The sequence below is a fragment of the Lathyrus oleraceus genome, chromosome 5 (genome assembly GCF_024323335.1).
Source record: "Lathyrus oleraceus cultivar Zhongwan6 chromosome 5, CAAS_Psat_ZW6_1.0, whole genome shotgun sequence".
Lineage (NCBI taxonomy): Eukaryota > Viridiplantae > Streptophyta > Magnoliopsida > Fabales > Fabaceae > Lathyrus > Lathyrus oleraceus.
In genome coordinates this window covers 241,371,644-241,443,732 of record NC_066583.1, presented here as the reverse complement: position 1 = coordinate 241,443,732, position 72,089 = coordinate 241,371,644, and the positions used below count along the sequence as shown (strand labels likewise).

General features: G+C 37.8%; 1 protein-coding gene across 1 annotated transcript; it reads right to left on the bottom strand.

Annotated features, from left to right (window-relative positions):
• Nucleotides 1–38,396: 38,396 nt before the first annotated feature.
• On the bottom strand, nt 38,397–40,882 carry LOC127083424 (endoglucanase 1). Its single transcript, XM_051023734.1, has 7 exons — nt 40,611–40,882; nt 40,310–40,519; nt 40,038–40,238; nt 39,846–39,938; nt 39,587–39,748; nt 39,393–39,504; nt 38,397–39,173 (listed from the first exon to the last, which is right to left on the bottom strand). The coding sequence occupies exons 1-7, from the start codon at nt 40,839–40,841 to the stop codon at nt 38,689–38,691; spliced, it is 1,494 nt and encodes a 497-aa protein (XP_050879691.1). The 5' UTR covers nt 40,842–40,882; the 3' UTR covers nt 38,397–38,688.
• Between the last annotated feature and the right edge of the window lie 31,207 nt (nt 40,883–72,089).

The window sequence follows — 72,089 nt, the reverse complement described above, 5'->3', positions numbered from 1 at the left end:
TTTTTGCATTGACCATTTTTGATGAATTCCAATTATGCACCATGAAAGTACATGTCAAATGGAGTTTGCACATAAAAAGATCACTCAATTTGGACACTCCATGTGGAAGTTATGCCACTTTGATTATGGGTCATTTTTGAAATTGAATGGACCATAAATTGTCAACCATACATGGGAATTTCAAGTTCTTGGACTTTTTGGAAAGGTGAGAACAAGATCTACAACTTTCATGTTGAACAAATTTTCATTTGAAGCTTCCTTGGACATGTAAATTTGAGGTCAAAAACTTTCCATTTTTGGAAACTTCCATTACAAGTCACTTTCTATTTTTGGGAATTCTTGTCCTGACTTGATTTTCTTCATTCTTAAGCTTTGACATGTCAAATAACACTTGTTTCAACATGAATGAAGTGTATCCAACTCATTTCCACCTCCAAAACCATCAAATCATGCACAGTTGACCACAATTGACTTTTTCAACTAATAGATGAATTTAGCCATGCACTGATCAATCTGAGCCCCAATTCTCTGATGAAATGGCTCAATGATGAAACCCTAGCCTCAGTTAGCTCAATAAAACCATGGGATGATCCCCATATACATCATAGACCTCATCTCCTGATCATGCCCTGATTGGCCCAATGCAACTGATTAGGGTTGACCAGTGGTCAAAACCCTAATCTCAAGAAATATGCTTCAACACTTGATGATATCAAGACCATGATGATGATGATGTATCACTTCAATCAAGATGAAGACCAATATCCTTGAGAATCACAAAACCCTAATCTGGACCTCCACATCCTCAGATGATCAATGATTAGTCCAATGAAACCCTAGCTTGCACATGACCTCCTATCTTCTGACCAAGACTTGGGAGAATGGCTTGCACAATGTAACCACATGCTATGCAATATGCAATGCCTAATGACCTAAGATGATATGTAATATGTTATGCTAGTCCCAAGAGAGGAGGGAAAATTTTGAGGTGTTACAGACGCCATCCTCTAACTCAAACAACTACTTCTGTACCTGATTGTCTATACCCCCGAGGAGCACAAATGCCACAATAACAAAAAGGGGGTGAGAATACATCTTACAAATGTTAAGGATGAAATTCAACATCAGGATATTAATAACGAGTTATAAAACACATCATTCACACCCCAAAACACAATCAAATGGATAACAATGCAAATGCTCATGCCACAAACTCCTTCTCAAAATGCATGTGGTACCCAAATCTCTGGGATCAGAGGTATGTACTGATTTTTGCATGTCTTCAGTTCCTCTCTGAATTGTGTCTCTCTGGACGTGAGACCATCATAGTTCCTCTCTGAACTAGGCCAGCACTTGACCGAAGTCCTACCTAACTATAAAATAAGTGAATGCATGATCATAAGCAATTGATTTTTCGATTTTATTTCAAAATTCTCAATTTTTTATAAAAAGAGATTTCCAATTTTTTAAGTTTCTATCAAAAACTTGATTTTTTATAAAAAAAAACTAAAATAAAGGTTTTTTTTATTTGGGGAAAACTTTCATAAAATTAACAGGTCCATGAAAAGAAAAATAGGGAAACAGAACAGAGTTTTCAACATCACGTATTTGGAAAATCAAACTATCTAAACATGGTCGTTCGACTTCCCAGTGCAAAATCCAAACTCTAAAATAATAATCAACCAGATAAGGTTATAAACATACAAACAATAGCACTTATAGAGACCATAGAGGATTTATCCCAAATCCCCTTTTAAGGTCTCAGAGCAATCATATACAAACCAATCACACTAATAAGATTTCGTCCAAACCTTATTTGGTCAATTCACACAGATAGTAAGAAAAGGGAAAAATTAGGAAAAAATCATATAAACCCCAATGTGTTGATAGGAGGGTAAGGAACCCTCACTATACTGCACACCTAAATCACCCATAAACAGATAATCCCCTCTTACCTTAGATTTCCAGTAAAATAACTCCTATGGATTCCTCTTCTCCAACCTAGCTCTCCTTCTGAAAAGTATTGTTTTTCTGCCTCTTCTTTTCACGTACTATAAAGTTTTCTCAAAACCTAGGTTCTCCCAACTTTTAAAATTCAAATGGTTCTACTATTTTTCAAAATTATAATTTTTGCCCAACTCATTCCGAACTTCACTCCTCCCACCTCATACTTTACTTCACTTAAACAAATGGCCCAATTTTCTTATTTATTCATTTAAATTATTTTTTAAATTAAATAAATATTTAAATTAAATAAATATATATTTCAAAAATTATTTAATTAGGATTAAATATGTCTAATTATCTACGTAAGTTATTAAATATGCCTAACTGAAAATAATTATTAAATATGTCTAATTATCTGCAATAATCTCAATAATAATATTTTATTTATCAGCTCTCGAATTTCATTACTCCGGTAATTAGTAAATTACCAAAATTCCCCACATTCTAAAAAATATAAAATTCAAATATAATGACTAAATCACACTAACAATTATATAAAATACTTTATTTAAAAGTTAGGGTGTTACAGTACATCTAAAAAATAGAAACTATTTCTTAACTCATTTGTATAACATCTAAAAAATCAAGAGCATTACTTAGTTCATTTACATTTATGATTAAGGAATCGAGAGCATTTCTTAATTCATTTGCATCACATCTAAGAAATCAAGAGAATTTCTTAGTTCATTTACATTCATGATTAATAAATCAAGAGTATTTCTTAATTCATTTGCATAGCATATAAGAAATCAAGGGTATTTCTTAGTTCATGATTAAGAAATCAAGAGAATTTCTTAATTCATCTGCACTCATCTTTAAGGAGTCAATATTACTTCTTAACTTGCATATCATTAATAAATCAAGAGTATTTCTTAAACTATCATTTACATTCATATGATTAAGAAATCGAGAGTATTTTTGAAATGACTCGCATCCATTTTTAAGAAGTCAGGGGTACTTCTTAACATTCTCATGATTAAGAGATCGAGAGTATTTCTTAATTCATATACATTTCATTTGATCATATGATGATTAAGATATCAAGGGTATTTCTTAATTCATTCATCTCTAAGGAGTCAAGAGTACTTCTTAGCATGCATTTCATTTACATTCATGATTAAGGAATCAAAAGTATTTCTTAAATCATTTGGATTCTCATGATTAAGAAATCAAGAGTATTTCTTAACTTATACACATTTCATTTGCCTTCACGATTAAGAAATCAAGAGTATTTCTTAACTCATATACATTTCTTAACTCATACACATTTCATTTACATTCAAGATTAAGAATCAAGAGTATTTCTTAATTCAGATACATTTCTTAACTCATACACATTTCATTTACATTCATGATTAAGAAATCAAGAGTATTTATTAATTCATATACATTTAATTCAATCATATGATTATTAAGATATCAATGGTATTTCTTAATGCATTCATCTCTAAGGAGTCAAGAGTACTTCTTAGCATGTATTTCATTTACATTCATGATTAAGGAATCAAGAGTATTTCTTAAATCATTTACATTCTAATGATTAAGAAATCAAGCGTATTTCTTAAATCATACACATTTCATTTACATTAATGATTAAGAAATCAATAGTAGTTCTTAATTCATATACATTTTTTAACTCATTCACATTTCATTTACGTTCATGATTAAGAAATCAAGAGTATTTTTTAATTCATATACATTTCTTAACTCATACACATTTCATTTACATTCATGATTAAGAAACCAATAGTATTTCTTAATTCATATACATTTCATTTAATCATATGATGATTAAGAGATCAAAATTATTTCTTGATTCATTCATCTCTAAGGAGTCAAGACTACTTCTTAGCATGCATATCATTTACATTCTCATGATTAAGAAATCAAGAGTATTTCTTAACTCAGATACATTTCATTCAATCATATGATGATTAATAAATCAAGAGAATTTTTTAATTCATTCATCTTTAAGGAGTCAAGAGTACTTCTTGGCAAACATACATTTATATTCTCATGATTAATAAATCAAGAGTATTTTTTAATTCATATACATGTCATTCAATCATATGATGATTAATATATCAATAGTATTTCTTAATTCATTCATCTCTAAAGAGTCAAGAGTATTTCTTAGCATCCATATATTTTGTCATTCGTATAGTTGAGAAATTGAGGGTATTTCTTAATTCATTCACATTCATTCTTAAGGAGTCAAGAGTACTTCTTAAACTTCATTGCATCCATATCACCCGACGATTAAGAAATCAAGAGTATTTCCTAGATCTTGTTGCATTCATTTGCATTACCATTTGCTGATTAAGAAATCCAAAGTATTTCTTAACCTATGTGCATTCATTCGTAATCATAAACATATCATTCTATCCATGTTAGGTTCAATGATAAGCTTGACCCTGAAAAGTGAAAGCTAGTTGAGAAATTTGAAGATATGAATATTAACTTCTCTGAATCTAAAGATAAAGACTCAGAAGGTAAAGCAAAGGATGCTGAAGCAAAAGACTCAGAAGCGACTAAACCAGAAGCCATTGTTGATCCAACTCATCAGAAGAAGAGTAGATCAAGAGCTTCTCATTCTGAAGAATTAACAGGAGATAAAGACACACCAGTCGGAACTTGATCTTCATTCAAACCTTCTGAAGAAACTCTTTTTGGTTTGGTGTCTCTGATAGAGCCCACATCTATTGATGAAGCTCTTCTAGATAATGGATGGATTCTGGCTATGAAGAAGAACTGAATCAATTCACTAGGAATGGCGTCTGGGATCTTGTTCCGAAACCAAAGGGTTTCCATGTCATTGGAACTGGATGGGTCTTCAGAAACAAGGCTCGATTGGTAGCACAAGGTTATAGTCAACATGAAGGTATAGAACATACTTAAACCTTTGCTCCAGTTGCTAGGTTAGAGTCTATTCGTCTTTTAATTTTGATTGTAGTCAATCATAACATCATTCTTTATCAGATGGATGTTAAGAGTGCATTCTTAAATGGATACATTTTTGAAGAAGTGTATGTGCACCAACCCCATGGTTTTGAAAGTTCTCAAAACCTTGATTTTGTTTTCAAACTGAAAAAGTCGTTATATAGTCTGAAACAAGCTCCCAGAGCTTGGTATGATAGACTAAGTAACTTCCTTTTGGAAAATGAATTTACCAAAGGGAAAATGGACACAACTCTCTTTTGCAAAACTTTTAAGAATCATATCCTGGTTGTGCAAATTTATGTTGATGATAATATTTTTGGTTCTGCTAATGCTTCATTGTGCAATGATTTTGTCAAGTCAATGCAGGAAGAATTTGAAATAAGTCTGATGGGAGAACTCAAGTTCTTTTTGGGAATTCAGATTGATCAAAATTCATAAGTAATGAACATTCATCATAGCAAGTATACAAGGGAACTTCTGAAGAAGTTTAACTTGTCAGAATGCAAGCCAACAAAGACTCCAATGCATCCTACTTGCATTATGGAGAAAGAAGAGGTAAGCAGTAAGGTAAATCAGAAAATATTCAGAGGTATGATATGCTCTCTTCTTTATCTAACCACTTCTAGACCTGATATTTTATTCAGTGTTTGCTTATATGCTCGCTTCCAATCAGATCCTAGGGAGACTCACTTAACCGTTACTAAGAGAATCTTTAGGTATCTGAAAGGTACTACTAACCTTAGTTTTCTCTATAGAAAGTAAAGTGAATACAAATTAGTAGGCTATTGTGATGCTGACTATGCAAGAGACATAATAGAAAGGAAAAGTACTTATGGAAGTTGTCAATTTCTGGGAGACAATATGATCTCGTGGTCCAGCAAGAGACAGTCAACAATTGCACTTTCAACAAACGAAGTTGAGTATATCATAACTTTTGGATGCAACACTCAGATACTCTAGATGAAGAGTCAACTAGAAGATTATCAAATATTTGAGAGTAACATCTATTCTCTGGGATAATACTTATGTTATTTGTTTATCTAAGAATCATATCTTGCATTCTAGGGCTAAGCATATTGAAATTTAACACCACTTTTTACGTGACTATGTTCAGAAGGGTATTTTTTACTTAAAATTTGTTGATACAGACCATCAATGAGCTGATATCTTTATAAAACCCCTTGCTGAAGATAGATTAGTTTTCATTCTGAAAAACTTATTTATGGATTTTTGTCCAAAATGAAAAGATGAATTTTAGAATGTTAAGCTTCCAAAACTCTTGATTAGGTTCTGAGAATTTATTTGTTGATTCTGAGACATGAGGTTCATGAAGTGAGGAAGTTTCATGAATCAGAAAGGTTTTGATCAAAAAAAATCTTATTGATTGGTCTTCCTGATTTTGAACATTCTTTGCATTAAATGGTTATCATTTCGTTTGATATCATATGGTTCTTAGTGGTGACAGTTGTCCAACTTTCTGAGCATGCATGATGTTGATGTGACACATTGGGTTTTACATTTCTTGAAATTATATTAAAATCTCTTATGCTTCCCTCTATGTTTGCGTATTTGTTAGCCTTTTTATCATTGCAATTTTTTTATATATAAACCCACATCACTCACATTTTCACTCTACGCTCACATTTACTCTCACACCTTTCAATCTTTCAAAACTACAAACACCCTTCCTACAACTGTTCTTCTCGATCTTCAACATTTCTCAAAAAGGCTGATCAAAAACAAAAACAAAAACAAGCTTAACCTCGATCTTATCTTCAGTCGGCTGCTGATAAGAACACTCCTCCCTCCAAGGAAGAAATCTACGGTAGTAGTATCCCATCGAAAAACTTTCCCATCTTCACCAAGATTGATCCTCTGGAAGTCTTGGCATACTACCTGGAAATTTGCCTCAAGGATAATATTGATTTGTTGGTGGATCCCTTCAATCTCCTTGATCACTACCCAGTTGTTCCGTCGCCTCCTCCGCCACAAAACCCTAAGCTTTCAAAATAGTCTATGCACTTTTTTGTTTTTTAAAGCACTTTTATGTTTTTATTTTTATTTAAGTACTTTTGTGTTTTTTAGCTTGTTTAAGTATGTTTTTTGTTTCTGTCTTTGTAACATGATTTTACTTTTTCTGCCTTCTGGCACATTTCAATGAAATCATGTTTGTTTCTTTCCGTTATTTTTTATCTATGTATTTTTTATTGATGACAAATGGGGAGAAACGTAATTGATTTTGATATACCTATATTCGTGAATCAGAACCCAATTTTTGTAATGTTTCTGCTAATAACTACTTCGAAGAATAGTTTGTTAAATGTCTTGCAAGGAAAAGTCAAGAACATCAGAAGCTCTTGAAGTTTTTCAGATTAGAACTTAAGTTACTAGTTTATGAAGAAATTGTATACTCTCTGAGCGTGAAGCTTTAACTCTGTTGTTTGAAAAAGATTTTAACTAGAAATCAAAACTAGACATCAATTTCCAAGGAATTGTAAATTCGACATCAAATTCTGAGGAATTATGAATTCCATGTTAATCAGACTTAATTCAACCAGGTCCTAAGGTTTATAACAAGACTCTAAAGTTCTTTAAGAAGAACTCGTGACCAGACTCTGAAAGCTCATTTAAATATTCAAAGAGAATGTCAAAGAGCATCAGGCTCTAAAGCTTCTTCAAAAGAATTCAACAAAGATTCTGAAGTGAAGTTCATAAGAATGTTTATTTTAACAACCTGTTCTCTGGATATGATCAAGCAACTTCTAAAGACAAACCATATTCTTATGGAATATCATTCTGGTACTTCAAAAAGGTTAATTAGGAAAGTGCTCTTTCATTCTGATTTTATCTTTTTAGGATTATACATCTCAGGGGGAGCTTTGTACTTCTGTAAGATGTATCCTTATGTACTTACCATGAAAAAAATTGTTCATAAAAATACATGTTTTTGTCATCATAAAAAAGGGGATGATTGTTAGAACAAGATTTGGTTTTGCAGTTATACCTTAAATTTTGATGATAACAATGTTGTATTTATGTGGGAACAATTTTGGTACCCTAATGGTTTGTTATTGTCGCAACCTGAAAAATACAGTGTGCGAAAAAACAACCGGCGAAAGAAAATGACAGAAGAGTCGCCACCGTGCGTTATTTATCCCAAAGGAGGGAAAGGAAACGCTCGAAGTAAACCTGAAGAGAGGAAAGGAAAAGACAAGGTCTCGCAACCAAATCTTGGGTTCGGGAGTCGGTTATGCGAAGGGAAGGTATTAGCACCCCTACGCATCCGTAGTACTCTATGGGATCCACTTTTGTAGTTCTTGTCTAAAGGGTGTGAGTTTATCTTGTGCTGTTTACTAAAAAAGGGGTCAAAAGAAAATGACTCGCACGGATGTTGCATCCACTGCATACGTATCTCATCTGAATATGAGAATCAGAGTCTTCGTAGCTCGGCTACCTATGGGCTAAAGAGGAGTGTGCTCGCTAAGACATCGCGTCTTATGCCTACGTATCCCATCTGGAATGAGAATCAGAGCAAACCGTAGTTCGGCTAACTACGTGTCGCATCCGTGAAAAACAACCGGCGGGCTGAAACAAAAACAACACAGAGCCGCCACCGTGCGTTATTTATCCCAAAAGAGGGAAAGGAAACGCTCAGAGTAAACCTGGGAAAAGCATGGCCTCGCGACCAAAGAGAAAGGGTACGGGAGTCGGTTACGCAAGGGGAAGGTATTAGCACCCCTCACGTCCGTCGTACTCGACGGGATCCACGCTCTAAAGAAAGAAAAGGTTGCTAAAACATCACACACACACACCGAAGACAGCACAGGTGGGGTTAAGAGGAAGGGAGCTCGATAGGACGTCGCATCCTATGCCTACGTATCTCATCTGGAACGAGAATCAGAGCTGCCGTAGTTCGGCTCACGCACGCCAAACAAGCAAACACAAACACAGGCAAACATGGAGCCTGAATGTCAATCACTGGACTTACATCAGCATCTGAACCAAAACACACACAAGAAGGCAAACGTGGAGCCCGACCGCCAATCACTGGACTTACATCGGCATCCGAACCAAACACACAATCAGGATACGGACAGCCAATCGCTGGGCTTACATCAATATCCTGACACACAAGAAGATTAACGAGCAAACGCACACAAAAAAGAAAAAAAGTGCCCAGAGAGACCTCGCACGGTCTCCTGCCTACATACCTCGTCTGGAACGAGGATCAGAGCGATGTAGTTCCCCTGAAAGGGAAAGAAATTCTAGCCAGAAACCAAGGGGAGACACACTACCAGGGAGCTGTACTCGAGCCTAGTGTTATCATGCATCATTGCCCTATGTTGTGGTTTCTACCTACTTGCACAACAGCAAGCTAATCCTATCCAGGAAGAAAGCAAGCACGCAAGCATCAACAAACAAAACAAACATTTCACATAACACACACTATATCCAGTCAAGTGAGGCTCAAACAAGGGTGGACTGCCGAGGCAAGTCATCTGTACAAGGGTAGAGTTAGCTCTTAACCTTGCCATTGAGAGGCTAAGGTGAAGCTGATGAAAGGTGAGTGAAGATTAGACTTCACAGCTCTTATCCCTGTCCAGGGAGAGCTTCAGACAAAGGAGCGTGGGTCCAGAATGGAGGGACCCTTCTACGCTCAAGACTCTGACTCGACTGTGCAACAACACAAGATCTTGGGTTTGTGTCCCAATGCATCAACACAGTGGTGTGAGCAGAGGGACGACTCAACAGAATAGCGGGGGATAGATTGCATATCCCTTGGGTTCCGCCCATTGCCTCATAGAGGTCTTTACCTGCTTGGCACAAAAGTAAACAATCACAAACGTCGCCTCTTAAGGAGGACTTCAGACAGTTGCCTGGCCAAGTAACAGGCCAGGTCTTCCAGACTACATGAAGTATAGAGATTCTACCTCAACTGGTTTAAAAACCAAGCAACAGCAAGCAAGTTCTCAAGGAACTGTAAGCAACTAAATGTACCTGAAATCAATCAAGTATAATCAGTACTCAGACAAATCAACAGTAAACAGCAAATGTTAATCAGTTAATCTGCACAGTCAAACACAAGTTAATGCACACAAGTGCAAGCCATGAGCTCAAACTCAAGCATCAAACCCTACAACACAAAATCAATGTTAGTTGACAACATCAAACAAACTCAATTTACAACTTGCATTGTTCTCCTAAGCCTTTTGCATTTCTTCCTGAAACACAATTCCAAAGGTGAGAAACAAGACCACTAGGCCAAGCCTAGGGTCCAAAAGAGATAAAAAATCCAAAACAGCAAATGAAAATTATCCACAATCACAATCAACAAAATTAAAAGCAAATGCAATTGGTCCCATGCTCATATCAATCACCATTATCATTTCATGGCCTAAAAGGTACCAACTAGGCAATGTGCAACCTCAAAAGACCAAACATAACTATCTCAACCAAAAGCTTACCAAAACATTTCAATTAATTCCACAAAAATTCACACCTAAACAGGACACATTCAATGACTAGCATGTCAATTTTCAGCTCAATTGGACAAAAGGAAGTAGGTCAATGAAAATCAAGAAGTTCAGACAATTTCAAACAAGCCAACACAAGGTATCCAAACAATCATCAACTTCCAAAAATCATAAAACAGTGACAACAATTAAGAAATGAATGGGATCAAAACCACAATGACCTATAAGGTGTCTACAATTCTCATACCAAATTTCACATTCATCCAATACACTATGAGAATTTCACAAGCAACATGCCAACATGTGTCACACAATGTCACCAAAATGACCACACAGAGAAGAAAATTATCAATCAAATAGAAAATGATATCAAAAATTCCAGAAAAAATCACATGTGATCTCAACATACAAATGTTCATTCATGCAAAATTTCAGCTCAAATCAACATCCCTAAGCATTTTAAATAAAATCAGGAAGTTCATCAAGCTTGGTGTGACACAAATTGTCACACCTCTAATCAAAAATTCATATCTAGTCAACCAAGTATCCAAAAATTACAAACCACACATGGAAATCACCAGCAATGAGTCCAGAATAAGCACAAAAAATTTCATCCATTTATTTGAAAGTATCATCATTTCATGAAAGATATGGCATGGCATGTACAAATGTGACACATACAATCAATCCCTAGACAAATTAATTTTCCACACGTGCACAAAAATCACAAAAATCATGATAAAATTCTACACATTGTAAGGAGCATGGTGAAAAAAACCTCACAAAATTTGGACAAGAAATAAGTGATTTATGGATTTCTAAAGATCAAGCATCAAAATGAAATAAAAAAAGAAAAATAAAATGAAATAATACTGATAATTATTGGACCAGTGGCACAAGCGTAATTACGCTTCAGTAACTACAAAACGGCGCCGTCTCATTTATTCAGTGGCGCGCTCCTATTGGCTGAGCTTGGCGCCAAACACAATTCAAACTTAGGCAAGGCATTACATGGATCAAACACACATTTGAGTTCGTTCTTCACCAAGAACACACAGAAAAATTCCAGAAATGATGAACATTGAAACTCGACCAAAATCAACAAGCTTATAATCATCGTGACCGTCTCATCATGCACATTACGAATATGTATTCCATTTAACCTAACTCTAAGCATGGCAACGGGATCGAGCGAAAAAAAGAAATGCAGATCAAACTTTAGATCCAAATATCTCATCCAATATTCAACCAAATCAAAAACCACAAGTTGCATCGTGTTCTACATCACAAGATCTACCTAAACCACATCAAGATTTTGAGAATTAGAGAGTTCGAGTTCTGACCTTAAAATGATGACAGTGTCGAATCCGCGAGCTTCACCGTCCAAATTGTGAAAACAGAAGAAGATTAATGTCCAGGAAGATGATTGGAGTGATTAGGTAAGCTCGGAGATGCTTCATGTGCAAGAATCATCAAGTTGCCATTGTAGTGCAAGCTTGCAACAGTCCATGATCTTGATGCTATTGCCACGAATTTGTCAAAACAGATGTGTAACAAGGCTTGTGGAAGATGAATCAAGAAGAATCATTCAATTTGATGAAGATTTGGTGAAGAAATCTTGAAAAATGCTTGATGAAATTTGAGAGGATTTCGCAATTTTGGAGGGAAAGTTTGTTATGATTCTTGGAATATGAAATGTAATTAACAATTTCTGTTATGATTAGTAACTTATACCAATGCCTTAATCCAATTTGCTAATCTCAATTATCAAAATTGGAAGTGATTAGTGAAAATGAGTTTCTTAATGCAAGGGCAAAAGTGACCTTTCCAAATTGTGCACTATGACAGCTCATGACAGTTCACACAACTTCTAAATGGTATTTGGAGTATGTTGGAATGGTTCTCATGTCCATAGGCCTTGTAAATCTCAATTTCACTATCTCACACCAAAAATGCACTTAAATCCTCTTGAAATTTGACTTTTTGCATTGACCATTTTTGATGAATTTGGACCATACACCATAAAAGTACATGTAAAATGGGGTTTGCTCACAAAAAGATCACCCAAATTGGACATTCCATGTGAAAGTTATGCCACTTTGATTATAGGCATTTTTGGAAAATGAATGGACCATAACTTGTCAACCATACATGGGAATTTCAAGTTCTTGGACTTTTTGGAAAGGTGAGATCAAGATCTACAACTTTTATGTTGAACAAATTTTTTCATTTGAAGCTTTTTTGGACATGTAATTTTGTGGTGAAAAACTTTCCATTTTTGGAAACTTCCATTACAAGTCACTTTCTATTTTTGGCAACTTTTCTCCTGACTTTATTTTCTTCATTCTTGATGTCTGAAATGTCAAATGAAGCTTGTTTCAACATGAATGAAATGTATCCAACTCTCTCCCACCTCCAAATCCATAAAATCAAGCACAGTTGACCACAGTTGACTTTTCTAACTGATAGATGAATTTGGCTATGCACTGATCAAGCTGAGCCTCAAACTCCTGATGAAATGGCTCAAGGATGAAACCCTAACTGTCATGAGCTCAATACAATCATGAAATGATCCCCATATCCATTATAGACCCCATCTCCATGCCATGCCCTGATTGTCCCAATGCAACTGATTAGGGTTGACCAGTGGTCAAAACCCTGATCTCAAGGTATCTTGATCACTTACTTGAATCTTCTGGATGATATCAAGACCATGATGATGATGTACCATTTCAACCAAGATGAAGATCAATCTCCTTGAGAATCAAAACCCTAATTTGAACCACCACCCTCAGATAGTTAATGATCCAGTCCAATGAAACCCTGGCTTGAATCTCACCCTCTTATCTTCTGATCAAGACTTGGGATGACTTGCACAATGTAACCACATGATATGCAATTATGTAATGCCTAATGACCTAAGAAATGATATGCAATATGTTAGCTGGTCCCAAGAGAGGAGGGTTAAGGGTTTGGGATGCTCATGCAAAAAGGCAGTCCTTGACGAAGGAACCGTGCTACCTGCGGGGATACGAACACATACAAAACAAACATGTATAAAGTAAATGTGCCAACAAGGCAATCAGAATAAATCTCCCAAATGGTATCCCACAAGAAAAGTGGAATATCCAGCGAGCTATCCCTGCAAAAGTCATGTGAGCCTTCACAAAAACTCAACAAAATGGTTAGTGAAACAAGATAAGGATTAGGAGAAAATATGCTATGACAAACGTAAGTCAGATTAGATCAAAACAATATGGTTTTTCATGGATAACGGTATGGTTTCAGAAACCTCAAACCCTGTGGCATACATTTCAGAAATTAAAGGATTAAGCATTCAAGGCATTATTTATACATTCATACATAATTATGAACCCGTGGGCAAAAACCTAATGAAATTCATCCATCATACCTCAAACATTCAGAGTATTCAACTTCAAAGCACAAAGGTAATGGGAATAAGGGCAAACCTGGTTGAAGAGATCGGTTGAAATCAAATGGCACGACTGGATTTGCAAACCAATGTTAGGGTTTGCTTGAGTTGAGAGTGTGTTAGTCAGAATGAACCTTTCAGAGTTGCCTAGAGGTTGCTCTGAACTCTGTTAGCTCTTCTCTCACTATCTTTTTCTCCAGGGTTCTTCTCTCACTATCTTTTTCCCAGACAGGGTAATAGGAATAGAATGGCCTTTTGTTTCACTGAAACTCTGAATTTATAACCTGATTTTTGTGGACCTGTGGGCTCAAATGAGAGAGGTCCAAGTCCAAGATTTTTTCTTTTATTTATTTATTTATTATTAATTTTTATTTTTATTTTTCGTTTTCCGTTTTTTTTTTCAAAACACGTGGGCTTCGCCTAGCGAGCATGACAGCTCATGAACAAACCTTTGCTCCTTCAAGATTAACGTTTTGACTGACGAATAGACCCCTGTTGGAAGTAACTCAAGTCTTTCCCTTGTGTTGACTGATCATCTAAATAGAGCCCACAAAGTGTCCTGGATGATGTTCAAGCTTCTTGGATCCGATTCCGATTGCCATGATGAAATGCAAATGTTAAATGACCTAAAAATGAATGCATGCATGAGGTGTAAAGCGTATGCTTCCAGGAAAAATGAAGGGTAAATTTTGGGGTATTACAGCTGCCCCTATTCAATCAACTGGAGACCTGGAAAAAAGATAGCAGCGACTTTCGTGCTTTCGAGGTATCAAGGGATTGAATACAATAAAAGCCCGAAAATTTGCACTGAAGTGAAGTGAAGTAACAATGCCTGTCAGAATCGGCAAAGAGGTGGTCTTGAAAGAAGAATCCGTCTGGTACGGTGAGAGTCAGTCTGAATACCGAAAAAGAATGTTAACCTGGATAACAAAATAAATGGTAACATAGAAATAACCATGGCCTGAATGCCACTCATCAGTCTGAATACCGAAAAAGAATGTTAACCTGGATACCAAAATAAATGGTAACACAGAAATAACCATGGCCTGAATGCCGCTCATCAGTCTGAATACCGGAAATGACTTCGATCTGAACATCGGGAGATATGAGATTATTAATATCGGTCTAAACACCGAGAGGCTGGCCTGAATGCCACAAGTTGCGTCGACCTGAACGTCGGAAACTTCTTCGATCTGAACATCGGAAAATTGGCCTGAATGCCACAAGTTGCATCGACCAGAATGTCGGAAACTTCTTCGATCTGAACATCGGAAAATTGGCCTGAATGCCACAAGTTGCATCGACCTGAACGTCGAAAACTTCTTCGATCTGAACATCGGAAAATTGGCCTGAATGCCAAAAGTTGCATCGACCTGAATGTCGGAAACTTCTTCGATCTGAACATCGGAAAACTAGCCTGAACGCCACAAGTTGCATCGACCTGAACGTCGGAAACTTCTTCGATCTGAACATCGGAAAATTGGCCTGAATGCCACAAGTTGCATCGACCTGAACGTCGGAAACTTCTTTGATCTGAACATCGGAAAATTGGCCTGAATGCCACAAGTTGCATCGACCTGAATGTCGGAAACTTCTTCGATCTGAACATCGGAAAACTGGCCTGAACGCCACAAGTTGCATCGACCTGAATGTCGGAAACTTCTTCGATCTGAACATCGGAAAACTGGCCTGAACGCCACTTCGGTCTGAATACCGGAAAACTCATGCCTGTCAGCATCGGCAGAAATAGGGAACGATAATAGAGGCGGCGCATGGGCCAATGACACTTGCTGGGGATAACAAAGGTAAGTCATGAACAATCTTCAGTCTGAGTACTGGAAACAACTTCTGGCTTATCACTTGGGATACCGAGAATGTTTTATGCTTACATGCATATGTTTGAATTTTTCAATGGCGTAATGCTCCATGAAAATGGAAACGCTACGCGATTTGGGAGGATGTAATGCAATATGATTCTACATGCAGGGATGCGAAATGCTGGGTAGAATGCCAAGCTAAGGCAAGGGGATCTGCTGGGGAAATGATCGCCATCTTCTGAACCCTGGCAAGGCTGCTGGAGATGCACAACACAAAGAATTCTGTGGGGAAATGACCCGCCACACGGTGTTCTAGCAATGACGAAATATCGAGATTCTGACTAGGGAGAGAACGACACTGAAAACCTGCTGTTGGGGAAAGCGATAGTGGTTCTGGCAACCACGATCTACGAGAGATGACTCAGCAGGGGAAGCAAACACTGATACGGTACCAAGGTTCTGCTTTAAGGAAAGAAACCATGGATCTGGCATTGGGATTATCGATCTGGCCTCGAACTCTGAGGAGCAGCCGCTTCTGCTGGGAAGATACAGTCTGGCACTGTCAACTCCGCTGGGGGTATATAGCCTGACGTTGTCAACTCTACTGGGGAGTGTATAATCTGAAACCACCGCTTGGGGGGAGGTACAATGGTGAGAACCTGCTGGGGATTGAAGAATCCAACGCTCTGATCAGCTCTGCAGGGATAAGATACCGAATTCGTCTGTTGGCGCTAGAAGGAGGGGAAAACATTCACGATCATCAGCAGGGGATTTTAAGGAAATGCCCCGAGGGTACCTGTTCTGAATAGACGATCCAAAACACTTAAAATTTACAACAATTTTAAATGTTTATTAAGCATGTACCTGTAAAGCTCTTATGTGTCATGATGCAATGTTTATCAAAAAATTCGGACGTCATTTTTGCAAACAAAACAGAAAAATGAAAATGAAAACAGAGATATACTGAATAACATGATTTTATTGATTGAACGGCCTATGAATAGGCATTTACATCAGGAAGCAATCCCTGGAAAGAGGTAATCGCACAATAGATAAAAACAGACATTAATCTAATGGCAATGTGAAATGGATTTCTATTGGGTTCCAATTCTGCTATGACTTGCTCGTCTTCAAGATCCTCCAGATGATCAGCTTTCTGAAGAGTGATTGGACTGTTTCCTATCCTTCAAAAGTTTCCAGTCATTGACACGAGATGAGATTCAGAATTACTCAGAACGCAGTCATTCGCTTAATCCCTAACTTTTGCCTGGATCGCCCTTTTCGGGTTTTCAATCCACCGGGATACCCATTTTTGCCTAAGTTGCCTTTTCAGGTTTTCAACTTACCGGGTGTACAATCTTTTCACTTTTAATCCCTAATTTTTGCCCGAACCTTTTTCATTTTCTTGGTTCGCCGGGATGCCCATTTTTGCCTGGACTACTCTTTTTATTGTCCAGCGGGTCTATTTCATGCGAAGTATTTTTTTAACTGCGTCTGAGTTCACCGGGGAAGTGAAGTTTTCACCATCCATCGTTGCAAGCATTAAGGCCCCACCATCAAAAACCTTGGTGACAATATACGGTCCATCATAGTTAGGAGTCCACTTGCCCCTGTGATCTGTCTGAGGAGGAAGGATCCTTTTCAACACCAAATCTCCGACCTGGAAGCATCGAGGATGCACTTTCTGATCAAAGGATCTCTTCATCTGACTTTGATACAACTGCCCATGACAAATGGCTGCCATTCGCTTCTCTTCGATAAGACTCAACTCATTGAACCTTGTCCGAATCCATTCAGCTTCGTCTAACTTGACATCCAACAGGACTCTTAGAGAAGGAATCTCCACTTCAACAGGTAGGTCTGCTTCCATACCGTACACCAGAGAGTAAGGGGTTGCCCTGGTCGATGTACGTACTGAAGTACGGTACCCATGCAAGGCGAAGGGTAGCATCTCATGCCAATCTCTGTACGTAACGACCATCTTCTGCACAATCTTCTTTATGTTCTTATTTGCCGCTTACCCAGGACCGTTCATCTTAGAGCGGTAAGGGGAAGAATTGTGATGATGAATGTTGAAGTTCTGGCACAACTCCTTCATCATTTTGTTGTTGAGATTAGAACCATTATCAGTAATGATTCTTTCGGGAATCCCATAGCGACAAATTATTTCTTTCTTGATGAATCGGGCAACCACATGTTTGGTGACCTTCGCAAATGACGCTGCTTCGACCCACTTGGTGAAATAGTCGATGGCAACAAGGATGAAGCAATGCCCATTGGAAGGGGTCGGCTCAATCTTTCCAATCATATCAATGCCCCCACATAGCGAAAGGTCACGGCGAAGACATCGCATTCAAAGGATTCGGCGGCACATACACCTTATCAGCATAAATCTGGCATTTATGGCACTTCCGAGCATATTCGAAACAATCAGATTCCATGGTCATCCAGTAATAACCTGCTCTCAACAATTTCTTAGCCATTGCATGTCCGCCGGCATGAGTACCGAAGGAGCCTTCATGAATATCCTGCATTAACATGTCTGCTTCGTGTCTGTCCACGCATCTGAGCAAAACCATGTTGAAGTTCCTCTTATACAGAACATCGTCTTTGTTCAAGAAGAAACTGCCTGCCAATCTTCTCAAAGTCTTTCTATCATTGTTGGATGCCCTTGCAGGGTACTCTTGATTCTTCAGAAAGCACTTGATGTCGTGATACCAGGGCTTGTCATCAACTACCAGTTCAGCAGCAAACACATACGCGACCCTATCAAGGCGCATCACGTCGATCTTGGGAGCATGGTTCCAACGGATCACCGTGATCATGGAGGATATAGTAGCAAGAGCATCTTCCATCTGGTTCTCATCACGAGGTATATGGTACAGCTTTACTATCATGAAGAAAGTCAACAGTCTTCTCATGTAATCTCTGTAAGGGACCAGATTGGGCTGGAGAGTGTTCCAATCACCATTCACTTGATTGATTACCAGAGCTGAATCTCTGAAGATGTCCAAAGTCTTGATTCTCAAAACAATGGCTTGCCCAATACCCAAGATACAGGCTTCATACTCAGCTTCATTATTGGTGCACTCGAAAGTCAGACGAGCGGTGAAAGGCATGTGGGCACCTTTTGGAGTTGTAATGATAACACCAATTCCACTTCCTCTGGCGTTGACGGCCCCATCAAACATTAAAGTCCACTTTTCGTTTGGATCAGGTCCCTCTTCAACAACTGGCTCTTCACAGTCTTTCATCTTGAGGAACATGATGTCTTCATCTGGAAAATCAAACTTCATCGGCTCATAATCTTCAACCGGCTGTTGAGCAAGATAGTCTGATAGAATACTCCCCTTGATGGCTTTCTGGGAAGTATACTGGATGTCGTACTCTGTCAGTACCATTTGCCAAACGAGCAACTCTTCCGGTGAGAGTTGGCTTCTCAAATATATACTTGACTGGATCCATTTTGGAGATCAGTAAGGTTGTGTGAGACAACATGTATTGTCTCAATCGCTTAGCAGCCCATGCAAGTGCACAACATGTTTTTTCAAGCATTGAGTATCTCGACTCGCAATTTGTGAATTTCTTACTCAGGTAGTAGATGGCATGCTCTTTCCTACCTGTCTCGTCGTGTTGACCGAGAACACAACCCATGGAATTGTCTAGTACTGTCAAATACATAATCAACGGTCTCCCTGGGACCGGAGGCACAAGGATAGGAGGATTATGCAAATACTCTTTTATCTTCTCGAACGCCCTTTGACAATCATCATTCCACCTGATAGCCTGATCTTTTCTCAACAATTTGAATATTGGCTCACACGTGGCTGTTAGGTGAGAGATGAACCTTGCAATGTAGTTCAACCTCCCTAAGAAACCACAGACTTGTTTCTCTGTTCTTGGCTCAGGCATTTCCTGTATCGCTTTCACTCTGGCCGGATCCACCTCAATCCCTTTTCCGCTAACAACAAAACCCAGTAGTTTTCCAGATCTCACCCCAAAAGTACACTTGTTCGGATTAAGCCTCGACTTGAATTTCCTCAAACGCTCAAACAGTTTCTGCAAATTCACCAAATGTTCTTCTTCTGTCTGAGATTTGGCAATCATATCATCAACATAAACCTCGATTTCATGATGAATCATATCATGGAACAGAGTCACCATCGCTCGCTGATATGTTGCTCCGGCATTTTTCAGACCAAACGGCATCACCTTGTAGCAGAAGGTGCCCCATGGGGTTATGAATGTTGTCTTCTCCATGTCTTCTGGTGCCATCTTAATTTGATTATATCAGGAAAAGCCATCCATGAAGGAGAATACCGAGAACTGAGCTGTGTTATCCACCAAAACGTCAATGTGAGGTAAGGGGAAATCATCTTTAGGACTAGCCCTATTCAGATCCCGGTAGTCAACACACATCCATACCTTTCCATCCTTCTTAGGTACTGGAACGATATTTGCAACCCATGGCGGATAATTTGTGACTGCTAGAAACCCTGCATCCAACTGTTTTTGCACTTCTTGCTTTATCTTGACAGCCATCTCTGGTCTTGTTCTTCTGAGCTTCTGCTTGACCGTAGGACAACCTTCTTTGAGCGGCAAGTGATGTACCACGATGTCTGTGTCAAGCCCTGGCATGTCCTGATAAGACCAAGCGAAGATGTCAACATACTCTTGCAGCAATTCAATCAACCCCTTCTTCACATTGTCTTCCAAAGCAGCCCCTATCTTGATTTCTCTCTTGGCGTCCTCGGTGCCGAGATTAATCACTTCAACAGACTCTTGATGCAGTTGAATGACCCTTTCCTCTTGTTTTAATAACCTGGTAAGTTCTTCAGGGAGTTCACAGTCTTCATCACCCTCTTCTTCAGCTTGAAAGATTGGATTTTCAAAGTTGAAGCGAGCCATAACAGAACTGTTATCAATAGGATCCGGTGATGTGCATCTGTATGAGTGATGGTATGTGCTTATGAGTGTGAAAGAAAAAAAAAGTGGAAACTAAACAAAACATTGCCATTATTTATGAATGCAAAAAGACGTCCTTTATTTATGATAAAAAATGCAAGTGTCACATAGATGAGCGCTACAATGAGTCATTACGCCCTGGAGGAACGTAAGACTTGGATATGCATGAATAAACAAAGAAAATTACTCCTCTAGACAAGTGGCTTGGACAATCTCCTCAGAAGACCAATTGTTGAGAACTTCACCCGGGATCCTCGGATGCACCCAGTTATCGATGTCGCAATCACTATCCCCATCTTCATTGTTGACCGCAGAGACTAATTTGACTTCTCCTTCAACCATGTTAACGTTGGCTCCACCATGTTGGGGCATGGGATTGTTGACGACATTAGGAGCGGTGCAAAGTTAACGGCCTTTGAATCAATGAGGTCCTGAACTACGTGCTTAAAAGCTTTGCAGTTCTCAATATTGTGGCCAGGTGCCCTAGAGTGGAAGCTACACCTAGCGTTGGCGTCATAACCCACCGGAAGCCTACCAACGGTAGGAGCCATAGTGCGCAACTCCACAAGTTGTAGTTGTTGAAGACTAGAAAGCAACTGAGCGTACGACATTGGAAGAGTGTCGAAACGCCGGTCCATCGTCCTTGGCCTCGGTTGATAGGCGGGTCTGTTACCCGATTGTTGTGGTTGGTACTGAGTTGGTTGACGCTGTGGTTGTTGTTGTTTTAGTGGTGTTGCAGCTGGAATGGTCACAACCGCAACATACGGTTGCTAATGATAGTTCTGAAAGTTATTCCTCCGGTTATCCCTGTTCTGATAAGAAGATATGGCACTTGCATCCCCTTCTCTCCTCTTCTGTCCCTGAATGAACGACTTCTTCACCCCTGATGAGGATCCATCTCCGCTCTGGGTCTTGTATGTCTTCAGGTAATTCTCCACCCTCTCTCCGATAGAGACTACATCAGCAAAGTTAGAGGCATTGCAACCCACCAGGCGCTCCAAGTAAGGTTCTGGCAGAGTGTTCATGAACATGTTATCCATTTCCTTCTCCAACATAGGAGGTTGAACACGGGAAACTGTTTCTCTCCAGCGTTGAGCGTATTCTCTGAAGCACTCATTGCTTTTAAGAGACAAATTTTGAAGTTGAGTTCTGTCCGGAGCCATGTCTGCATTATACTGATACTGCTTCACGAAAGCCTCAGCCAAATCCCTCCAGCAACGGATGTGGGCTCTGTCCAGCCTCATATACCATTCCAGGGATGCCCTAGCTAGGCTGTCCTGGAAAAAGTACATAAGCAACTTTTCGTCATCGGAGTATGCAACCATTTTACGGAAATAGGCTTGCACATGGGTCTTCGGGCAAGAGTTGCCATTGTATTTGTCAAATATCGGGACCTTGAATTTCGGTGGCACTCTCACACCTGGGACCAGCCCCAAGTCAGCAACATCTACTCCCAGAGGATTCTGTCCTTCCACTGCCTTCAACCTCTCTTCCAATCTTCTAAACATGGGGTCCACACCATGACCCATACCAAAGTCTTCCTGCAGCAGGGGGAACTGATCGTCTTGATCATCATGAACGGGATGTTGACCGGAGGTGACATGTAGGATTGGGATAGGCCCCGGTCCATTGGGTCCATTAGCCTCTCCAGCTGGAGGATCAGTCACCGTCTCTAGGTTGAGCAGGGGGATTCCTCTGTATCATCTGCCTGAGCTCTTGCTATCCCTGAGCCACCCCTTGAACCACATCCATGAATTGATTCATGCGGATTTTCATCTCGGCGAACTCTGCCTGTAGGATCTCCATTACTCTCTGTTGGTTTCTACGGGTACCGTACCGGTGAATGTCTGAGTCAGCTATCCTGCTGATGGAACACCAAACAAACTGAGAACACTGTGGCAATACCTGTTATGCAAGACATGCTAATGAATATGTAAATGAAATGACATGTTTATCAATTCCAAAGGTATTCTACCCCCTTGATTCCAGCCTCTCAATAGATAAACGATGTAAATAAAAAAGACTAAGTCGTTGATGAGAACCAAGAAAATTCCGACTAGAATCAAGTAGAAGATATAAACCCCACATAAATGGATAAACATGTGTGAATGATTATGAATGCAAAATGATGTGATGCAAAATGATGTGAATGCAGTGCAGTGACATGGGAATCAGGATCGCTGTATCTGCTTGAACATCTGTCAGGTTGCACTGTCTGGAGAGAAATTAAGAGTACACCAAACAAAGGTCATAGGATGGATCATGTTATCCTTAATATCAACCACCCATTTTGGTGGATTATGGTTTACACCTTATCAACACCCAAGTTTCATTGATATTAAGGATACCTGATCGGATCAACCATGAATCAAGGGTTTGTTGCAAGTCACGAGCATGGAGTTTAGGTTAAGAACCACCCAAAAGGAGTGTACTAAGGTTTAAACCTGCCAAACATGTTCTACAAAAGGTTCCCATAGTCATAATCCCATCTTTCGGATATTATCGGAGGAACGACTACTCGTATTCCAAAAATATTCTCAAGAGAGACTCTTATGAGTGTAGTATCGCGTAACAATCGTATCAAATCTTACACTTGAACTACTTTCGCACTACATCCTACGAATAGGCCAAGATGGGTTTGGTAAACTAAGGTCCTCGGCTTCTAAGGTCTATATTGGAAAAAGTAATGTCTAACCACAACTTACTTGTGTGACATTATTGATCTCAACATGACCTCCACCAAGTGAATGGGCTTGCAAGTCAACTTGCTAAGGAATAACTCCACACAAGTCGACAAGACTATGCCATTCTCCTATCCTAAGTGCACTCGAGTTCGGGTATAGAACTCATCTCACAAAGATCACCAAGCAGCCATAGCCAGCCAACAGATACAACAATGATATGTACACAATGCAATAAGGTAAAGCGGGTAAATAAATAACTGTACAAAAGCATGAACACCCAATAAACAAACAAACTACAAAAGCTAGGAGGGACTCGCTTAGGGAAACCGGGTCCCCAGCAGAGTCGCCAGCTGTCGCAACCTGAAAAATACAGTGTGCGAAAAAACAACCGGCGAAAGAAAATGACAGAAGAGTCGCCACCGTGCGTTATTTATCCCAAAGGAGGGAAAGGAAACGCTCGAAGTAAACCTAAAAAGAGGAAAGGAAAAGACAAGGTCTCGCAACCAAATCTTGGGTTCGGGAGTCGGTTATGCGAAGGGAAGGTATTAGCACCCCTACGGATCCGTAGTACTCTACGGGATCCACTTTTGTAGTTCTTGTCTAAAGGGTGTGAGTTTATCTTGTGCTGTTTACTAAAAAAGGGGTCAAAAGAAAATGACTCGCACGGATGTCACATCCACTGCATACGTATCTCATCTGAATATGAGAATCAGAGTGTTCGTAGCTCGGCTACCTATGGGCTAAAGAGGAGTGTGCTCGCTAAGACATCGCGTCTTATGCCTACGTATCCCATCTGGAATGAGAATCAGAGCAAACCGTAGTTCGGCTAACTACGGGTTAAGGGTTTGGGATGCTCATGCAAAAAGGCAGTCCTTGACGAAGGAACCGTGCTACCTACGGGGATACAAACACATACAAAACAAACATGTATAAAGTAAATGTGCCAACAAGCAATCAGAATAAATCTCCCAAATGGTATCCCACAAGCAAAGTGGAATATCCAGCGAGCTATCCCTGCAAAAGTCATGTGAGCCTTCACAAAAACTCAACAAAATGGTTAGTGAAACAAGATAAGGATTAGGAGAAAACATGTTATGACAAACGTAAGTCAGATTAGAGCAAAACAGTATGGTTTTTCATGGATAACAGTATGGTTTCAGAAACCTCAAACCCTGTGGCATACACTTCAGAAATTAAACGATTAAGCATTTAAGGCATTATTTATACATTCATACATAATTATGAACCCGTGGGCAAAAACCTAATGAAATTCATCCATCATACCTCAAACATTCAGAGTATTCAACTTCAAAGCACAAAGGTAATGGGAATAAGGGCAAACCTGATTGGAGAGATCGGTTGAAATCAAATGGCACGGCTGGATTTGCAAACCAATGTTAGGGTTTGCTTGAGTTGAAAGTGTGTGAGTCAGAATGAACCTTTCAGAGTTGCCTGGAGGTTGCTCTGAACTCTGTTAGCTCTTCTCTCACTATCTTTTTCCCAGACAGGGTAATAGGAATAGAATGGCCTTTTGTTTCACTGAAACTCTGAATTTATAACCTGATTTTTGTGGACCTGTGGGCTCAAATGAGAGAGGTCCAAGTCCAAGATTTTTTCTTTTATTTATTTATTTATTATTAATTTTTATTTTTATTTTTCGTTTTCCGTTTTTTTTTCAAAACACGTGGGCTTCGCCTAGCGAGCATGACAGCTCATGAACAAACCTTTGCTCCTTCAAGATTAACGTTTTGACTGACGAATAGACCCCTGTTGGAAGTAACTCAAGTCTTTCCCTTGTGTTGACTGATCATCTAAATAGAGCCCACAAAGTGTCCTGGATGATGTTCAAGCTTCTTGGATCCGATTCCAATTGCCATGATGAAATGCAAATGTTAAATGACCTAAAAATGAATGCATGCATGAGGTGTAAAGCGTATGCTTCCAGGAAAAATGAAGGGTAAATTTTGGGGTATTACAGTTATTGTGTAGCTTTAATAGCCAATTATGATTATGAGTATATGATGTGCAACGCCATCAGTTTCTGAATATTGTGTTCCAAATTCTACTTCTACGCTAATCATGAGAAATTCTGAAAGATGTCAAGTTGTTGTTGCAACGTTCTTTCTTCTTTTATTCTAATTCACTCCTGAGAAGTTTCTAGAAATAAATTATGCCTTGAGTTCTTCATAGCACCTGAAGATACATAGGAGCAGGATTTCAAAATCTTGTTAGACACATTAATGTTAAAAACCATAAGCCTTTCCTTTCTTTCTTTTCTCTTTCCCCACTCGATAAGGAGAAGTTCTCAAACAATATCACACTAACACTCTTACACGAAACTAACTAAATGGGTCCCATAGAGTACGATGGATGTGAGGGGTGCTAATACCTTCCCCTTGCATAACCGACTCCCAAACCCGATTTGATTGCGACGACCATTTCTTTTTGTTTTTAGTGGGTTTTACCAATATTTTCCCTTTACCTCTTTGTAAATAAAAAAGTTCAAAGGCGTTCCTTACGCTCGAGTATTTTTCGTGCCACGACACAAGTAGAAATGAAAAATTTATAGAAAAACGTATACTTTTGATGTAATAAAATATGATGAGAATTTTGACCTTTTGGTTATCGATGGTCAAATCATAGTGTCGAAAGGCCTAAAGATGCCACCATTGGAACAAAGGAAGAAAAAAGGTTTTTGCAAATATCATAACTTCCTTAGTCATAAGAATTCTCAATGTGTTCTTTTTAGTGATCTGGTGCAAGATGCGCTGAAGGAATGAAGGTTGAAGTTTGGTGAAAAACCTAAGCCATCCATGAAAATTGATTCTGGTCCCATACAGGTGAAAGATGCGAACTTTGTCAAACCAACCGAGACCATGATGGTTGAAGGTGTTGAGGATCCTAACCCAAAAGGTAGAAGATCCAAAGATGGCTGATTATGAAAAAGTCGGAGAGGTGTATCCCAGAGCTGATGAAGATCTTATGGATTTTCTAAAACGTTGCTAAGTATGAGATTCAAAAGTAATGTGTTGCCCTCATTGCAATTCAATTTTAGATAAAAAAGCAAAGAAGGATGTTGAAAGAGTATGGCGTCAACAAAAGAGGGCATATGACAGGAGTTATCAATGGATTCAACCCAATGTTAAGTCCAATGCCAATCAACCAAAATGAAAGATGGTAGAAATTGGTCAAGGTTCTTCATACCATTTTTTTCCATTGCATCGTGTTTTCAGAGGTTCAGAGGGTGACAATAAAGAGTATTGTCGTCATCTGAATCTTTGTAGAGTTAATTGTGATTGAGAATCAGAAGTAAATGGTCTAAGAGCGATTCATTTACATCTGATTATGTGTTAATAATTATTTGTTTTAATTATTAAATAATTTTTTTTTAAGTTAATTGTCCCGTCGGTTTTTTACAAATGCGTAACAATTTTGAAGTTAAAATTTCAATTTAACTCCAGAAATTGCTTACACACATATATTCTTGTTGACCGACCTCAGATAGGGTTATTCCCACATGTATCGCATTATAATTGCTTAACGTAGAGCTAAATTCTGTAGTTTGATTTCTTGATTTTTATTTTGAGTCCCTTGGCTTTCTCTTGGGCCTTCTCACAACAAGATTCTTTTATTTACAATTGTCTTTCAAAACTTGTATCGTTTAATTATTGTGTTGTATCCCCATTCAAAAAACTGTACCCCCATGTTAGAATAAGATTTGGTTTTGCATCTATACCTTGAGTTTTGATGATAACAATGTTGTATTTGTGTGAGAATAATTTTGGTACCCTAATGGTTTATTATTGTATAACTTTAATGGCCAATTCTGACTCTGAGTATATGACGTGCAACGTCATCAGTTTCTGAATATTGTGTTCCGAATTCCGCTTATCCGCTAATCATGAGAAGTTCTGAAATATGTCAAATTGATGTTGCAATGTTCTTTCTTCTTCCATGATGATTCACTCATGAGAAGTTTATAGAAAGAAACTATGTTGTTGCTGCAACGTTGTCTTCGTTTATTCTTCTGGACGTGACTCTGATCATCAAGCTTATGAAGAATGACAAGCTTCTGAAATTTTGTTACTTAGCTGAAGATTATGAAGATCATAATCCAGACTACTGATGATGTCAAGGTTTTGAATAAAGATTCTGAAGTTTCTGAATCCAGTTGTGTGTTTCTTCTTTTCATGCTTTATCAACTTTCATCAGAAGCCACTGAATTTGAAGATAAGATCAAAATGGATACGTGATCAAATAGTACATGGTACAAATCAAATATTTTTCTTCCACTACCTGATATCGTGGGCAAAGGACAGTATTATACATCACACTTGTCACTGAAATTATGGGTAAAGGATTGTTCTATGAATCACTCATTTCACTAATCCAACAGTGGACAACCGTTTTACTTGTATCCCCATTTTCCCTCCAATGGTCTCTTTTTTATGTTATATAAAATGGACTTAGAGACTTGAAAAGTGAGGTCTGCAACAATTTCATAAGATTGTTTTCTAAGTGAAAAAGATCTAGACTTTATTCATACTTTTCTTTAAGTGTCTATTTTTCATTTGTGTAAAAATCTGCTTGTCTAGAAGCATCTCGTAAACACAAAACATTTGATTCAAACTTGTTGTTTGTGATTCCTTAAGGAGACTAGGGTATAGTCGGATCCTTGAGAAGACACATAAGGTTATTCTTTGTGATTATTATAATTAGTTAATTATAGTGAATTAAGTCCTTGTGTATAAGGCAAAATCACTTTGGCGAATGGACTGGAGTAGCTTTGAGTTTCAAGAAAACAAGAATAAAAATACTTGTGTTTTTATCTCTTTATTCTTAGTATTTGTGTGGTGTTCTTGAGTTGGTAAAAAACTTTTGTTTTTAAAACCCAATTCAACATCCCCCTCTTGTGTTTTTCACACCTTCACCCCATTCCCGTAAATATGTAATAACTTTACCGTTTTCATTTACATTATTGTATCAATTGATTGTTAATTCAAAGATTAAATTAACCATTTTTAGAAAAATAACAAAGACAAATACTCGACCCAACGTCGAGCAATTTTCATAAAAATTAGAACCATTTCCATATCCACTTCTCCATAATTTTCAAAACCCTCAAATCATTCCATTCGATTTTCTATTCAAACGTAAATAATACTGGAAAAGTACCAAAGTCTTCAGAGTAGGTACAAGGATCTTAAACAAGTCCAAGTAGTTGCTTCTTGAAACTCGTAGTGAGCTTGAGAAATATATTTTCCCCCTAAATTAAAAATTATTTTCTTTAGAGAGTAACAACTATGCGTTGAAAAGTAAAATTTTAAAACTAGAGGAAGAAATAGTCTCAGAAGTTTCTGGTACTGATTGCGTCATTAGATATGACAGATCTTTTAAGTACTTTCTGGCTAAAAGCATAGATAGAAGCAAAATGGCTTCTTTGATCCATGGAGTTAGCAGAAATGGAAAGAAAGGTTTAGGTTGTACATAAACTATAAAACCTAACGAAAGTCTGTAGGTAAAATAGAAACCTCTCTATGAGAATTTCATGCCTGCTAGCACTGAGCTTGATGTTTATGCACAAACGTAGAAACTTACAAAGGATAAGAACTCAATTCTGAAACCTAAGTATCATGCTCAAATTTCACTTGATCATCATGTTGCATAATCACCCAAAGTTGTAAGAAACTCTAGGAAAACTAACAAGAGAGGACCCAGAAAGTGGGTACCTAAGGATAAAATAATTTATGTTACAGACATCCTTAGCATCTCAGTTGAAATACCAGCCATGGTACCTGGACAATGGATGGTCATGACATACGACGGGCAGAAGGTCTATGTTCCAAGATTTGGAACTTAAGCCTGGAGGCTTCGTTGGTTTTGGAGGAAACCAGAAAGGGAAGATCATTGGCTCCATAACTGTTGGTAACAATAAACTTCCTTTTATTACTAATATTCTTTTGGTCGATGGTTTGATGCATAAATTATTGTCTATTAGTCAACTTAGTGACAATGGTTATGATATCAATTTTAATCAAAAGTCATGTAAGGATATTAGTCAGAAAGATGGTAAGTTCCTTTTTAACGGAAAGAGAAAGAACAACATTTATAAAATCAGACTTTCTTATCTTGAGGATCAAAATGTAAAATGCTTAATGTCTATTAATGATGAGCAATTGGTATGTCATTGATGTTTGGTCCATGTTAGCATGAGAAGGATTTCTCAACTAAATAAGCTTGGATTAGTCAGAGGCCTGCCCAACCCGAAGTTCGCTTCAGACGCTCTTTGTGAAGCATGTCAGAAAGGCAAGTTTTCTAAAACATCTTTCAAAGTGAAAACTGTTGTGTTTGCCTCTTTACCGTTAAAACTTTTGCATATTGATTTGTTTGGGCCAGTGAAAACTGCCTCTATCAGTGGTAAGAAGTACGAATTGGTCATCGTTGACGACTATAGTCTTTGGACATGGGTAAAGTTCTTGAAACACAAGGATGAGTCACATTCTATGTTACCTACCTTCTACTCACTAGTGCAAACAAAAATGAATTGCAGAATAGTCAGAGTCAGAAGTGATCATGGTGACGAATTTGAAATTAAACATTTTGAAAATCTTTTTAATGCAAATGGTATTTCCCATGATTTCTCCTGTCCTAGAACTCCACAACAAAATGGAGTTATATAAAGGATGAATATGACTTTGCAAGAAATGCCCTTCACCATGATCCAAGAAAATAATATGGCTAAGCATTTATGGGTAGAAGCAGTTAATATAGCTTGTTATATTCAGAACATGATTTCTATTAGACCTATTCTGGGTAAGACTCTCTATGAATTATGGAAGAACCGAAAGCCCAACATTTCTTACTTCCATCCTTTTGGCTATGAGTGTTTTATGTTGAATACTAAAGAGAATCTTGGTAAGTTTGATTCTAAGGCACAAAAGTGATTATTGTTAGGAAATTCTGAACGCTCAAAAGGCTACAAAGTCTTTAAGACGGAGACAGGAATTGTCGAAGAATCAATTCATGTTAGGTCCAATGATAAACTTGACCCTGAAAAGTGAAAGCTAGTTGAGAAATTTGAAGATATGAATATTAACTTCTCAGAATCTAAAGATAAAGACTTAGAAGGTAAAGCAAAGGATGCTGAAGCAAAAGACTCAGAAGCGACTAAACCAGAAGCCATTGTTGATCCAACTCATCAGAAGAAGAGTAGATCAAGAGCTTCTCATTCTGAAGAATTAACAGGAGATAAAGACACACCAGTCAGAACTTGATCTTCATTCAAACCTTCTGAAGAAACTCTTTTTGGTTTGGTGTCTCTGATAGAGCCCACATCTATTGATGAAGCTCTTCTAGATAATGGATGGATTCTGGCTATGAAGAAGAACTGAATCAATTCACCAGGAATGGCGTCTGGGATCTTGTTCCGAAACCAAAGGGTTTCCATGTCATTGGAACTAGATGGGTCTTCAGAAACAAGGCTCGACTGGTAGCACAAGGTTATAGTCAACATGAAGGTATAGAATATACTTAAACCTTTGCTCCAGCTTCCAGGTTAGAGTCTATTCGTCTTTTAATTTTGATTGTAGTCAATCATAACATCATTCTTTATCAGATGGATGTTAAGAGTGCATTCTTAAATGGATACATTTTTGAAGAAGTGTATGTGCACCAACCCTATGGTTTTGAAAGTTCTCAAAACCTTGATTTTGTTTTCAAACTGAAAAAGTCGTTATATAGTCTAAAACAAGCTCCCAGAGCTTGATATGATAGACTAAGTAACTTCCTTTTGGAAAATGAATTTACCAAAGGGAAAATGGACACAACTCTCTTTTGCAAAACTTTTAAGAATCATATCCTGGTTGTGCAAATTTATGTTGATGATAATATTTTTGGTTATGCTAATGCTTCATTGTGCAATGATTTTGTCAAGTCAATGCAGGAAGAATTTGAAATAAGTCTGATTGGAGAACTCAAGTTCTTTTTGGGAATTCAGATTGATCAAAATTCATAAGGAATGAACATTCATCATAGCAAGTATACAAGGGAACTTCTGAAGAAGTTTAACTTGTCAGAATGCAAGCCAACAAAGACTCCAATGCATCCTACTTGCATTATGGAGAAAGAAGAGGTAAGCAGTAAGGTAAATCAGAAAATATTCAGAGGTATGATAGGCTCTCTTCTTTATCTAACCACTTCTAGACCTGATATTTTGTTCAGTGTTTGCTTATATGTTCGGTTCCAATCAGATCCTAGGGAGACTCACTTAACCGTTATTAAGAGAATCTTTAGGTATCTGAAAGGTACTACTAACCTTAGTTTGTTTTATAGAAAATAAAGTGAATACAAATTAGTAGGCTATTGTGATGCTGACTATGCAAGAGACATAATAGAAAGGAAAAGTACTTATGGAAGTTGTCAATTTCTGGGAGACAATCTGATCTCGTGGTCCAGCAAGAGACAGTCAACAATTGCACTTTCAACAAATGAAGCTGAGTATATCATAACTTTTGGATGCAACACTCAGATACTCTAGATGAAGAGTCAACTAGAAGATTATCAAATATTTGAGAGTAACATTCCTATTCTCTGGGAAAATACTTATGTTATTTGTTTATCTAAGAATCATATTTTGCATTCTAGGGCTAAGCATATTGAAATTTAACACCATTTTTTACGTGACTATGTTCAGAAGGGTATTTTTTACTTAAAATTTGTTGATACAGACCATCAATGAGCTGATATCTTTATAAAACCCCTTGCTGAAGATAGATTAGTTTTCATTCTGAAAAACTTATTTATGGATTTTTGTCCAAAATGAAAAGATGAATTTTAGAATGTTAAGCTTCTAAAACTCTTGATTAGGTTCTGAGAATTTATTTGTTGATTCTGAGACATGAGGTTCATGAAGTGAGGAAGTTTCATGAATCAGAAAGGTTTTGATCAAAAAAAATCTTATTGATTGGTCTTCCTGATTTTGAACAGTCTTTGCATTAAATGGTTATCATTTCGTTTGATATCATATGGTTCTTAGTGGTGACAGTTGTCCAACTTTCTGAGCATTCATGATGTTGATGTGACACATTGGGTTTTACATTTCTTGAAATTATATTAAAATCTCTTATGCTTCCCTCTATGTTTGCGTATTTGTTATCCTTTTTATCATTGCAATTTTTTATATATATAAACCCACATCACTCACATTTTCACTCTACGCTCACATTTACTCTCACACCTTTCAATCTTTCAAAACTACAAACACCCTTCCTACAACTGTTCTTCTTGATCTTCAACATTTCTCAAATGGATGATCAAAAACAACAACAAAAACAAGCTTAACCTCGATCTTATCTTCAGTCGGCTGCTGATAAGAACACTCCTCCCTCCAAGGAAGAAATCTACGGTAGTAGTATCCCATCGAAAAACTTTCCCATCTTCACCAAGATTGATCCTCTGGAAGTCTTGGCATACTACCTGGAAATCTGCCTCAAGGATAATATTGATTTGTTGGTGGATCCCTTCAATCTCCTTGATCACTACCCAGCTGTTCCGTCGCCTCCTCCGCCACAAACCCTAAGCTTTCAAAATAGTCTATGCACTTTTTTGTTTTTTAAAGAACTTTTATGTTCTTATTTTTGTTTAAGTACTTTTGTGTTTTTTAGCTTGTTTAAGTATGTTTTTCGTTTCTGTCTTTGTAACATGATTTTACTTTTTCTGCCTTCTGGCACATTTCAATGAAATCATGTTTGTTTCTTTCCGTTATTTTTTATCTATGTATTTTTTATTGATGACAAATGGGGAGAAACGTAATTGATTTTGATATACCTATATTCGTGAATCAGAACCCAATTTTTGTAATGTTTCTGCTAATAACTACTTCGAAGAATAGTTTGTTAAATGTCTTGCAAGGAAAAGTCAAGAACATCAGAAGCTCTTGAAGTTTTTCAGATTAGAACTTAAGTTACTAGTTTCTGAAGAAATTGTATACTCTCTGAGTGTGAAGCTTTAACTCTATTGTTTGAAAAAGATTTTAACTAGAAATCAAAACTAGACATCAATTTCCAAGGAATTGTAAATTCGACATCAAATTCTGAGGAATTATGAATTCCATGTTAATCAGACTTAATTCAACCAGGTCCTAAGGTTTATAACAAGACTCTAAAGTTCTTTAAGAAGAACTCGTAACTAGACTCTGAAAGCTCATTTAAATATTCAAAGAGAATGTCAAAGAGCATCAGGCTCTAAAGCTTCTTCAAAAGAATTCAACAAAGATTCTGAAGTGAAGTTCATAAGAATGTTTATTTTAACAACCTGTTCTCTGGATAAGATCAAGCAACTTCTAAAGACAAACCATATTCTTATGGAAGATCATTCTGGTACTTCAAAAAGTTTAATTAGGAAAGTGCTCTTTCATTCTGATTTTATCTTTTTAAGATGTATCCTTCTGTACTTACCATGAAAAAAAATATTCATAAAAATACATGTTTTTGTCATCATAAAAAAGGGGATGATTGTTAGAACAAGATTTGGTTTTGCAGTTATACCTTAAATTTTGATGATAACAATGTTGTATTTATGTGGGAACAATTTTGGTACCCTAATGGTTTGTTATTGTGTAGCTTTAATGGCCAATTATGATTATGAGTATATGATGTGCAACGCCATCAGTTTCTGAATATTGTGTTCCAAATTCTACTTCTACGCTAATCATGAGAAATTTTGAAAGATGTCAAGTTGTTGTTGCAATGTTCTTTCTTCTTTTATTCTAATTCACTCCTGAGAAGTTTCTAGAAATAAATTATGCCTTGAGTTCTTCATAGCACCTGAAGATACATAGGAGCAAGATTACAAAATCTTGTTAGACACATTAATGTTAAAAACCATAAGTCTTTCCTTTCTTTCTTTTCTCTTTCCCCACTCGATAAGTAGAAGTTCTCAAACGATATCACGCTAACACTCTTACACGAAACTAACTAAATGGGTCCCATAGAGTACGATGGATGTGAGGGGTGCTAATACCTTCCCCTTGCATAACCGACTCCCAAACCCGATTTGATTGCGACGACCATTTCTTTTTGTTTTTAGTGGGTTTTACCAATATTTTCCCTTTACCTCTATGTAAATAAAAAAGTTCGGCGGCGTTCCTTACGCTCGAGTATTTTTCGCGCCGCGACACAAGTAGAAATGAAAATTTTATACAAAAACGTATACTTTTGATGTAACAAAATGTGATGAGAATTTTGACCTTTTGGTTGTCGATGGTCAAATAATAACCGACTCTGTTTTGTTTATATTTCGAGCGTTCCTTACGCTCGAGTATTTTTCGCGCCGCGACACAAGTAGAAATGAAAAATTTATACAAAAACGTATACTTTTGATGTAATAAAATATGATGAGAATTTTGACCTTTTGGTTATCGATGGTCAAATCATAGTGTCTAAAGGCCTAAAGATGCCACCATTGGAACAAAGGAAGAAAAAAGGTTTTTGCAAATATCATAACTTCCTTAGTCATAAGAATTCTCAATGTGTTCTTTTTAGTGATCTGGTGCAAGATGCGCTGAAGGAATGAAGGTTGAAGTTTGGTGAAAAACCTAAGCCATCTATGAAAATTGATTCTGGTCCCATACAGGTGAAAGATGCGAACTTTGTCAAACCAACCGAGACCATGATGGTTGAAGGTGTTGAGGATCCTAACCCAAAAGGTAGAAGATCCAAAGATGGCTGATTATGAAAAAGTCGGAGAGGTGTATCCCAGAGTTGATGAAGATCTTATGGATTTTCTAAAACGTTGCAAAGTATGAGATTCAAAAGTAATGTGTTGCCCTCATTGCAATTCAATTTTAGATAAAAATGCAAAGAAGGATGTTGAAAGAGTATGGCGTCAACAAAAGAGGGCATATGACAGGAGTTATCAAAGGACTCCACACCATTGGAGTAATCAGAGGAGAACATATGTTCCATCAGCAGGTGTTCCTTCTGAAAAATGGATTCAACCCAATGTTAAGTCCAATGCCAATCAACCAAAATGAAAGATGGTAGAAATTGGTCAAGGTTCTTCATACCATGACAATTACCATACTTCAAAAAAACACTCTTATAGTTCGAAGAATTACCTGGTGAAGAACCTTATGAAGAGAACACAACAGAGGAGATAACAGCGGAAAAAGAAATCTCCTTTTGAAGTTGGAAACGCAAGTAATAGTGCAAGGTTCCCACCTCTAACATTTGCTCAAGTGAGGAAGAAACCCATGGCTGAAAGAATCTCATTTCCACAACCAATAGTGCTCAAGTCTAAGGACAAAACCCCATTTCGAATGAAGACAATGATATGCTCACAAACAAATTTGAAATTAAGTCAGAGAATGAGTTTGATGTCATATGTAATGTTGTTTTTGTTTTACCCATACAATTCGACATACTGAATAAAGTCACTAACAACGAGGATGATTACCTTGTTGATGAAGTAACAAATAGTGAGCCTATGTGCTACTATGTTATGGGTAGTGGCATCATGGAGGAGGAAAATATTGTCTTTAAAAATACTAACAAAGATATGAATAAGCATATTAAGTCACTCTTAGTTCTTGATAAAGTTGACGAAGTAGGTGTGAACAAGGTTCTAGTAGATGACGGAGCTGCAGTCAATCTGATGCCACATTTCTTGTTGAAGAAGATTGGAAATATGGGCACAGATTTGACACCATATAATATGGTCTTGTCGGATTATGAAGGCAAGACAAGTAAAGCTTTATGAGTAGTTTGGATGACATTGATGTAGGAACAGTGGTTAGACCAACTTTATTTGTTGTTATTCCATCCAGGGTCAACTACAATTTACTCTTGGGTCGGGAGTGGATACATGGTGTGGGGGAAGTCTCCTCGACTTTACACCCAAGGATTTCAAGCTGGAGGCCTGATGGAATTCTAGAGAATAATGAAGCAGGTCAAAGCTACTTCGTCGCTGAAATGGATCATGTAGATAAGGGCACATTCGACAAGAAACTCACAACCATCGGACGCTACACTTCAGATAGAAATGAATCCTTTATGCGATGAGATGTCCTTTACTCGATATAGTTGGATCCTACTCATGGATTCATGTGTTAAGAAGACTCTGAGAAGAATGAATATGATGACGATGTCGCCGCGAATATGCAGTGGTGCATGGTAGAAAACATTGATGTATGAATCAAACATATTAGCTTGAATTGCGATATATATGGCTGGAAATCGGATAAAATGCGACTTTAGAAGGTGACATTTAATAAAAATTGGCTTTCGAATCCAGTATGTTCGAAACTAATAAAGTATTTGAGAGTGGTGAGAATCTAATTTCCATGTTGGTTAAAATAGACCATTCAACAATGGCTGAAGAGCATGAAGATAAATCACAAATTCAGAGGCTCGATTGTATCTATGATGATGAACCTTTGGGATTCAAAAAAGACCCATTAGTTTTAGCTAAGAGGATGCAAACTCAAGACCCGCTGGAGTGGTCGACTTAGGAGATAGAAAAATGAAAAAGCAAACATACATAAGTGCCAAGGTTGGTCCAGACCTAAAGATCCTGATGATTGAATTACTTAAAGAACTCAAGGACTATTTTGCATGGGATTAGGATGAAATGCTAGGTCTCAATCGAGATGTGGTGGAATTAAAGTTGCCAATTTGACCCGATAAGAGGTCGGTGAAGCAAACCCAAAGAAGATTTGCACCAAAAGTGGTGTTAAATATCAAAAAGTAAATTGAAAGGCTCTTGAAGAACAAGTTCATATGATCTACAAGGCATGTTGATTAGTTAACGAATGTATTCCATGTTATTAAAAAGAATGAGACTCTTAGAATTTGTATTGATTTTAGAGATTTGACACTACAACTCATAAAGACGAATATCCAATGTCTCTCGCTGATATGTTGATCATTAAGATTAATCAAAACAAAATGAATGCAATATTCAATACAAGCTCTTTATCAAATAAGAGGTAACTTCAATCTTTGATTGAACATTATATGTGTGTGTCCATCATTCATCAAAATATAATTATTTGACTAATCGCTCGTCATGTCAGTTATTATTGAAATTACTTGAAACTGTTCATCATTTTCATCCTTAGTCTTTTTCCTTGTTCATGGACCCTTCTCTAAAGATTAAGTGTAAGGGAGACTAGTGATACATTAGGATATTTAATATTTTGTGTGTAGCTGTTTTTTTTATTGTAACAGGTGAATGTATCATTTCTTGAGTGCAGTTTGACATTGGATTGTTATCTAAAAAGATTAGAGTTTCCATTATACTCCAACAAAGACTTTGGCAAAATCAAGTAGCAATGGTTCGTAAGGCGGAGTAGAAAGTTGTTTTTCTTTGGTGCCGTCGGAGAAAGATTGCTTGTAGACAAAGTTGGGAGTTGTCCAATATACACTCAGTTAATGGCAATCACTCAAACAAGAAATCAGTGGGATAAGGGGGATCGCCACACACGAATACTTGGAGCAGTTTATTGTGGATAACAAGGTTATTGGATCAAGATCTTGAGAGATCTTGTATTTTGTTAGCAGTTTAGTGTCTGCATCATCAGAGAGAATTATCATATGATAGTTCTTTGTAATCAACATGTTATAAACATTTTATCATTATAGCGGAGGACCGTGATTATGTTCCGATGGCATCATACGTTGAAGAGTGCATGTAGGAAAAGCGATGACGAATGTCAAAACACTATATATCTTTCTCTTTCCTTATCCTTCGTATTTTAAAAGCACATTCATTCATTCATAATTGTTGTTGCATATTTTCAAGATTGCATTGATTGTATATCATATAGGTTAGATCGTGTTTATAGCGATTTAATGTACACCCTCTGATCACTATTATAAGCAACAAAAATGTTTTTTGGTTCATTAAATAATTGATGTATCTCATATATAATAATGATCAGATAAATCATTTATTTAATTAATCTAAATTTTTTTTGTTATTTATAATAATGACCGAATTGTGTATAAACTTAAGTATATGATGTATCAATCTTAAGGAATCATCATAATATCAATTATGAACAGTTAGAAACATCCAATTAATGTGTCTTTAAATCGTTTAATTTAAAGTGAGTTTGTCATGTAAGCCTTCGTAATAATTTACCTAAGTGTCATGTAGAATATGAGACATATGCATGTGACAAAAACAAAATTAATTCTTAAGTGACCAATCAGACGCAATTAATACCAATACGAGGTCAATTGACTTGCACCTAAAAAAATGAACAAAAAGATCTTTTAGGATATTTATGACCAAAACTCTTTTATATGCGCCTTCTTCTAGGATATGAAAGAAAAGATCTTTATGTGCTTCTTTGGCAACTAACTTGATTACTGAGCAGAGAAAAAAGCAAGAGCACCAACAAAAGGAGCATTAATATAAGTTGCTGGCTCTGACTGTTGATAATTATTTCTATCATCAGAAAAATTGTCACTGCTATCTGGACCACCAACAACGGCTCCAACAAGAACATTTGGATTTGGTGACCCTGAATTCAGGTATTGAAACCCATTGTTACAAGAAATCTTCTGAGGCTGCTGGTGAATGGAAGGTAAAGAGGAACCTCTATGATGAATATGATTTGGATACCTCTCTCCAAAACCAACCATATAAGACATCTCTTTTGGATTATTCCCCAAAATGTAATCAACTTGTTTTTTTGCTAAGTTGATTAGGTTTTGTCCTGTGACTTTTGATGTTCCACACGAGACAACACCTCCATTTGAGTTGAGATACTTTGCGTATGTTAAGAGAAGGAAAGATGTAGATGTCACATACTGTAAATCGCTTGAACTATCTTTGTACAGAACTCCACCTGCAAAATTAACTTTTTTGTTAGTCAGTAGTAAAACTTTAAAATTTACTAAAATGTCACATGGGTTATATAGTAGTATATATATTTCATCTTAGTCATCAATAAGTTATATCGATATCTGACATTGACATTGACATGGACATAAACACATCTTTTTTTAGAGGTATCAGTATTACGGAGTTTATCTATGCCTTAAATAGAAGGATTAGGATTGGTGACCTGGGGTATACTGAGCCTGGAAACCAGGAGTTCCTGGCACTAAAGAACAGATGTAATTGTCTGCATGTGCCTTGTATAACTGAAATTCTTCAGAATTTTTCTCCAAGAAATCCTATAAAAATACCCATAAGTTACTGTTAATTAATGTTACATATGTTTGAAGTCAAAGTAAAGAGAGTTTAAGAAAAAGACACCTTTGAAAGTAATATTTTAGTTCCAGGTCGTTTGTCATCCCAACTGAAAGTGTAACCATCATCGTCGGCGCCTAATATGTGACCGTTGGATTGTATGAACTCCATGTAGGAATTTATTCCAGAAGCTTTGTAAATCCATGATGCACCCCAAAGTAACTCATCCTATTGATTTATTGATTTATTTTAAACATTTGAGATTAATTTAATCTATGATTTGTTTGGTTTTATAAAAATAATCAAAGGTGGTTTAGGATTTTACATGGTATCCAGAGTAGGAGCAATAAAACGGACAGACAATGGAATTAAGAGAGTCACTGTAAGAGCCTCTGTAACGGTCTGCAAAATTGAATACCTGAAGAAATAAATAACATTAATCCATAGATAAGAACATGAAAATTGATAAAAACAGAAACATAACTTGATTGTGTTAGAGAAGAGGAACTGAACTGACATTGATGGCTGCTCGAAGCAATTTTGAGGAATAGGCTGGATCAGAGTCTTTGAATACTAGTGATGAAGCTGCCAATGCAGCTGCAGTCTCGGCCGCGACATCAGAACCCGGGTTTTGAGGTGATACCTTATACACATTCCGCGGAGTGTCCATATCCTCTGGCCTTTCCCAACACCTATGATCCAAGTTAGGTTCTCCAACCTACATTAAACATATGTTCAGATCATATACTATGTGATGTAAATAAGAGTCCAGAATCACCGGTAACTCACTTGGACATATAATGTGTCTGGAGTTGTGGTGGCGGCCTTAAGAAGATAATCTGCGCTCCACCGGATAGCTTCTCGAGCATTGTCAATCTGATCATGCATTGAGTTTCCAAATTCAATGACACTCCATGCTAATAGTGTTGTTGTAAAAGCCATCGGAAGCCCAAACTTGACATTGTCACCAGCATCATAATAACCACCAACTAAGTCCACCTGAAACAATACCTAATACAATTAACATGCATGGTTTAAACTAATTACAAGTTAATTAATGACTTAAATTTAAGCATGCAATGTATAATACATGATAAGAAGAGCCATCTGATAATCCAGAATCAGCCCTCCACGTTAGCCTCTGGTTGGATGGCAATCTTCCAGAACGCTGTCCTTCAAAGAAAAGAATAGATTTTTCAAGAGCCTCGTGATATTCTTGTGAACTGAAACCAAAACTTGGTTGAAGATTGAATGAACAAAGCAGTAGCATTAACAGAAAGTGTAAACATAATGTGGTGGCTGAAATTGAAGTTGAAGGCATCTCTTTTTGGGGGAGTGTATGAGGTGGGATAGGATAGTTTATAACATAGGAAAACTACAATACAAGGTTGTGTTTATATAGATGAAGTTGGAAGTTGGAAGGTTAGTTGAAATGGACGTTAATGTTAACTGTTTAATCACGGGATCAACTGCGCCAACCAATGATCACACTTCCTTCTCCTTATTATTTATTTATTGTATACTCATCTCTCGTCTCAAATATATATATATATATATATATATATATATATATATATATATATATATATATATATATATATATATATATATATATATATATATATATATATATATAAAAGATGGTAAAAAATTTTAAGGATTTAATCTAAAATTTGAGTTTTTGTTTTTACATTTGTTGAATAAATTTTGTTAGTATTTAGGATTGGAACGAATATACTTTTAAATAAATGGGTTATTTCATCTTAAGTTCTAAAAGAAAACTTTTTTTTTGTTTGGAATTTTTTTCTTTTCAGTTTTCTTCTTGTTAGAAATAAATAGAAAAGCTTGATAATTTGAAGAGGGTAACGGTGGTAAGTTAGGCTTGAATATTCACCTCATTAATTATTCGTTGCTTTGAAACACTTTGAAACACGTAACAACTGTTTTTCATATTTAATGTTTTTCTTCTTTTTTCTTTTCTAGCAAATAATGAAAGAGGCTTATTTTTGACAAATACAGTAAACTGTCCGACTGAAACTTCTAATATAAGAATTAATGGGAACAACAACGTGTGAAATGATGTTTTTTTTTTTATAATCCTCAATATCCTATTATAAAAAATATTTAATTGAAATACATTGACAAGGTAAATGAATTTTACACCGTCAATTAATCTTAGACGTTGGATATTAAAATAAATTTGACTTTTATTTTAAAAATCTATAAAGTAATGCAAACGGATGATGGTGATAAATGTGTAAATCTTTTTACACTGACAATGTATAGTAATTAATCTCTTACAATAAATATATTTTTAAATTTATTAAATAATTAATATATTTATTATTTTACAGACTAAATACAATTTTTATTTAATAAATATAAAAATCATTTTTTTTATAACAGAGAGAATATATTTTTTTACTACATATTTTATAAAGAAAAAAATTGTGTTAGACAGTCGATAACTATCATAAAATTTGGTCAAATCTCTATGACATGGATCAACTACGAAATAATATGAATGATAGGTTGTTGTCCGTAAACAACGTGTTGTATGGCTCGAGTACAGTGTCAAAAGAGGAAGGATTGTTGTATCACTGTCTGAATGTAGTGAAAAATAAGAAGAGTTCCCACATTTTAGTGTACAGGTGTGAGTGAAAATTTTAGTTCATGAGAATATGATTCGTTTTGGATCATGGAATGTATGCACACATATTATAAAATCTATGGAAACAGTTGACATTATGGTTAGAAGGAGGATTGATTTTATGTATCTACAAAAAAAACTAAGTGGACATGTGAAAAAGCAAAAAATTAGACAATTTGGGATTTAAGTTTTAGTACGCCAGAAAAGTTAGATCGAGAAATGGGATGAGGATTATTGTGGACAATGAGTGAAAGAATGATATTGTAGATGTGAAAAGAGTAGGAGATCGAATCATAGACTTGAAATTTATAGTGGAACAAGACGCCTTTAATGTTATTACTGCTTACGCACCTCAGGTTGTATCAGTAGAATACCTTAAGGTAAATTTTTTGGAGGATTTAGAAGACTCACTTAAGGATATACCCTAAAGAGAGAATCTTTTCCTAGGAGGGGATCTTAATGGACATGTAGGTAGCATAGCAAGAGGCTTTGAGAGAGTTCATAGAGAGTTTGGTCTAGGGGAGGTGAATGCGAAGGGTAAATTCATTTTGGAGTTTTTGTCGCCTTTGGACCTGACAATAGCAAATACATGGTTCAGAAAAAGAGATGAACATCTTATCACATATAAAAATGGGGTGACATGTTTTCAAATGGATTTTTTTCTTATCAGAATGTCAGATAGGAAATTATTATTTTATTGTAAATTTATTATGAGAGAAAGCTTGACTATCCAACATAGAGTTTGGATTATGCATGTAAGAAAAAAGGGGAAGCAAAGAGAAGAAGTCATGTGGGAGGCCCACAGATCAAGTGGTGGCATTTGAAGGATGAAAAACAAAGAATCTTCCAACACAAGACCTTGACGGAGGATTTGAAAAAACACAAGGAAATGCAAATGATATGTGGAACAAGATGGTCAAAGATATTACAAAAGTGGCCAAAGAGACTTTGAGTAAATCTAGAGGTTTTGGACCTAGAGGTAAAGAATCATGGTGGTGGAATGAAAGTATCCAAAGTAAAGTTAGAGTTAAAAAGGATTATTTGAAGAATGGTATAAGTGTAAAAATGATGAAACTTGGAAAAAGTACAAGAAAGCTAAGAATGAGACCAAGAAGGCGGTAAGTAAAACGAAAATCCAAGTTTTTGACGGATTATACCAATCTCTATGAATCAATGAGGGAGAGAATATATATATATATATATATATATATATATATATATATATATATATATATATATATATATATATATATATATATATATATATATATATATATATATATATATATATACATACATATACATACTTGTTAAGGAAGGAGAAAGAAAGACTCGAGATTTGAATCAAGTGAAATGTGTTAAAGATTAAGAAGACAAAGTATCAGTTTAGGAAAAAGATATAAAGGATATGTGCAGGACATATTTCTAAAATTTATTTAATGAAGGATATCATATCTCTTTGGACTCTAGCAGACTCGACAATAGAGAAGAGGATCATAACTATAATTACTATCGTCGAATTCATAAATAAGAGGTGAAAAAGGCGTTGAAAAGAATGAGTAATAGTAAGGAGGTTGGACCAGGCAACATACATATTGAAGTGTGGAAAATTCTTGAAGATAGAGGTATTGAGTGGTTCTCCAAACTTTTTAATAAAATTATGAGGTTAAAGCGCTTATCAGATGAGTGGAGAATAAGTACTTTAGTTACAACCTATAAGAACAAGGGGAATGTACAAAATTGTGCAAATTATACGGGGATTAAGCTTAAGAGTGATTGAACGAAGATTAAGAAAAAAACTAAAGTCACCGATAATCAATTTCGTATTATGCTAAAAAGGTCGACCGTGGAAACGATCTATCTATCACTACGTGTGATATGGAACAGTATTAGATGGACCAATCAATCCATCACTTAATTTTTATTGACTTGGAGAAGGCTTATAATAGAGTTCCTAGAGAGATTTTGTGGAAAACTCTTGAGAAGAATATGGTTTAAATTACATATATTTGAGTTATTCAAAATATGTATGAAGGGGTACTGACTAGTGTGCCGACACATGGTGGATAGACAGATTATTCTCCCATTACAATAGGTTTGCATCAAGGTTCAGCCTTAAGCCCTTCCCTTTTTACCTTAATTTTGGATATACTCATGGAACACATCCAAGAAACTAGCACATATATTCATGCTTTTTGCAGATGATATAGTCATTCTTGGAGAGTCGAATGAAGATTTAAATGAAAGGTTGGAGACGAGCTTTAGAAACACGTGATTTTTGCCCAAGTAGAAGTAAAATAGAGTATATGGATTATAAGTTCAACAAAAGAAAAAGCATTTATAATATCGAGGTGAAAATTGGAGATCATAGCATCCCTCGAGTCACATAGTTTAAATATTTTGGATCCGTAATACAAAATGATAAGGAAATAGAACGGGATGTAAACCATCAAATTCAAGTTGGGTGGCTGAAATGGAGAAGGGTTCATGTGTATTATGTGACACGAAGGTGTCGCTTAAGCTGAAGGGAAAATTTTATTGGACTGCGGTAAGACATGCGAGGTTGTTCAAGACAAAATGTTGGGCAATTAAGAATCAACACGAGAATAAAGTCAGTGTAGCATAGATGAGGATGTGGCTATAGATGTGTAGTAAGACTCAATATGATAAAATTAGAAATGAAAAAATTAGAGAGAGTGTTAGGATAACGCCTATAATAGAGAAGATGATGAAAAATAGATTTATGTGGTTTAAAAATGTAAGAGTAGATTAAATAGAGAGAGGTCAAACAATTAGAGGAAGATAAAGTCATAGAAAGACTAAGAGAAATTATTAATAAAGATTTTGAAATTGACGATTTTGATAAAAACATCATCCTTGATAAAATATTATGATAAAAATTGATCCATATAATTGATTTTATTTAGTGTAATAAAGTTGTTTTATCCAAGTCATTTTGAGGTTCTTACATTTTCAATTTTTTTCACTATATGCCAACCATTTGTGGAACCTTTGTTAAAAAAAATGTCATTTTATAATAGTTTGGGAATGTATATGATCTTACCCTCACAAATTTAAATCTCTATCTATTGTGGCTAATCATTAACACATCTAAAATAGACATAGAGAAAGGGATACAGATATATGCAAGATATATTAACCGATGCTCCATGTCTTATAGTGGCAATGGGGCTGATGTGATGTGAGAAGTAATCCCATCCATATCACCCCTCAACTCACTCATAGCCACAAATAATTTATTGTTTGGATTTTCAACGAATTTGATGATATCTATAGATACGTTACTAGTAGTTGTTGCAGTTTACGGTACCGAACATCGAAACTAACTTCCAAAATTTCGTCCAAAAAAAAACTCTGGAATAGTATTAAACATTTTCATTGACTAGTGCATGATTTCTAGCAACGAAATGCACGTTTTCACCGTGAGCATTAGCGTAATTTACGCCATGAAATTGGACTCATGAAACTTGTTAAAAGTTGACCTATATGAGGTGCCAAAATTTAAGGCGAAGGTTGGGTTTGAGAATTGTGAGGAAGAGTATGGAGAAGTGTAATTTGTCCGTAGCAACAATGTCACGGGAGCACAAGAAAGTCACATGAAGAGTCAACTAACCAAGTTGAAAGGCACGAGTGAGAAAAGAGGCAGCAAAAGAGAAACAACAGTGAAGGGAGTGACGTAAAATATTTGCAGGCCAAAATTTTCAATGGATTCTAATTCTACAGTGGCATGACATAGAGCCAATCAGAAAGAACAGTAGATATATCATGTGATAAGGATGTTCACATGAATTCAAGGATTTCTTTCGGTGGGAATGGGAGAGAGAGAGAGTAATGCATCTTGAAATTAATTTGCAATGCGTGGAAGAGAAGGGAATTTCTTTTATGTGCCTTGATTTCGGGCTACCAACATCATATTATGAGATTGTTTGGAAAAATTCTAATTTGAATCTTGGTTAGAATAATATTTTATCATAATCTACTTACATTCAACTAAAATGCATATTAATGGTCATCTGTGTTGCATAGATATGTGTCACATTTTGAAAAATACAATTTTTTGTGAAGCATTTGCATGTTTGTTAAAAAATAATTCAAACATAATTGCTATCGAATTTTATTTATTTCAAATGAGGAAAGAGAAAATATTGATTAAATCCTTAAAAGAAAATATCGATTAAATCCTTAAAAGAAAAAAGAAAATTGTGGTTGCAATCAAATTTTGGATTCGGGAGTCGATTACGCAAAGGGAATGTGTCAGCACCCCTTACGTCCGTTGAACTCAAAGAAAACCTTTCAAATATATTTGCGATTGAATGTTAGCGTATGTTAATTGTTTTCTTTAACTTATTGAGCGAAAAAAGAAAGAAAATATTTTTAGGGTTTTTTTTATCAATGTGTCTAACAAGATTTCAAAATTATGCTCCTACGTATCACCAGATGCGATAGAGAACTCAAGGTTACTTAATTTTTTTTAGCAAATAACTATTTGTTGGTTGCTTTTTAGGAGTAACGCTTTAAACATATTGAGTGGTTAAATTTGTGTTTGTTGCTCGCTCTTGGAGACTGTAGTCTTTGTTTGTTTCACTTCGACATGGATAAAGCATATTTTTTCTGAAAACGGTTTTCGAAGTCGCACAAGGTCGGAAAACAAGTTTAATTGGTTTGAGTATGTTTTAGGCTTGGAAGACGAGTATTCATGACTTACAAGCGATTACCACTTGAGCCTTATACTTGGGACAATGACTGGACTTTTCACCCAAGTAGTCTTTTTTTGTCCAATTTGTTGCAAAAAAAGTTTGAATATTTACAAGTGTTTTGAATGAAAGACAAACACTTGAGCTTGCAAGCTATTACAACTTGCGCTTAGTGTTTGGGACTATGACTGAACATTTCCCCAAAGTAATTTTTTTCTTTCAATTTATTGTAAAAAGAAGACGCGTTTGTATTTTTGGCGAAAGACGGAGTATTTATGACTTACAAGCGATTACCACTTAGGCCTAATACTCGGGGATATGATCGGACCTTTTCATTTATTTGAAATGGTCAAAGCATGAATTAGTCGTTTTGAGTTTGATTATGAAAAGAGTTTGACGATGGGTCAAACGTTTATTCACGTTGTGACATGAAAATGGTTGATAAATGGTTTAAAATTGATAATGAAAATGGCTCGATTTGAAGAAATATTTGACGTTGGATCAAGAACTCATGTTGCATTCTATTTGATTTTGATTTGGGAAACGACTTGACATTGGATCAAGCATATTTTTATTTTTCTTTTAAAAATGCTTCTTTTTAAATTCTTTTTTATTAACTCTAAGCTAATAGACAAGTAAAAGAAAACAATAAAATTTATTACAAATTATTGGAGAGGGATACATTTGAAATGAGGGGTATAATGTGATAATAAAAATAAAGAAATAGGAATAAAAAAAATAAGCCACATCCAATTAAGTAGAAAAATATTAATATGGGAAAAAGAAGACATAACCTCAAAATAAATCAATAATAAAAAAATGAATAATTAGTAGGGTTAATTAACATTAATTAATAAAATTAATTAAGTGATATTAATTAATTAAACTACTTAATTCCAATTAACAAGATTAATTATAAACAAAAAAACAAAAACAAAAAAAACAAAGGACTAAAAAAAACCAAATGGGCTATAGAATGAAGAAAAGGATAAGCTCAATCTAGGGAGTCATAAATAGCAATCCAATGGGGATGATAGATTCGTAAATAGCAATCCAATGGGGTGTTATCATCAATTTGGGCACAGACCCAATGATGGAAGGCACGGTTGAGGGTCAATCAGTTTGACCAAATGAAGGGTGTTTGATTTGAAGACTCTAGTGGTCAACAAAGATTAAATGTTGATGAGGGCGAGGGTACGCCAGACTACTATGGGCAATGCTACATACAATTGGGGAACTTGGCCGCCAGCATGGGCGCCAAGTCTCCATCAATGGATGGTCCCTAGGATGAGTTTAAAAACTCAAATCTAAGGGGATAAAGCTTGTTTCCTCTCCCCTACTCTCTTATATCAAAACTCATACTTCTCTTTTTCTTTGTAATTCTGAACCTTTCGTTCCAAAACCCATCAGAAAAGGTAGTGGCTAGCCGGCCAAGGGCGGCGACACCACCGTCTTCTCCAATAAACCCAATCTCAAACCACCAAACACCAATCACTAACCCCTATTAAAATCTCTCCCTCATTCCAAATCCACCATCAGTTTTCACAAATTCCTAACCAAGTGCTCAAATCGCCCTCATTGATCCCTAACCTCAACCTATGTCCAAACACACTCAAAATGAGCAAAAGCAAACACTTACGCACGCCACCTCTACAAATCACAATCACAAAAAAGGAAAAAAATACACAAGGACCAAGAAACCCTAAATTTACAAACCAAAATTAAATGATTATGAGTTTAATTTATTTCTCTATTTTACTATTCATCCTTCTTCTCTTTCTTTTTATCCCTTTTTTTAACTCTATGATGTACTATTAAGTGTTGTTGTCATTTGATTGTGTTATCTTGGACGAAGGTGATAGCTCAACCTTTATTAGAGTTTTAATGTGAAACTCTTATTAGGTTTAGGAAGGAGCTTTAAGTAGTATGAGAGTGGTAGTGAGGCTGAGGTTAGGTCCAATAACTTGGCAAAAGTTATGTAGCTCTAACTTGACGTAGAGTGATTCATATATGGAATCACTCTATGAGAAAACCGATCAAAGTTCTCAATAGACTTCTACAGAGTAACCTTAGTGAGAAAAAATGATCCCATTAAATGAAACAACAACCTTGTTTTTATATTGTAGCCTAACACGTATGAAAAAGCATCAAGTGTGTGAGTTTTAAAAAATTTGAGAAAGTTTCATGCAAGAATCGTATGAATGGCGTGAGAAATTGTGAGTTGTGAAATTGAGTGTGATTTCCCTAATTTTGTGGGGTTGTTAATGGGATAGGGGAATACGTGAGGTGTAATATGTGATGTTTATTGATGAATTATGGATGTATGTGATGAGCTCATGTGTTTGGTTCATGCTATTGAGTCTATTTTCCTTTGATTTTCTCATAATGTTTAGATATGTATGGTATTGATGCTCATAACTTTTTGTTTCGCTATTTTTCCTTCATGATGTATAGTGTATTTTTATATTGTTGATTCTAAGTGTTGGCAGCAATTTTGGTAAAATAAAGAGTGTTCACAAGATGTTATGTGTGATGTCTTAACATGAGATATCATATGTACCTGCTGAAGTTCAAGAACATGTTCATGCATGATTGTTTCAGAATGTCATACACAAGGTCATGGCATCTGATATATGTGTACCTGCTGGAGCTTAAATGAAAGACATGTTCATGCAGGATTGTTCCAAGATGTCATACACAAGGTCATGGCATCTGATATGGTTGTACCTGCTGGAAGTTATAAAAGGAATTATGGAATTATGCAGGATTTTTCCAGGATGTCAGACCCGATGTCATGACATCCTGTACACAGAACATTCAGTGTGAATGTCTGGTGTTTTGTGATTGCACAATTAATGGAAATCTGTGTGTGGTTGAAGATCTGATTTACAGGCGCATTCAATCATTGATTACAACCTGATTTACTTATTTTCCAAGGAAATCTAACCAGCTGTCATAAGAAGATTTAATTGGAAAATAGATTTAGGGTTTTCAAGATGTCCAAGCCCAACTGAAAGCTTCTATAAAAATGGACTTAGAAAACCTGTTTTACAACACAACCAATACTGAGCGAAATATGGAGAGAGAGTTATGGTTTGTGTCTATTTAGTTGTAAGACTTGTAAGCCAATCAAGTCATCTTTTGATGATTGAATTAGACTGATTTGTGGTTGTAATTTGTCACTCTAAAGCTGTTAAGAAAGAGTGTGTGTCTACTTGATCAAAGCTGTGAAGCAAGATCAAGTGTGTGTCTTCTTAATCAAAGCTGTGAAGCAAGATCAAGAGTGTGTCTTCTTGATTGAAACTGTGAAGTAAAATCAAAAGTGTGTTATTGAAAAGTGTTTTCTTTTCTCAAGGGATTGTTGTTTAAGATCACAGGTGTGATTGTTGGGAAGTGAGTGGGTTCTCATATCTAAGAGTGCTTAGGTAGAAATTACACGGGTAGAGATCACGTGAGAAAGACTGTAACTTGTTGAAGTGTACGGAGAGTCTTTGAACTGATTCTATTTTAGTGAATTTCCTTCCTGGCTTGGTAGCCCTCAGATGTAGGTGAGTTGGACCGAACTGGGTTAACAATTGCTTGTGTATCTTGCATTACCATTCTCTATCTTTATTCTGTTTGCATTACTCAGATATTAGTGTCGTGACATTACCTTTGACATCTCATATCTGATACCAGAATTTCAATTGGTATCAGAGCAGGCATCCTGCTCTGGTTCTGGGTGAGATCTAGGGGCAATACTTTCTGGTACAATGGAGAGAGATAGAGGATCTGTTCACAGGCCACCAATTTTGGATGGTTCTAACTACAACTATTGGAAACCTCGAATGGTAGCCTTTCTAAAATCTCTTGATAACAAGGCTTGGAAGGATGTGTTGACAGGCTGGGTGCACCCTGTAGTTACTAAAGAAGGAGAAGCCACTACTGAGAAAAAGCCTGAAGAACAATGGTCCAAAGAGGAGGATGACCTAGCCCTTGGAAATTCTAAAGCATTGAATTCCATCTTCAATGGAGTGGACAAGAACATCTTCAGATTAGTAAACAACTGTGAAGTAGCTAAAGATGCTTGGGACATTCTCAAAACCACTCATGAAGGCACCTCTAGAGTGAAAATGTCCAGACTACAGCTGCTCACCACCAAGTTTGAAAACTTAAGGATGAAAGAAGATGAAAATATTCATGAATTTTACATGAGTATCCTTGAAATTGCCAATGCCTCTGGAGCTTTGGGAGAGAAGATGTCAGATGAAAAGTTAGTAAGAAAAATACTCAGATCACTCCCCAAGAGATTTTCTATGAAAGTAACAGCCATAGAAGAATCTCAAGACATCTCAAATATGAGAGTTGATGAGCTAATTGGATCCCTCCAAACATTTGAGATAGGAATATGTGATGGAGCTGAAAAGAAAGCCAAGAGCGTAGCATTCATGTCAAACACTGAAGAGGAAGATGAGGAAGGTGGTCAAGATATTGATGAAGATCTGGCAAATGAGATAGCAATGTTGGGAAGACAGTTCAACAGACTGATGAAAAAGGTAGATGTGAGAGCAAAGGGCAATGTCAAGAACATCGCCTCTAACATTAGTAAATCCAACAACTTTGGTAAGAAAACAAAGTCTGAAGAAAATCCCAAAGAAGTTCAGTGCTATGAGTGTAATGGGTATGGTCATATTAAAACTGAATGTGGGACCTACCTCAAGAAACAAAAGAGGAGTCTTGTTGCCTCTTGGTCTGATGGAAGTGAAATAGAAGAAGCTACAAACCATGTGACTGCATTGACAGAAAGATGGGGGTCTGAGGAAGAGTCAATTGATGATGAAAGAACCTTTGAAGAGCTGGCCACTACCTACAAAGAGTTGTGCCACAGAAGTGCAGGAGTGTGCAGACAAGTTGAAAGCTAGAAGAAAGTGATAGCTCAATGGAAAATGAAAAGGAAGAGTATGTGGAAACCATCTCAAAATTGAAGACTGAAGTTGTATTCTTGAATTCCAAACTAGATGAGATGACTAAGTATGTAAGAATGCTTAACAATGGATCTGCCATCTTAGACAAGATTCTCCAGACTGGCCAAATAACAGGAAACAAATCTGGCATTGGATTCAAGGCTGAGTGCAATTACACTGGTTGCAAACCAAAATCCAAACCTAAGTGCAGCCATGTTAAAAGCAGACCTGAGATGTCACATCAGATGTTACAACAGCAGAAAGGGAAACATCAAAGATGGAGATGCTAATACTGTGGAAAATTTGGCCACCTGAAGCCCTTCTGCTATAAGCTATATGGTTATCCTGGCCCTGTTCAGTCTCAATACCAATCAAGATCCAAGCATCACAGGACTGTCAACAAAAAGCAATGGGTTCCTAAGACAAAGGTTACAAGTCTAATAACTCACACTTCCCTCAGAGTTTCAGCCAAAAAAGATTGGTATTTTGACAGTGGTTGCTCCAGACATATGACTAGGAACAAAAATCTGCTAACTGAACTTCACCCTCATGCCATGAGTTATGTTACCTTTGGTGATGGTGCAAAGGGTGAAATTAAGGGAATGGGTAGGCTGGATTGCCCTGGAGTTCCTGACCTTGACGATGTCCTACTTGTTAAGGGATTAACTGCTAATCTTATAAGCATCAGTCAACTGTGTGATCAAGGCCTGAATGTAAACTTCACCAGAACTGAATGTCTGATTACTAGCAAGGAAAATGAAGTAATCATGAAGGGAGTTAGGTCCAAAGACAACTGCTACATGTGGAGCTCTCAAGAAATTGGATACTCCTCAATGTGTACCTTAGCCAAAGAGGAAGAAGTGAAGATATGGCATCAAAGATTGGGCCACCTGCACCTTTAAGGTATGAAGAGGATCATATCAGTTGAAGTTGTTAGAGGAATTCCCAACTTAAAGATTGATGAGGGAAAATCTGTGGAGAATGTCAGATTGGAAAACAAACAAGGATGTCACACCAGAGGCTCAGACATGACACCACTACCAAAGTCTTGGAACTCCTTCATATGGACTTGATAGGACCCATGCAAGTAGAAAGCCTTGGTGGGAAGAAGTATGCATATGTGGTGGTGGATGATTTCTCCAGATACACCTGGATCAATTTTATAAGAGAAAAATTTGATGTATTTGAAGTCTTTAAGGAGCTTTGTCTGAAACTTCAAAGGGAAAAAGAAAGTCCTGTTGTCAAAATTAGAAGTGATCATGGGAAGGAGTTTGAGAACAGCAAATTTGTTGAATTGTGTTCTTCATAAGGAATTCATCATGATTTCTCATCTCTCATCACTCCCCAGCAAAATGGTGTGGTGGAAAGAAAAAATAGGACTCTTCAAGAATCAGCCAGAGCTATGATTAATGCTAAGAAATTGCCCTACCATTTTTGGGCTGAAGCCATGAACACAGCCTACTATGTTCACAACAGAGTGACATTAAAGAAAGGGACTCCCAAAACCCTTTATGAAGTCTGGAAAGGAAGAAAACCTACCGTCAAATACTTCCATGTATTTGGTAGCAAATGTTATATCTTAGCTGATCGTGAGCAAAGAAGGAAGATGGATCCCAAAAGTGATGAAGGAATATTTCTGGGCTATTCAACAAACAGCAGAGCTTACAGGGTCTTTAATTCCAGAACTAATGTCTTGATGGAATCCATTAATGTTATGGTTGATGACCAACAGACTGATGTCAAGGATGATGTCGAGACATCTCTGAATGATTCTCCAGCTGACCTCTCAGACAAAAATAAGGAAGAAGAACCTCCTCAAGCTAAACCTGAAGATGATAGAATCAACAAGGGTCCCTCTATCAGAATTCAGAAGGATCATCCCAAAGATCTTATCATAGGAGATCCAGATAAAGGAGTCACGACTAGATCAAGGGAAGTGATCTCACATGGCTGCTTTGTGTCAAAGATTGAACCCAGAAATATCAAGGAAGCCTTGACTGATGAGTTCTGGATCAATGCCATGCAAGAGGAGTTAGGCCAATTCAAGAGAAATGAAGTATGGGAATTGGTTCCTAGACCTGAAGGAGTAAATGGCATAGGTACAAAGTGGGTATATAAGAATAAATCTTATGAACAAGGGGTTGTTACTAAAAACAAAGCTAGATTAGTAGCTCAAGGATATACTCAAGTTGAAGGAGTAGACTTTGATGAAACATTTGCTCCTGTAGCTCGCCTTGGGTCCATTAGATTATTGCTTGGAGTGGCATGTATTCTAAAATTCAAACTGTTTCAAATGGATGTAAAAAGTGTCTTCCTGAATGGCTACTTAAATGAAGAAGTATATGTTGAACAGCCTAAAGGATTCACAGATCCAAATCTTCCACAACATGTGTACATATTGAAGAAAGCCCTCTATGGGTTGAAGCAAGCTCCCAGGGCTTGGTATGAGAGACTCACAATATTCCTCACTGACAATGGATACAGGAAAGGAGGTATTGACAAAACTCTGTTTGTGAAGAATGAAGGAGGAAAGCTCATGGTGGCACAAATATATGTAGATGACATTGTATTTTGTGGGATGTCAGAACAGATGGTTGAACATTTTGTTAGACAAATGAAATCTGAGTTTGAGATGAGCCTTGTTGGAGAACTGACCTACTTTCTTGGGCTACAAGTCAAACAGATGGAAGACTCTATCTTTCTATCTCAAAGCAAGTATGCCAAGAACATTGTGAAGAAGTTTGGGATGGAAAATGCAAGCCATAAAAGGACACCTGCTCCTACTCATGTGAAAATCTCCAAAGATGAAAATGGTGTCAGTGTATATCAGAGTCTATACAGAAGCATGATAGGTAGTCTGCTATATCTCACAGCAAGCAGACCTGATATTGCATTTGCTGTAGGTGTTTGTGCTAGGTATCAAGCTGAACCAAAAGTCAGTCACATAAACCAAGTAAAGAGAATACTGAAATATGTCAATGGCACCAGTGACTATGGGATGTTGTATACTCATGGATCTGGATCCATGCTGACTGGTTACTGTGATGCTGATTGGGCTGGAAGTGCTGATGATAGGAAAAGCACATATGGAGGATGCTTCTTTTTGGGGAATAATCTGATTTCATGGTTCAGCAAGAAACAAAACTGTGTATCTCTATCCACTGTTGAAGCTGAATACATAGCAACTGGGAGTAGCTGTTCTCAACTGGTCTGGATGAAGAAAATGTTGTCTGAATACAATGTCACACAAGAAGTCATGACATTATACTGTGATAACCTGAGTGCCATAAATATTTCCAAAAATCCTATTCAACATAGAAGGACAAAGCACATTAACATTCGTCATCACTTCATTAGAGAACTGGTAGAAGAAAAGATCATAACTCTGGAGCATGTCACTACTGAAAAGCAATTAGCAGACATTTTCACTAAAGCTTTGGATGCCAATAAATTTGAATGTTTAAGGGGGAAGTTGGAGATCTGTGTTCATGAGAACCTATAGCAAGCAAAGGAGTTTGGGTTTGTTCATCCCAAAGGATAATTCTGACTGGGAGAAGTGTGCTGTGAAGATTGTGGTGTTGCTATTTAGATGCTGCAGTTTTATTGTTTTTTTGAAAAAGTGTAGTTTGTGGCAGTCCTCATTGATGCCTTTTTGTAATATTTTGGGCTCTTAATGAGTTCCTTGGATTTGTTCATTATCCCAGCTATCACAGTTGTGTATTGTCATACCCCAAAATTTGCCCGTTAATATTACAAGGCATTTTCAAGACACTCCAACTCATTTTTCAAGGCACTGATCCCAAAAGAACAAAGGCCCAGCACACAAATGGCCAAATCCAGAAAATGGCCCAAACTGGCCTGCTCGCTAGGCGAGCAAAACCTTTGCCTAGCGAAGCGTGCGAATACCAGAAAATTCTGGGCTTCATTCTGAGCCCATTAGGTCACGAAAAAGCATTATAAATACTAAGGACTTCATTCAGAAAAGGGGAGAACGAAAACGGAAGGAAGACGGGAGCAAGAGTAAAGGCACAGCAAACCCTGGAGGCTAACCCAGAGAATTCAGAGCAACCCTAAAGGAAACCCTGAAGGAAACTCATTTGCATCAAGGTCCAACTCAATCCGACTCGCCAATTCGAGGTTGCAATTCGATTGCAAACAGGTTTGCATTACTATTACCGCTTTATGTTCTTAATTTGCATGTGATATTATAATCGAATTCATAAACATATTTGAGGTTTTTGCATGTGAATTTGAGTGTGCCTGAATATTGTGAATGTTGAACCATGTAATTTATGTATCGGATGCCTTAAGGCGCGCAGCAGGTTGAGGTCATACTGTTCTGAAATTCAAAACCCGCAGCCGCTCGCTAGCACATCGCTAAGCGAGCATGTAGCGAGTATTCGCTAGGCCTTCGCTAGGCGAGGCAGAGGCGAACGTGACAGTCGCTAATATTTTAATTGTTCTGTTCTATGCTTATCTGATCTGTTCTATGTTAATCATGCGTTATTTTGCCTGACATTCTTACTGCTGTGTTTCTTTTTGCGGTGCAATCCTCGATTGCACCCTGATTTGGTATCCTGACCTGTGTGCTGAATGTTGTAAAGGTTCACATATTCCCAGGAACAAGTAGCTTGCTAGGTATTCCACTTTATTTGTGGGATACCCTTGTGGAGATTCATCCTAATTACCTAATCGATTTTAATGTGGACCTAATTTCTTAATTGATTATAACTACCTAATTGATTGTAAAATATTGCCGTTGATTTTGGGGATCTTGGACCTCTCTTTGTTGCCCTACGATATTACGGTATTAGGGTCATGTCCCGCGAATGTGGGGATACACTTAGCAAAGACCCTTCGGTTAAATCATCATATTCCCTCGAATGTTGCCTTTGTCCCTCGATGACCCTTCGGTATAGCCTACGGTTAAATGATGATCGTCCCTTCGAATGCTAAGGTATCCCTACAAAGGTTGCCTTCAATGACCAATCGATGACCCTACGATGTCCCTTTACATCCAAAGGATAAAACTACTTACTTCTCAATAGTAAGGACAGTTTTACCCTCATAAGGATAGGAAATGCCCATAAAGACCTTGGGTAGGTATAACTCTTCATTGCTTACTCACAACTTAAAATACTTTTCACACCTCACACCTTTCAAAACATCTTTTAGAAAATCACCACTTGGCATACATTCGTACTAGAATCATTGCCGAGTTATATTTTTCTAAACGATTTTCAAAACTAAACGAGATAACCACCTTGTATACATTCATACAAGAATCATTACAAAGTTAAATTCTCCTTTTCAAAACATTTCCTAAACATTTCTCAAACACTTTTTCAAATAAGAAAAACATAAGTGATTAAGCAATTAAGAGCCCATGGATAACCATGGATACAAAGGGTGCTAAAACCTTCCCTTTGTATAATGTACCTCCCGAACCCAAAAATCTAAATTAAGGTCTTTCCTGTTCTTTTCCACCTTTCCTTATTGGATAAAAGAAAAGTCGGTGGCGACTCTTGCTAACCGCGACATTTGCTTTCCAAAGCAAAAACACCAAAGTCCAGTTCACCGTATGACAGAACTGGCGACTCTGCTGGGGATTACAAAGAGAGGTCACCTTAAAAAAAATCATTTATGTTGTCAAATTGTTCCTTCTTTTAAGGGTATTTTCGAGTGAAAGATCCTACACCCGGATCTAGTGTACCTTAGGTAAGTAGCAATAGATCATCGCGACTATCCGGCGTATACTGGAATGGTTAAAATGATGGCTACGGTTAATGTGACACTTTTGATGTCCTGATGTTCCTCATGTTTACTTGAGGAAAAATTTGGCATTCGCGTGGTGTCATCAAAACATTAACCAGACCTTTAGAACCTTAATTGACTCATCTTGGCCATTAGAAAGTAGTGAGATAACTGACTTCGGTTCCGACTGGGGTTGGTTGAGACTCGATACTACACTCTTTGAGATTGGACTTTAGGGAAACTTCGGTCAACCACTTGGTGTTGCACTGAAGTGGACTTAAAGAAAGGTCGATGATTTGAGATCCTTCTAGAACCCGGTTACTATTATAGGACAGGTTGAACCAACCAAACTTCAGTGGGGAGGGTACTTACCTATGGAACCCATTTCAAGGACTCTAAACATTGAAAACCTTTCATACATTGCATAACATCATAACATCATAACATCATGGCATTGTACTAACCATTTCAAGGACTCTAAACATTGAAAACCTTTCATACATTGCATAGCATAACATACATTGCATAGCATAACATAACATTGCATAACAGGTACTCTAAAGGGATCAATGTTCTCACGATCTTCCTATTGCAAACAGAAAAATGGATCTCGAACAAACTGTCAAAGATCTCCAGGCTCAGAATGCTCAATTCCAGGAGACGATCTTGAACTTATCCAAGGGGCAGGAGGAACTGAAGGCTCTCTTGCTCGAGCAGAAGAAAGACAAGAAACCTGTGAGTTACATTAACCCGGGAAGAAGGCTTAAAGGACAGGCTGCAGGAGTCAAGATTAGAATTCCGAAGGATCAAGAAGAGGGGACAGATTCAGAAGATGAGAATGCTGATCCTTTCAGCCAGGAGGACGACGATGAAGATTATGAAAATGAACAGTACTCTCCAAAAGATGATAAGTATAAGTTGTTGTAAGAACGCATGCTAGCTATGGAGGGTCAGAAGGCGCCCGGTCTGGATTTCGAAAGCTTGGGTCTAGTCTCTGATGTGGTCATTCCTCGCAAATTCAAGATCCCCACTTTCACTAAGTATGATGGTGCATCTTGTCCTCAGATGCATCTGAGAGCTTACGTGAGAAAGATTCAGCCGTATACCACTGATAGGAAGCTATGGATCCATTTCTTCCAAGAGAGTCTGTCTGGCACACAGTTGGAGTGGTATTATCAGCTCGAGAGCTCTGACATCCGCACCTGGACTAATTTAGCGACAGCTTTCTACAAGCACTACCAGTATAATTCTGAACTAGCGCCTACTCGGCTACAGTTGCAAAATATGACCATGGGATCTAAAGAAAGCTTCAAAGAATATGCCCAAAAATGGAGAGATTTGGCTGGCAGAGTCAAACCCCCTATGACTGATCGAGAATTAGTAGACATGTTCATGAGCATACTGACTGGCCCATTCTACAGCCATCTATTGAGAAGTTCCTCATCGGGTTTCACTGAACTTATATTGACAGGTGAACGTGTTGAGAGCGGCATTCGAAGTGGAAAGATACAGGCGACTACCTCTGATCCTCCGGAGACTCCTAATGACATCATTGCCCCTCTGCCTAACCTTGACGAGACTGTCAATGCTGTGGAAGATGTTGATAACGATTGCGACTTGGATAGCTGGATTTTCCCAACGATTGGTGACGGGCTCAATAATTGGAAGGCTGAAGACACTATCCCGATTTCCTTTAGTCATGAGTAATCGTTATTGCTTATCTAATGTATCAAATTTGGTTAAATGTTTTGTCATTTTCATAAGCATATTCATATTCAATAAATCAATGGACTTTTTGCATTCAAATATTGCGCTCTTTATCTTTCCTGTCATTTTTTCAAACAAGTTATGTTTTCTTGCACACACTCACGTAACAAATTGCGTATCCATATCCACTCTGGATCCTGTTGGTAATAACTCTGCTACTGTTCATTATGACTTTGAAAATCCGATCTACCAAGCCGAGGATGGAAGTGAGGAAGATTGTGAAGTACCTAGAGAACTTGCCAGACTGTTACTGCAAGAAGAAAAGATCATACAGCCGCACGAGGAATCCTTCGAAATTATAAATCTGGGTACTAAGGTGGACAAGAAAGAAGTCAAAGGTTTCTTGGGACGCTTGAATTACATTGCCCGATTCATCTCCCACTTGACTGCTACCTGCAAACCCATCTTCAAACTACTGAAGAAAATTCAAGAAGTATCTCCAAGAACCTCCAATCTGATGCCACCAGTTGAAGGAAGACCTCTAATCATGTATTTGACCGTGTTAGAAAGTTCAATAAGGTGTGTGTTGGGGCAACATGACGAGTCTGGTCGAAAAGAGCATGCAATATACTACCTTAGCAAAAGGCACCGGCTGTGAAACAAGATACTCACAGCTCGAGAAAGCTTGTTGTGCTTTGGCTTGGGCTGCTCGCCGACTAAGACAGTATATGTTGAATCATACCACTTTATTGATTTCTAAGATGGATCTTATCAAATATGCATTTGGAGAAACCTGCTCTCTCCGGAAGAACAATAAGATGATTACTGAACTCTGCACGCAGTTCAAAATAAAACACCATAACTCTTCTCCGTACCGGCCAAAGATGAATGATGCCATGGAGGCTGCTAATAAGAATATCAAGAAGATTATACAAAAGATGACGGTAACGTACAAAGACTGGCATGAGATGTTACCATTTGCTCTCCATGGTTATCGCACTTCAGTGCGCACTTCGACAGGGGCAACTCCCTTCTCTTTAGTCTACGGAATGGAAGCCATTTTACCAGTGGAAGTTCAGATTCCCTCTGTAAGAATCATGAAAGAGGCAGACTTAGATGAGGATGAATGGATTCAGACTCGACTCGATCAGATAAATTTGATTGATGAAAAGAGACTCGCGGCTGTTTGTCATGGGCAGATATATCAGAAGCGCATGACCCAGGCATTTAACAAAAGGGTCAAGAGACAAGTGTATCAAATTGGCGACTTGGTAATAAAGCGTATCATTCTACCACAAGGTGATCCCAGAGGCAAATGGATTCCCACATACGAAGGGCCATTTGTAGTTAAGAAAGTATTGTCTGGTGGAGCCATGATGCTTGCTACAATGGACGGCGAAGACTTCCCACATCCCGTTAACGCGGACATAGTTAAAAAATACTACGCATAAAAGAGACCCGCTAGGTCGACGTACCTAGGCAAAAGTAAGGGCATCCCGGCGAACCAAAAGGGTTCGGGCAAAAATTAGGGATAAACATATAAAAATGTACACCCGGCGAGTCGAAAACCTGAAAAGGCGGCTTGGGCAAAAAAGGGTATCCTGGTGGACTGAAAACCTGAAAAGGCGGTCCAGGCAAAATTAGGGATTAAAGCGTATGACTATGTCTCGTTCTCAGTCAGCTTCACCCAAGTTCCAAGGACTGAACAAGCTAATCACTTTTATCCGACCGCAGGAGATGAGAGGCTTGAAGACATAATGACAGTAGTGGAATTAAAATCGATAGGACTTTTTCTGCATAGCTTTCTCTTTGTTTTCCTGACAATTTCCTCTTACTAGGATTTCTGTCTCCCTGTACACGAATTGCCTGTTTATAGGCCCTCTTTCAAAATCAATACAATTTTATTTCCAAAAAGATGATTTCGTTTTTACTTTTTCTGTTTTGTTTGCGTAAACGTCCATTGATTTAATTTGAATTGATTTATGCATTTGAATATGATCAATGTTTACCAAAAATACATGCCTAAAATAGCAATAGCAATTACTACACGACTTCATAATCGAGGAGAAGGTCTAATCACGCTTCCCAATGAATCTGTTGCTAATTCTATTCCCCGGCAAAGCCAGTTATTCCCCATAAGAAATTGGCATTACTAGGCAAATTGGTCATCTCTTCCACCCCCAGCCAGGCTTCTGGTGAACATTTCTACCATCGGACAGAAATCAAATACCCTAGCTGAGAAAGGGTCATCAATACAAGTATCTCCAACCAGAAGATGGGGATTTATTTTCCCCAGGGAGTCGCCAGAAAAGAACTTTCCCCACGCATAATTCATTCATTACATCATTTCACAGCATACGCATGCATACAATGTTCGCATTTACTTTCGAAAGCATAAAACATCTCATGCATCATGACATAGCATGAAGCTAACTTTATTTTTCAGGTTAATTATCCTCCTGATACAGTCAAAGTAAAGATCCAGTCAGACGGATACTCCTATTGATTACATTCAAGGTTCAGATACATCTTTCAGATATACTCCATGTCAACATTCATCCTGACATTCTCCTAATGATGGCATCTCTAAGCCCATCCCAGACATTTATTGTAAATACAACATATACAAATATTATCAGACATAGCCTAACGTACAGTTCATTCTGATTTAGCCTAACGTACGGTTCATTCGGATTCAGCCTAACGTATTGGTCCCTCCAACTGTTCCAAAACGGTCTAGCGTACGACCCATTTGGATGTTCGTCCCCTCAGATACGATCTCGCGTATGGTCCATTCTGATCTTTATTCCTCGGATACTACCTAGCGCGCGGTACATTCTGAAACGTGGTCTAGCGTACGACTCCCCTTTCATCCTCAGATACAGCCTGATGGACGGCTCATTCTACGATTCAGATACGATCTAGCGTACGATCCATTCTGATCTTTCATCCCCAGCAAAGTCACCCGCTTAATGGACGACTCATTCTGTCACTCAGATACGATCTAGCGTATGATCCATTCTGATCCCTTATCCCCAACAGCGTATAACACACTCTGACTCCCCAGCGAAGTCGATAGCCTAATGGATGACTCACTATACGGTCTAGCGTATGACCCGGTATGACACCTATGTCTTCAGATATCGTCTAATGTAGGACGCACTCTGAAGTTCTCATCATCAAACTTCCTGGATGGCATCTTTAAGCCCATCTCCATCAAGACTAACCTTTGATTAACAAGAGCAAATTTTCGGGGCATTCTAGTGTTCAATAATCTTCCACCTCCAGACCACGAATGGCATACACGCCATTCTAACTCTCTCGATTCAAGAATATTGAACAGGGGCAGCTGTCATACCCCAAAATTTTCCCGTTAATATTACAAGGAATTTTCAAGACACTCCAACTCATTTTTCAAGGCACTGATCCCAAAAGAACAAAGGCCCAGCACACAGATGGCCAAATCCAGAAAATGGCCCAAACTGGCCTGCTCGCTAGGCGAGCAAAACCTTCGCCTAGCGAACCCTTCGCTATGCCACTCGCCTAGCGAAGCGTGCGAATACCAGAAAATTCTGGGCTTCATTCTGAGCCCATTAGGTCACGAAAAAGCATTATAAATACTAAGGACTTCATTCAGAAAAGGGGAGAACGAAAACGGAAGGAAGACGGGAGCAAGAGTAAAGGCACAGCAAACCCTGGAGGCTAACCCAGAGAATTCAGAGCAACCCTAAAGGAAACCCTGAAGGAAACTCATTTGCATCAAGGTCCAACTCAATCCGACTCGCCAATTCGAGGTTGCAATTCGATTGCAAACAGGTTTGCATTACTATTACCGCTTTATGTTCTTAATTTGCATGTGATATTATAATCGAATTCATAAACATATTTGAGGTTTTTGCATGTGAATTTGAGTGTGCCTGAATATTGTGAATGTTGAACCATGTAATTTATGTATCGGATGCCTTAAGGCGTGCAGCAGGTTGAGGTCATACTGTTCTGAAATTAAAAACCCGCAGCCGCTCGCTAGCACATCGCTAAGCGAGCATGTAGCGAGTATTCGCTAGGCCTTCGCTAGGCTAGGCAGAGGCGAACGTGACAGTCGCTAATATTTTGATTGTTCTGTTCTATGCTTATCTGATCTGTTCTATGTTAATCATGCGTTATTTTGCCTGACATTCTTACTGCTGTGTTTCTTTTTGCGGTGCAATCCTCGATTGCACCCTGATTTGGTATCCTGACCTGTGTGCTGAATGTTGTAAAGGTTCACATATTCCCAGGAACAAGTAGCTTGCTAGGTATTCCACTTTATTTGTGGGATACCCTTGTGGAGATTCATCCTAATTACCTAATCGATTTTAATTTGGACCTAATTTCTTAATTGATTACAACTACCTAATTGATTGTAAAATATTGTCGTTGATTTTGGGGATCTTGGACCTCTCTTTGTTGCCCTACGATATTACGGTATTAGGGTCATGTCCCGCGAATGTGGGGATACACTTAGCAAAGACCCTTCGGTTAAATCATCATATTCCCTCGAATGTTGCCTTTGTCCCTCGATGACCCTTCGGTATAGCCTACGGTTAAATGATGATCGTCCCTTCGAATGCTAAGGTATCCCTACAAAGGTTGCCTTCAATGACCAATCGATGACCCTACGATGTCCCTTTACATCCAAAGGATAAAACTACTTACTTCTCAATAGTAAGGACAGTTTTACCCTCATAAGGATAGGAAATGCCCATAAAGACCTTGGGTAGGTATAACTCTTCATTGCTTACTCACAACTTAAAATACTTTTTGTAACACCCTTCTAAAATACCCCCAATAAATAATTAAATCAACAAAATATAAATCAGAGTAAGTATGCACTTAAGGGTGTCACACTTGACACTTCACACCGTGTTCCAAAATATCTGGTCATACTCATTTATTGGTCAAAATAAACATTTGCATAATTCGCAACGGATAGAAGATAACAACAACATGCAAACCATGTAACACATTACAGGTAAGATTATTCAACAACCAACAATGAAAATAAGGTAAAACATCCCGTCCCGATGTTACATCTACCAGAGCATGACCCACTAAGGAACTACACTAGACTCCAAGGACTAGCTTCTACTCAATCACTGCTCGTTACCTGAAAATAGTTGTAAGGGTGAGTTCCTCAACCGATATAATAAGCATTATAAAATATCATGTCAAGTTAAGTAATTTAACACATTAATCACCCTAATCCCATCACACATTCGGTAACGGCACATCAACTCAAATATCATACTCAATACAAATACAACTCATGCTCATACTCAATATCGACACGAACACACGTATAATATTGGAATACATCCATTCATATTATACGCCATACACATATTATGCAATGAGACTCCATGCATGCGGTACCGACTATTTGTGAACATATAGTTCACCTCACCGTCCAAATCCAGGCACGGCTACCAAGCCCACTAGTCCCACTCATTTGAGACCTAGTGACTCACTCACTAATTCCTCACCATGGGAATTAGCTACCACCCCAAGGGCCATGCTATGTACGCTAATTCACCTAGCATGCAAACATCAACAACAGTCCAAAATGACTAACTCACTAATTCCTCACCATGGGAATTAGCTACCACCATAAAGGCCACAATATGCATGCTAATCACCTAGCAATGCTAAATCATCAACCACAATTCAAGAATAGACATATGCTCACACTCTAAGCCATAAAACAGTCTATTCACAAATGCACACATAACTGATACTTTCACAAGATCATGCATACCATCACACATCATCAGTGTTTTATCACATAAGCATATCAGATCATGCCACAGAACAACCACAGTATTAGCACACTCTACTAATACCTATACTACTCAAAACAACGGGAAATGATCCCTAATATATCGTACATCAGCTAAATCACCTTACTCATCTGAATAACCAAAAACTGCACAACAACAGCACAGAAAATCACAATCCTGCCCATACGCGTACTGCCTAGTCCCATACGCGTATGGCCCATTTCTCAGCCAAATCCCATACGCGTAACACCATCTCATACGCGTATGCTACGCGTATCACTTCCCCATACGCGTACCAACAGAGACCAAACTACGTTCAAAACATCATCTTCCTCATCCATACGCGTATTGCCTAGTGCCATACGCGTACCAGACCATCTCATACGCGTATTGCCTAGTGCCATACGCGTATGACCAGAAACCAGACTTCCAGATCTGCTATGGCTTTCTCTGCTACGAGATCTATCCAATTCAACCTTCCACAGTCCAATTTTACACATTATTCGTTCATATCCTCTAACACAATTCATACCCTATTCGATTTCACAAAATCTAACATTATTACATCTAATTCCTACGAATTTCCTTCATTTATAATCCAATTTTTCGTTCATCCAATATTTCACAAATTTCATCATACATCATTCCAATCAGAGGTAAATCAATGGTTTATCACTACCCAGTACATATTATCCCATAATACCCATTAAACGATGATAAACCCCCCTTACCTGAGTTAATCCGGCGAATCTTTAAGCTTCAAGCTCTTCCTCTCTTCAACCCTTGTTCTCTGGCTCTTTTTGCCCTTTTCCACTTTTCTGTCCCTTTTCCTTTTCACGTGAAAATAACCCTTTTACCAAATGGGACCTTTTCTAATTCCAACTTTTATTCCAATAATTATTATTCCAATAATAATAATAATAAAATAGTCCAATAATAATAATTCCAATTATTTAATTAAATTAATAAATATATTATTAACTTAATTTAAATAATTATCTTATTTTATCGGGGTGTTACAACTCTCCCCCACTAAAAGAGTTTTCGTCCTCGAAAACGTACCTCAAGTGAATAACTCAGGATAAGACTCCTTCATCTGACTCTCAAGTTCCCAAGTCACATTGCCACCTGCTGGTCCTCCCCAAGCTACCTTTACCAAAGCAATCTCTTTACCCCGCAACTGCTTCAACTCTCGATCCTCGATCCTCATAGGTGATGTTTCAACAGTCAGGTTATCTCTCACTTGTACATCATCTACTTGGACTACATGCGACGGATCAGGAATGTACCTCCTCAACTGAGACACATGAAAAACCTCATGCAAATTTGCAAGTGACGGCGGTAAAGCGATACGATAGGCTACCTCCCCTATCCTCTCCAAAATCTGATAAGGACCAATAAATCGAGGTGTCAACTTCTTCGACTTCAAAGCTCGACCAACCCCAGTTATCGGAGTAACACGGAGAAACACATGATCTCCCTCTTGAAACTCAAGTGACTTCCTCCTCTTATCGTGATAACTCTTCTGACGACTCTGAGCAATTCTCATCTTCTCCTGAATCATCTTAATCTTTTCCGTAGTTTGTTGAACGATCTCCGGTCCAACCACAGCACTCTCACCGGACTCATACCAACACAAAGGTGTCCGACATCTCCTACCATACAAAGCTTCAAACGGTGCCATACCTATGCTCGAATGAAAACTATTGTTGTAGGTAAACTCAATCAAAGGTAAATAACAATCCCAAGCACCTCCCTTTTCTAAAACACAAGCCCTCAAGAGATCCTCTAGTGACTGAATCGTCCTCTCAGTCTGACCATCAGTCTGCGGATGATATGCAGAACTCAATCTCAGCTTAGTTCCCAAAGCCCTCTGCAAACCTTCCCATAACTTCGATGTAAATCAAGGATCTCTATCCGAAACAATACTCGACGGAATACCATGCAAACTTACAATCTTCTCAATATACAACTCAGCTAATCTCTCTAACGGATAATCCATTCTGATCGGAATAAAATGAGCCGATTTCGTCAATCTATCAACAATCACCCAGATAGCTTCAAAATTCTTACTTGTCCTCGGTAAACCAGAAACAAAATCCATACTGATACTATCCCACTTCCACTCTGGAATAGCCAACGGTTGCATTAGCCCAGACGGCTTCTGATGCTCAATCTTTGACTTCTGACAAGTCAAACAAGAATAAACAAAACTCGCAATTTCTCTTTTCATTCCCGGCCACCAAAATAACTTTTTCAAATCATGATACATCTTCGTAGCTCCAGGATGAATACTCAAGCCACTACGATGTCCTTCCTCAAGAATACTCTTCTTAAGCTCGGTAACATCCGGAATACACACTCGATTACCAAATTTCAAAACACCATTCTCATCAACTCTGAATTCACCACCTTGACCTTGATTCACTAGAGTCAACTTATCAACCAAAAGCACATCGGATTTCTGACCCTCTCTAATCTCATCCAGAATACCACTCGTTAACTTCAACATTCCCAATTTAACACTATTGTGAGTACTCTCACACACCAAACTCAAGTCTCTAAACTGCTCAATTAAATCCAATTCCTTAACCATTAACATAGACATATGCAATGATTTCCGACTCAATGCATCAGCCACTACGTTTGCTTTACCCGGATGGTAATTCAAACCAAAGTCATAATCCTTCAGAAACTCTAACCATCTTCTCTGTATCATATTCAGCTCTTTCTGATCAAACAAATACTTTAAACTTTTATGGTCACTGAAAACCTCAAATCTTGACCCGTACAAGTAATGCCTCCATAACTTCAGAACAAATACCACGGCTGCCAACTCTAAATCGTGTGTCGGATAGTTCCTCTCATGAACCCTCAGTTGTCTCTAAGCATAAGCTATAACCTGCTTGTTCTGCATCAACACACCACCCAAACCCAACAATGAAGCATCACAGTAAACCTCAAATGATTCCGACGAACTCGGTAATATCAGAATAGGAGCAGTAGTTAACCTTCTCTTTAACTCTTGGAAACCTTCTTCACATTTTAAGTCCCACACAAACGCTTGCCCCTTTCTAGTCAACATCGTCAACGGTAACGCCAACTTAGAAAATCCCTCGATGAACTTCCTATAATAACCAGCCAAACCAAGAAAACTCCTTATCTCCGAAACTGACTTCGGAGCTTCCCACTTAGATACCGCTTCTATCTTAGAAGGATCAACAACAATACCACCTCTTGAAATCACATGACCAAGAAAACTAACCTCTTCTAACCAAAATTCACACTTAGACAGTTTAGCAAATAACTTATTCTCTCGTAGAACTCCTAAAACCACTCTCAAATGCTCAGCATGCTCTTCTTCAGATTTCGAATACACCAAAATATCGTCAATAAACACCACAACAAACTGATCTAGGTACGGATGGAAAATCCTATTCATATACTCCATAAATACTCCAGGCGCATTAGTCACACCAAAAGGCATTACAGAATACTCATAATGTCCATACCTTGTTCTGAAAGCGGTCTTCTGAATATCCTCAGTTTTCACGCGTATCTAATGATATCCCGATCTCAAATCTATTTTGCTGAACACACTCGCACCAACCAACTGATCCATCAAGTCATCAATCCTTGGCAAAGGATACCGATTCTTGATCGTCACTTTATTCAGTTGCCTGTAGTCCACACACAACCTCATAGTACCTTCTTTCTTCTTAACCAATAACACTGGTGCACCCCACGGTGACACACTCAAACGAATAAATTTCTTATCCAACAGATCTTCCAACTGACTCTTCAATTCAGTTAACTCAACAGCAGACATACGGTACGGAGCCATCGATATCGGCCTAGTACCAGGTACTAAATCAATCGAGAACTCAACTTCACGCTCTGGCGGCAATTCATTCACTTCTTCAGGAAACGCATCAGGAAAATCACACACCACGGCTAGATCGCAAATCACCAGTTTATCTTTAGCCTCCAAAGTCGCTAACAGCATAAACAACTCCGCCCCATCTGCTACTGCCTCATCCACCTGCCTTGTAGATAGAAACAAACTCTTCCCTTCCTCACTCTCAGGAAAGATCACAGTCTTATCAAAACAGTTGATATAAACTCGATTAAACACCAACCAGTTCATACCCAGGATAACATCAATCTGCACTAGTGGAAGACACACTAGGTCCATCCCAAAGTCTCTACCAAAAATACTCAAAGGACAATTTAAACAAACTGAAGTAGTAGTCACTGAACCCTTCGCAGGAGTATCAATCACCATACTACCATGCATCTCAGATATCTCTAATTTAAGTTTCACAGCACAATCCAAAGATATAAAGGAATGAGTCGCACCTGTGTCAATAATAGCTACAAGAGGAAAGCCATTAATATAACACGTACCTCGGATTAAACGATCATCTGCAGAAGTCTCAGAACCCGATAAAGCAAAGACCTTGCCTCCCGACTGGTTCTCTCTCTTCGGCTTAGGACATTGTGGACTGATATGACCCACTTCTCCACAGTTGAAACAAGTCACAGTCTTCAACCGACACTCTGCAGCCAAGTGACCACCTTTTCCACACTTAAAACACTTCTTCTCATTACTGGTACACTCATGGATACGATGTCCCGCCTGACCACATCTGTAACACTTAGCAGGGGAACTGGAGTCTCCCCCACTAGGCCTCTTCATCCCACTCTGTCTCTGGAAACCTTTGCCAGCTGCATACGGTTTCCCACGATCATTCTGATTCTTGCTTTTCCTATCAACCCTTTGCTGATAGCTCTCTGCTCTGGCCTTGGTATCCTGTTCAAAAATCCTGCAACAGTCAACCAAATCAGAAAACACTCTAATCCGCTGATACCCAATAGCCTGCTTGATCTCGGGACGTAACCCGTTCTCAAACTTCACACATTTCGAAAATTCCCCAGTAGCCTCGCTATAGGGAGTGTAATACTTCGACAGCTCTGTGAACTTAGCAGCATACTCAGTAACAGACCTGTTACCCTGCTTCAATTCTAAGAACTCTATCTCTTTCTTTCCTCTGACATCTTCTGGAAAGTACTTCCTCAGAAATCTCTCTCTGAACACAGCCCAAGTGATCTCAGCATTTCCAACAGATTCCAACTCAGTGCGGGTAGCAACCCACCAATCATCTGCTTCCTCTGACAGCATATGCGTACCGAACCTGACCTTCTGGTTATCGGCACACTCAGTCACTCGGAAGATCCTCTCGATCTCCTTCAACCACTTCTGAGCGCCATCTGGATCGTATGCTCCCTTGAACATTGGAGGATTGTTCTTCTGGAACTCACTCAGTTGACGAGCAGCTCCCATTCCCACAACATTCGGATTCCCTCCAAGTACTCCAGCTAGCATACCCAGAGCCTCAGCAATCGCAGCATCGTCTCTACCTCTTCCAGCCATCTCTATTCTGAAAACCCAACAAACTAAAACAATAAGTACTGATAGGGTTACACAACACCTATCCCGTACAGGGGAAACAGAATAATTACGACTCGACTCGACCGACTATGCTCTGATATCACTAATGTAACACCCTTCTAAAATACCCCCAATAAATAATTAAATCAACAAAATATAAATCAGAGTAAGTATGCACTTAAGGGTGTCACACTTGACACTTCACACCGTGTTCCAAAATATCTGGTCATACTCATTTATTGGTCAAAATAAACATTTGCATAATTCGCAGCGGATAGAAGATAACAACAACATGCAAACCATGTAACACATTACAGGTAAGATCATTCAACAACCAACAATGAAAATAAGGTAAAACATCCCGTCCCGATGTTACATCTACCAGAGCATGACCCACTAAGGAACTACACTAGACTCCAAGGACTAGCTTCTACTCAATCACTGCTCGTTACCTGAAAATAGTTGTAAGGGTGAGTTCCTCAATCGATATAATAAGCATTATAAAATATCATGTCAAGTTAAGTAATTTAACACATTAATCACCCTAATCCCATCACACATTCGGTAACGGCACATCAATTCAAATATCATACTCAATACAAATACAACTCATGCTCATACTCAATATCAACACGAACACACGTATAATATTGGAATACATCCATTCATATTATACGCCATACACATATTATGCAATGAGACTCCATGCATGCGGTACCGACTATTTGTGAACATATAGTTCACCTCACCGTCCAAATCCAGGCACGGCTACCAAGCCCACTAGTCCCACTCATTTGAGACCTAGTGACTCACTCACTAATTCCTCACCATGGGAATTAGCTACCACCCCAAGGGCCATGCTATGCACGCTAATTCACCTAGCATGCAAACATCAACAACAGTCCAAAATGACTAACTCACTAATTCCTCACCATGGGAATTAGCTACCACCATAAAGGCCACAATATGCATGCTAATCACCTAGCAATGCTAAATCATCAACCACAATTCAAGAATAGACATATGCTCACACTCTAAGCCATAAAACAGTATATTCACAAATGCACACATAACTGATACTTTCACAAGATCATGCATACCATCACACATCATCAGTGTTTTATCACATAAGCATATCAGATCATGCCACAGAACAACCACAGTATTAGCACACTCTACTAATACCTATACTACTCAAAACAACGGGAAATGATCCCTAATATATCGTACATCAGCTAAATCACCTTACTCAGCTGAATAACCAAAAACTGCACAACAACAGCACAGAAAATCACAATCCTGCCCATACGCGTACTGCCTAGTCCCATACGCGTATGGCCCATTTCTCAGCCAAATCCCATACGCGTAACACCATCTCATACGCGTATGCTACGCGTATCACTTCCCCATACGCGTACCAACAGAGACCAAACTACGTTCAAAACATCATCTTCCTCATCCATACGCGTATTGCCTAGTGCCATACGCGTACCAGACCATCTCATACGCGTATTGCCTAGTGCCATACGCGT

Coding starts and splice junctions, on each gene's coding strand:
- LOC127083424 (XM_051023734.1), bottom strand. CDS start 40,841: ATGCCTTCAACTTCAATTTCAGCCACCACATTATGTTTACACTTTCTG. Junction 40,239..40,309: donor CAGACACATTATATGTCCAA/GTGAGTTACCGG, acceptor TGTTTAATGTAG/GTTGGAGAACCTAACTTGGA. Junction 39,505..39,586: donor CTAAAATATTACTTTCAAAG/GTGTCTTTTTCT, acceptor GTATTTTTATAG/GATTTCTTGGAGAAAAATTC.